This window comes from Ceratotherium simum, chromosome 1 (assembly GCF_057802395.1).
Source record: "Ceratotherium simum simum isolate JZ-2026a chromosome 1, ASM5780239v1, whole genome shotgun sequence".
In the NCBI taxonomy this organism is placed as follows: domain Eukaryota; kingdom Metazoa; phylum Chordata; class Mammalia; order Perissodactyla; family Rhinocerotidae; genus Ceratotherium; species Ceratotherium simum.
The window spans coordinates 38539525-38611613 of NC_141900.1; the positions used below are offsets into that span (position 1 = coordinate 38539525).

Genomic DNA, 72089 nt, shown 5'->3' on the forward strand with positions numbered 1-72089 from the left:
GGTGTAAATTCTCCCATTATGGCCAATTTCAAGCTACTAGAACTGGAAATAGACGGGTACAATGGGTTCCCCAGAGCCAGTGTGAGCTGGCTCCAGCACGCCAACCACTGAGACAGGCAGCTGGTTTTGGAAAGACTCATTCATAGGAGAGTCAGATTAGACCCTCCCAGTACCTTCCAAATAGTATTCGTGGAAAGAAATTTTATCAAACGTTTAACCATGATTGTGTTCAGGAGAAAAGTTAATTCAACTTCAAACTTACCTATTTCCATTCCTTTGAATATGATTAAATGTATCTCCCAAATGGACTAAAATAAATTCAAGGACTGATACTGAGTCAAATTTGTCATTCAGCGCTGACTATTATCACTGCTGTTCTTTGTTCTCAGCTGCTGGCACTTTTTGATCATGTTTTGCTTCATATAAAAAGAGGAATCTTTTGAATTAAGGCAGATTATTTTGGGAAATTGCATGATGCAATGGGAAAATAGACTTGGGAGTCAGAGGAGACCTGGATTTTATTCTTTGCTCCTTTGGGCAAGTTACATAAACTCTCTGAGCCTTGGTTTCCTTATCTGTAAAATGGCTATAATAACTGTACCTTACAAGTGTGTTATGAAGATTAAAGGGAAGGTGCCTAGGCACTCAAAGAGATGTGGTTAGCTCTTCACACACAGGCACAGAATACACCCAGATCATCCCATGTCCTGGTGCCCACTGAGAGCCTTGGCACAAAATTTTAAGATGGAAAATCAACCACAATCAGGAAACAGAACAACATGAACAAGGCTTGTAGGACTGAAACCTGTGACTTTGTTCCCTTCAGCTCTTCTCTTTGGCTGAGCGCAGAGGCCACCTCTCTGCCCAGGAAGGTGTCACACAGACATCACTTTGTCATGGTCTCTTCCGGGGAAAGGAGCTTCAGGACTCTCTCACCTAGAACAGAGTACTCAGTCCACTCAGGCCTGCTGTGTAGCACATGGAGTGGGAGAGGGAGGTGGTTCAAAACCAGGCTTTTCACCCCTTTGTGGTGTAGAGTCTGTAGACACAGATTGAAATCCATGTTCAGAGGTACTCTATAAATGTTAGTTTCCTTCCCCTGTTCTATAGCAAATAGGGTGCATCTTTAACACCTCCATGACCACTAAGCAGGGACAGGGAAGAAGGAGAATCGAACTAGTGGGGTAGTTAGAAGTTTGAGATTGTCAAGCCAGGTTATTAGGAAGGAAATTACTCCTCTTCATTGCAAAACAGTTGAGTATTTTTTTATGCATGAAAAAGATATCTTCCAATATAAAGGGGAATCTAAATTTCCTGAGACTACTTTAAATTACTGAATTTATCCTCAGGACCATGTGGAAGGAGCCGTGTGACTACCAAAATCAGCCTCCATAGGGATGTCATAGTACTTCTATCTCCTTAAACCAGTGTTTGGGCCAAAGGTTACCACATAGTTGAGGAAGAAAATTCCTTTATCCAAAGTCAACAGGAAGTACAAGCCTGGAGGGAATGAGAAGAACAGTCACCCAGATTGATTTGTCATTGCTATACCAAGTGACAGCCTTGGTGACTGCGGCTAAAGACAGAGGCTCAAAATAGTTTGAAGTTCTGTAAAATAAGGCATAGAGTTCTTATAATTTGAGTGCTTAAAGAAACTACAAATGCCATCTGTTCCAGTATTTTCATTTTACAGAGTTATAAATTGAGACCTAGAAAGATAAAATGACTGGTCACGTTTATTTATCTTAGTTGCTGGCAGAGCTGAGACTAGAAGAACCCAAGTTCTTGATCCTCAGCCCTGTATTCTTTCCAACATACCCAGACCTGGGCTCTTTCCATTGTACCAGGACCTTAGAGTAGAACACTAAATACCTGAATTAAAACACACAAAAGCTACAGTGAGTTTGGGAGCACCTGTGCATGTATCAGATCCCTGCTCTGTTCTTTCTCCCACCTTAGCACCATAGCGAATGCATATGAAGCTGATTTGGAACACGTTAGCTCTTAGAATTCCCAAGTGTTGAGCACGATGTTCTGTCATCTGAGAGCCCCACAGGCTTGGAATGTGACCATGAAATTTAAGGAAAGGATTGAGGCAGACGGTCTTCCTCTGTGTCAGACACCTTAGAGAGAGGTGGCATGTCTAGCTCATGAGTGAATGAGGAGAATTAATCGAGTCCAGTGATGTGGGGATACTTATTATAATACTTATTATATAACACGGTCACTTAAAGAGTTACATTGATAATTCCTTAATAAAATTATGCTGCCTGTTGTTTAAGTCCTGTCAAAATAAAATCTGAATGAGTCCAGCTGACAGTAACAAGCAGTTTACACATCTGCTAACAAGGGCAATTAATCTCTTCTGAGAGGTTAGGGGTCACCAGGGTTTTGTTAAAGTTTAGGCAACTCCTTCACTAACTAGGCATTTTTCTAGCAAGTTGAGCCGCTTACGACATGTTTACTCTACTGCGCCCTCTGTCGGATACAGAGCATATATGTGAGTGTTATATAATAAGGTGGAGCCACGTAAAAGGATGACACAATTCCTATGCCTAATTTTATTATTCTTGTTTTCCCTAGGGACAACAAGATAACAGAGTATACGCTATGTCTTTTACATGGTCATTCTTTCATTCACATTCTTTCAATCTGCTATTTAAAAAATAAGCAGATTTAATATTTAAAATGTGCCAAACTTTGTGCTAGGTGTTTGGGATACAAAGATGAATAATCATGTTAGGGATTTCACAGCATAATAGGGTAGAGAGATAAACACTATATAACCCAGTTGCAGTATAATGTTCTTAGCACAATATTAAAAATATGTACTAGATTCTATGGGACCATAGAGGAGGAAATAAATAAAATTTAAGTAATAACTCAATTCAAAATAAAAGCCAATCCACACAAACATATCGAACATTCCATCTTCTTTGCCTGTGGCACACAGAGACTCATTCCGTCATCAGCTAGTTGCTTTGGTTGGATTATTTTAGGAGCTATGGTTCTAGCAAAGCATTGCCTTCTGCAGGAGGGCAGAATGTCAGAAACCCCCTTTCTCTTCTTCCTAGATGTATATTCCCTCAAATGTTATGCCTGCTTATGATACAGACCATCTTTTTTCTTGCTTAGGTTATTGCATATTTAATTATGTAGAGCACTCAGAAGGTTGGGGCACATTTTGGACTATTTTAACCAAAGACCTTTCTGGCATAGTGCAGCCTCACTGCCTACCCAGAATTCTAGCCTGGTTTACTCATCCACTGGAGAGTGGCATGTCAAGAATGAGGAAAGGAAGAGAAAGTTTTTCCTGACTCCTGTATATCCTGCGGGAACCTCAATAGCAATAACTATAATAATGGATATAACGTTATTGAGTATTTGCATTGTATTTTGCACTCATTAGCTAATTAAATTCCCTACAATAATGACTTGAAGGAGCTGCTTTTTATTCTCCCCACTCTGCAAATGAAGAAGCTGCAGCTTTAGACAGATATGTGACTTGACCAGAGCTATACAGCGAGCCAGGCAGTCTGAATCCTGATCCTCTGGTCTCACTCACTGTGCACACATCCTTTTCTTCCGCATTAGTGAGAACCAAAGCCAGGTTCATATAGAACATGTGCTCATGACCCTAGTTCAGTACCTGGACAGCTCTATCTCAGATTTCCATTTTACTCAAACATGAAATCTATAATTGAGAACAAACAGATAGCTATAATTTAAATACACTGCTATAATGCTCTAAGAGAAACATCTGCCAATGTTGATAATCAGATTAGAGGATTGAGACCGTTAATCATCGAAGTCCTTATTTTCAGGGTTATATTTAGCAGAAAGTAATGGACCTTGACCTTTCAAGTATAAAGACACCCTTTCTTGCAAAAAATATTGTCATTTTTATACTCTAGCCCAAATCTCATGTTAGTTATACATTACTTACTAAAGTGTCATAAACCGTCCAAATGTTCATGTATTCTAGCGTTGTGTGGAAAAGCTTTTGTATCTTAAATCACACAGCGGGGACAACCTGCCATTTTGGGGCAGGGGAAGGCAATAGCTGCAGCTTGAAAGGGGCGTACATCTCCTAGGACTCTCACTACTTTTTTTTTCACTTATTGACTATTAGCTGAGAGAAAAACTGAGTCGAACGGAAAGGTCTGTATTAGAAGAGAGTTGAGAGCACTAGCCTGGACTAAATATAGTCCAGGGGGTGGGTTGTTCCTAGTGGTCAACTGAATCTCCCATATTCTCTACCTTCCTTTATCTTACAATGGAAGTCATGCCCTGGTCCAATCAGAGGCCAACCCTCTGGCTACTGCTCCGGGTCCTTTCCCCTCTTGCCTTGTCAAGGACTTCACTCTTCTCACTCCTCTGCAGCATCAGCTCTGCCTGTCTCCTATCCTTCAGCACATACACCCAGGTTATAATAGTTTTCATTTGGAGTGCTCTCTCTCTGATTTTTTCATCCCAAACTTAAAGTTTATATTTGACTCTACATCCCTTTCCTATTAGGGCCATTTCACTGCTCTCTTTTCCAGCAAAACTTATCAGACATGTTATCTTCACTCTCTGCCTCCACTTCCTCATCTCCCTTTTATCCCACATTCCCCTCCAATTAAAATTCCAAGCTGGGAAGAGGATGAACAAGAAGTGCTCTTGTCAAGGGCCACTCGTCATGTTGCTACATCTTACTGGACCTCTCAATATATATGACACCCAAAGCAGCTGTCCCTAAGGTCACCAAAGACCACATTTTTCCATCTACATTTTACCTAACTTCTCAGCAGTATTTAACAGTGTCAAATTCTTCCTCATTCTTGAAATGCTTTTTTTTTTAGTATTTATGATTCCACATTCTTCTGGTTTTCCCCTATCTAGTTGACTACTCCCTCTCAATCAATCTATCCCTCTCCTCTGCCTGCCCACATAAAGGTTGGGGACTCAAGGCTCAACTTTGAGAACTCTTCTCTAACTGTACTCTCTTCTTATGTGATTTCAAGTATATAGACATGAAAACCTTATACATACACACATATACATAAATTTGTGTACTTGTGTATAGTCTTGATCTCACCTCCAAATTCCAGAAACTTATATCTACTTAACATCACCTCCACTTGGATATCTAATAGACTTCTCAAACATTATAAGTCCTAAACTGCAGTCTTGATCATATACCCCCAAGCTTCCCCCTTTCTGAAAATGACACTTCTACTTAGATTCTCAAGCCCAAAACTTTGAAATCATTCTTGACACCTCCCATCCCTCGTCGCCCAGTCCATCAATAGTCCTGTCAATTCTATCTCCAAATCACATTTTTAATCTGCCCATACCTCTTTATGTCCGTGGTCACCAATATAGTTCAAGTCTACCTGCCCTTAAGGTACCATTACATTAGATTCTTACCTAAACTCCCAGTTTCCACTTTTGTTCCCCACTCAATCCCACACAGCAGAGTATTTTTAACACATCAGACCATGTCACAACACCTCCCTTCTTCAAAATAAAATTAAAACTTTCCATTAGCTTCTTATTTTACTCCTCACCATGCAAGTCATTCACTCTGAGGGGCTCTATGTGATCTGACCACTGTCTCCCTTACTGCTCATCTCATCATTCTCCCTTGATCTTACCATACTCACGTTACACTGTGTTTTCTATTCTCCTAGTACAACAAGTTTGTTTCCACCTCAAGTCCTTTGCATGAGCTGTTCCCTCTGCTTAGCCCTTCTCCCTGCATGAAATGCTCATCCCCTGACCTTCACTTCACTGTCTCCTTCCTGGCAGTTGGGTCTTGGTCCCACAGGCGCTACCTCTAATCAGTATACATGATGTGGCTCCACTTCCTAGTTACCCCTTATGACTTTATGATATCACAAACTATATTTATAGCATTTATCATTTGAAATCACTGTGTTTGTTTTATTTTACTTGTCTGACCCATTCATGTATTTATTTGTCTGATCATTCATAGTGATCAATGATACTCACTGTTATGTTAGCTCTGTGAGAGCAGGGAACTTACCTGTCGTATTCACCATTGTATCCCAGTGCTAAGAACAAGACCTGGAAAGGAGAATCTCATAAATGTCTGTGGAATAAACAAATTACTTATTATTACCACTATCCATCTTCTTTTCAAGTGTCTTGAAAACCCACTTGGCTCAGTAGAAACAGAGAAACGGAATTGCTCTGGGGAAGAAAGTGAGTTGCCATAGAATATATTTGAATGTGTATAAGCCACCCGTACCTTAAGAATAAGCTAACAGTTTGAGAGAGAATGGTATTTATGTAACAAAATAGCAACAGATAGAAAAACAACTGGCTTTCAAAAACCAAATATGATGAAATGTGTGATCAACTTGGTTAGTTGGAGGAAAAAAAAACCAAAAATACAAACTACCTTTTATGTGACAGAAAAAAACCCTCAACTGAAAAGAACGATTTTTATAGTGATGAAGTATAAACACAGTAAGAGATAGAAAAACTGATTTTGTTTGCTCTTTCAACTTTAGCAATCAGGAGTGCCTGGAACATGGTAGTTACTCAATAAATTGCTGAATGAGTGAATACTTCTTAGCTGCTACCATTTTATTGGCCCAAGTAGAAAGACAGAAGGAAAAAGAGTAGATACATAGATATAAAGCAATAGAGGTATTGCATATATGTGTTCACCACAGTGTCCGGCGCACAGTAAATACTCAAAAGTTATTAGTTAATATCATTTCATTTCATCCTCATCACAACAAGCCCACTCTCCTTTGTTAACTTCACCTCTTCTCCTTCAATTTAGAGTTCTCCAGCATTTAATCCTCTGTTCTCTTCTTTTTTCCATTTACCTTTGGTGTTCTCACGTGTTCTTGTTCACGTGGCTCTTTCCTAAGCTCTGGCCTCTCCCCTACACTCCAGACTTCTCCTTCAAATGAATGTTTCACAGGCATCTCACACTTGGAACTCCTCTTCTCACAGTCTTCTCCATCTCGATCTCAAGAAATAGCAAATTCCTTCTTATAGTTGTTCAGACCTGAATCATTGGATTTATCTTGACATTTCTCTTTCTTTTCCATTTTACTTCTGATCTCTCAGCATATCCTATTATCGCCACTTTCCAAATATATTTAGAATCTTACCACCTGTCCCCACCTCCACTCCTGTTACCCTGGTTTTAGCCACCATCACGTCTCACCTTAATTACAGAAATGGCCTCTTCCCTGCTCTCACCCTCGCTCTCTATGGTCTAGCCTCAAAATAGCCACCAGAGTAATGCCGCGAGAATATATGACAGACAATGTCACTCTATTACTCAAAATCTTCAGTGTTCCCTAAGTCACTCAGAGTAAAACCAGGGTCTTTACAATGCCCTGCAAGACCTACGTGAGTACTGATATCGTGTGCTATTCTTCCCCATATGCACTTGCTCCTCATCTTCAGACTGGCTCTCTGCTCCCCTTGTACTTACCGTTTCCTGGAGCAGCCTTCCCTTAGATACGTACACAGCCCACTCCTTCACTTCCTTCGGGTCACCGCTCAAATAGCGTCATCTCAGAGAAACTGAAACACTTCTCTTGACACTTCTTATTCATTCTCTTTCTGTTTTGTTTTTCTCCTTAGCACTTACCACTATCTAAAATTTGATACATTTTATTTTTTATCTTGTTTATTGTCTGCCTTCCTCATTAGAACGTAAGTTCCTTGTGCACAAAGTTCTTTGATTTTTTTCTCTGTTCTACCCTCAGGCATCTAGAATAATGTCTGGCACATAATAGCACACAGTAAATTTTTGTTGAATGAATAAATGAAATGTTAGCTGTTATTTTTTTATAGTCCCAAGTATAATGTCAAGATGAAAAAGAATGGTACAAGATAAGAAAATTATACCCATATGATTACAAGTGTATTGTACATAAAACAGCGGATTTGTTTCTGAAAAAAATGTGTCAAACTGAATGTTTAAATCAGAATATTTAAACTGTGCTAGCCATGTTCCTATTTCAAAGAATCTGTGATTGATTCTCTGTATAAAACAAAGGACTTTTAAAAAATAATTTTGGGGGCTGGCCCAGTGGCGCAGCAGTTAAGTTTGCGTGCTCTGCTTTGGCGATCTGGGGTTCGCGGGTTTGGATCCTGGGTGTGGACCAACTCAAGCCATGCTGTGGCAGCATCCCATATAAAGTAGAGGAGGACGGGCGCGGATGTTAGCCCAGGGCCAGTCTTCCTAGGCAAAAAGAGGAGGATTGGCAACGGATGTTAGCTCAGGGCTAATCTTCGTCACACACAAAAAATAATAATTTTCATATTTTTCCCCTAATATAGCCCCTATTAAGTTAAATATTTTGTCAAGTTTTCTTACTTCAAAATATGCTTATCTGTAATGTGTAAAAGCAAACAAAACGCCTTTGAACTTTAGACTAGTCCATTTTAATTCTAAAATAAATTACCAAGAAACCTAACGGAAACTCTGAAAGACATTAGTGAGATACTTAGGCTACTCTACGTAGTTCTATCCTCCCAACATCCCTCACCTACACCCACAAAAACCAGTGACAACCGTAAACAACCTGACATTTTCAAAAGGTCCCCAGGGGGCAGCATTGCCCCCACTGAGAACCCGTGCTCTATGGATAGAGTACAACTGAGATACTTCCTGTCTCCCCTTCTCACTGTTTTTGGACCTTAGCTCCTCTGATGGTAGTGCAGAATGGAGGAAGAGGCACAAGGGCAAATATCTTCTCCTTAAAGGGGGTATGTTTGTCCCCTGGGTTAGATGTAACTGCTACCTTAGCTTGTTGGTCTATGAATCTTCAGTCCTCCTCTTATATTCTGGTGAGGGTAGGGGTGGGGATGCTTGGTAATAGGGCTAGTAATCTGATCCAGCCCCTCTTAGGACTCCCCATGGAGAGATGGCCCAACCTGAAAGCTTAGAGATGAGCCACCCAGGTGGAGGGTTTGGGGGGAAGCTTGGGGATAGAGAGTAAATTAGATGATGTTATATCTGAATCCTTTTAAACCCTTGACTTCAAAACAACTCTGAGCATTTGGACTCTCCATGCAGACAACATATGCTGCCGTTCTCTGTGTGTCTGGGTGTCCTTGAGGGAAGTGAGAGTTTTGATCCTCACTCTTTGAATTTTCTCATACAAGACTGGTGGCATCACATTTGGCAAGCATTTTCAAACTTTCTAAGATTCACCTCCACCAAATGAAGTGTGTTTTACTTAAAATGTTATTAAACATGGTGAATCACAGTGTTTTAGAATTAAGAAAGTATTTGTTAATAAAGTGAAGTTAGATGCCTTGCACTTTTCTCTGTCTAGAGGAATATTTATGACATAGGTTGCAAGTGACTTTATCAACCCTTCATGATTCTCTTCTGCATAACAAACAATATACAGGACAATAGGCAGTAGTAAGGACCTAAAAGTTACGAAAGATATGGATACTCTTGTAAAGGTCCTTACAATCCATAGTGTCTTAGATTTCTTAGAAGCAGAGCCTGAGACAAGGATCTTTGTCCAAGTGATTTCTCGAGGGTGAGCTCTCAGGAGAAACCTCTGAAGGAAGGAAGAAAGCAGGATGAAGCAGAAGGTAGGCAAAGATGTAGTTTCAGAAGCCTAGCTTCATCTTGAACCCATGGGAGGTTCTGGAAGGTTCTCAATTACACCAAGGTTTTCAGCCCAGAGGCAAGTGGTCTGAGCTACTAGAACCGTACTTCAGCCAGCTATTTGCCACAGGTCACCCACAGAGGCCAGTTGAGGGTGTAATCTCCCAGACAGCACCAGTTGAAGTGATTCCCATCAACCAAGGACAGACCTATGTGGAAGGTTTGCCCTTGGCAGTCAATACCTGCAGCTGCTGGGGGGATGAGTACCTCAGCCTGGAAAGGGAGATCTGGGCAGGGCAGCAACAGCAACGGCTACGCGTGGTACTAAAGGAGCCAATTCTGTCCACATGATATCCTTTCAGAGCACTTATAAAGCCACCTATTAGCAAGTGACACATAAGACAGCACAGTCTGAAAGTCTAGAGGTACAGAGTAAGTGAGTACTGAGTGTTTGCCCTGTGCTATACACTGTTATGCAATCCTTATTCCTCTCAAGATATCTATAATGTAGGTAATATTATTGCTTCTATTTCCTAGTAAACTGAGGCACAGGTAGGTTAAGTAACTTGGTCAGGGCCCCACAGCTAGCGAGTGCCAGTGAATGATCATTTCATTAGCAATAATATGGTAGGGCTTCTCTGGAACAGAGAAAATGAAATTCTAAGCCCTACCCCAAATCAACACCTCTTAGGTTGGGCTCATATTTTAACAAGTTCCTAAAGCGATTCTTATGCACACTGAGATGTCAGAGCCATTGCCAAGTGGAATATGCTTTCCAAAATGGAGAAAAGTCCTGCAAAGGACAATATCAACAGGTAAAAATCATCAGCAGAAATAGATGTTTGTGAATTTTTATAGATAGTCTGAAGGAAGTGAGAAGGAAGGTAAGAATAAAATTGAGAATGGGTTGTCGAATACCAAACAATAATTACACAGGAAGAAATAACCTTTTTGTTGTCATTTGTTTTCTTAAAATAAGAACAGAATAGCAAAAATAAAAAGTATAGGAAACACTGACTTCGGGTACCCATAGGATGTTCTTTTTACCTCTGGGCTGGCATATTTAAACATTTATCCCTAAAAATGTGCTAAACTACCTCTTTCCCAGAGAAGAACAGGCTATTATAAAATAAAGAAGGGAAATAATGTTTCCTCAGAGGTTTTCGAAATAAAAACAAGGAAATATATAAATACAAGTAAATAGGTTAATTGTTGATATATGATTAGCAAAATATTTTCATGTAGAGGTACAATGTTAAGTTGTTCTCTGAAATAGCATATAGCCTGAATATGTCTGCTTTCATAAAAATATATTATTGTAAAAATTGGACCAGACAAACAAAAGAGAAAGGGAAAGGACCAAGAGAGGAGAGATTATAAGTATGACGCCACTTGGCTACAACAAATCTTTTCCATTTCATACAGGTACCACTAGCGACTGAACCGTCTTCCTCATTGTCCATTGATCTAATTAAGGAGAAGAGATTGCTAAGAGTGTAGAAGAGTCTATTCTTTTGTGATGTACATCAGTAGATCAGACTCACTATGTCCACTTTAACTTTCTGTGTTTGCTCATTGTTGCTATCCAATTCATTGTGACAGTTACGTACAAATTCCAGCTATTGTTTGGAGAAATACTTCTAAGTAATATGCTAGTTTGTTTCTGATTAACAAAGTTGTTTGCTATATTTCTATTCTATTGGTTCATATTTTAATCCACTATTTGTAAAGAACTTATAATAACACTTTTGTAAGATTCTCTGTTAATACCAGATTATAATACTCTAGTGATTTAGGGGATTAATGGACAGTCCTCAGAATGACCTCAAACTAACTTAAATGGCATAAATCATATGGTAGAGGGCTTTGGAGTTGGAGATGAGGGTTGGAAACCCTGATTTTTACACTGTGCAAAAAACTAGGGAAAAGGCAGAGCTTTGGGTATTTAAGATTATATACTGACTAAACTGACCTCTCCCAACGAACCTACTAGCAGGTGTTTAGAGTCCAATGCTTGGTTTAATCATATTAGTGAAGATTATAAAGAAGCTTTAAAGTTCCAAGTCTAGTGTGCAGTGCTAGAATTGTTCAGAGCATTCATGAGAAATTGATTATCATAGGAAGTAAAAGAAAGAAACAGTTCACTTAGTAAGTTAAGGGCTAAGGGAAGGGTTGGCTAACATTGACTTGAATCAAGTCCAGCAATTCGAACCTATGAACTAACCTTCTACCTTTTTGGTAGGCGAAAGATGCCAGTGATCAATATTGAGGACCTGACAGAAAAGGACAAGTTGAAGATGGAAGTTGATCAGCTCAAGAAAGAAGTGACACTGGAAAGAATGCTGGTAAACTGCTGCTCTCTTTTGAATTTTATTTTAAACTAGAGATACTGTGGCCACCAGGTTATATGCCGTTGAAGGGGAGCAGAATGTGCCACCCCAAAATATGCGTCTTTGGCATAAGGATTATTTAGGCTGATTACTTTTAAGAAACATCAGCACAGGAGAAGCTCTGAACACCAGGTAAGCAGAAGTTACCCTTTTGGAAGAGACATTTACGTTTATAAGGGAAATCTCCATTTGTAAGGGTGTCTCCTGCTCAGTAAGAGAAGGATGACTCTACATCTCTTATCAATGCAGAAGGCTAGGACTTCAATCTGCTTAACAACCTTACTTGTGTTAACTATGCTTTTCCTGGTCACCTCCCATAACTGGCTCCCCCACCTCTCAACATCTTCTTTTGTCTTTAGCTGGAGATGGTATTTAAGGTGGTGTTTTGGGCTATTTTGGAGACTTACTCAGTTTTCCTGGGTATCTCCCATGTGTACAGGAGGTATACATGTTATTAAACTTATGTTTTTCTCCTGTTAATCTGCCTTTTTTTTATTACAGGGGTGTCTCAGCCAGAACCTAGAAGGGTAGAGGAAAAGTCACCTTTCCTCCCCCACACCATTCACTGAAGAGGCTCAATGTGGCTAAAAATAAATTGTTCAGATAAAATTAATTGGGGATTGGGGCCAGCCCCATGGCCTAGTGGTTAAGTTCAGTGCGCTCTGCTGCGGCAGCCAGGGTTTGGTTCCCAGGCATGGACCTATACCACTAGTCAGCAGCCAAGCTGTGGTGGGCACCCACATACAAAATAGAGGATGATTGGCAACAGATGTTAGCTCAGGGCGAATCTTCCTCAGCACAAAAAAAAAAAAAAAAGAAAAAAGAAATTAATTGTGGATTAAGAAAATTAATAATCACAATTATCTCTTGATTTAGACTCTAAATCAAGGGTCTGGAAAACTATTTTCCATGGGCCGAATCCAACCCTTAGCCTGTTTTTGTATGACCACTAAGCTAAAAATGTTTTTACATTTTTCTAGAGTTATTAAAACAAAAAGGAAGGAAAGAAAGAGAAAATGAGGAATATGAGACAGAGACCATATTTAACAAAGCAATAAAATGAAGCAATGTAAATAGGCATTTTGTTTTTACTCCTCTAAATTGATAAGCTTCTCTTTATTTGATTTATTTGATATGGTTCAAATACTTTTAGCCAAGACCTCATCCCCTTCAGCACTGTCACGGCCAGTAATGAATGAGCACATTCTATTCCTTCTTTGCTAGTAAAAATGAGTTCAAGCCCAAGAACTCACTTGTTCCCCCTATAAACATCTGACAGATGTTAGAAATGGTTACCAAGAGTTCTCTGCCATTGGAAGGAGCAGAAATGGCAAAGAAATAAAAGTTTCCACCAAACAAAATGAAGCTTGGAAAATGTAGATATATACTTTAGATCTCTTCACTTTAGGAAAGTTAGTAGAATAAAAACTCCTCCACAAGTGATAAGAGTATATTTTATATTTTTTTAAAAACTCATTTTGCTTTATCAGGCCAAAGCAAAAAAAGGAGTTTGCATTATCTTCATACTTTGCTCAAAACCCTTGCTCCCAATAAAAATTGGAATTCTGGCTTCTTTTTATGTTTATAATTGTCTCAAACTTCCCCACTGCCCTTTCCGTACAGACAAAACATCTTTTGCTGTAAAGATAAAGTTAAATCTATAAACAGCACAACAGCTTGTAATACACACCCGAAAGTTAAAATCCTTATTTTTATAAATTGGGGAAAATAAAATAAACTTTTGGGATAAAAGAGAGCTATTTTTTCTTCTTTACTTGAAACTTCCAAAAGCTGTTTTATTATTTATATACTCAGGATTGTTGTTTTGCAGGCAATTTGGTTACCTTTATGTCTATTATTCACTTGTGGCAAGTTCACCTGGGAATTTTTATTTTGGGTAAACATCACATACATCACCATCTGTCAGGTTTTTGGGTTCCTTTTCCCTATTACTCAACGTCTCCTTGCTCTTGGAAGTCAAATTAATTTAATATCAGACTGCCAAAACCACACACACACACACACACACACACACACACAGAACTTCCAGGTCCTGAACCCATAGCTCTGACGCAGGATGGCGTAATGTCATTACAGTATGGTTAAGTGGATAGATGCTGGAACCATACCCCTGGTTCAGATTCTGGCTGCACAACTTTCTCCCTGTGTAACATTCACCTAAGTTATCTAACCTACCTGTGCCTCTGTTTCTTTTTCTGGAAATGGGAATAGTAACAACATCTAATTCAGAGGGCAATTGGGAGAAATAAATGGGATAACATATATATATCTCTGAGAACAGTGCCTAGTACATAGCAAGTGCTTTCTACCATTATTATTAATTTTTAAATTATTATTGATATCTGTGAACCAGACTGGTTCATAATATGCCTCAACTCAATTTTGCTGTCGGCCCTAGTACTGTCAGAGTAAGACAACTCTTTGCATCCAGTTTCTAAAGCTGACAGATTTGCAATGACTATAAGTCAATGTAATAGGCAAAGACTAAAGACAATCTTTGTAGTAATAGCTAAAAATAGCTACCATTTGGTTGAGCATCTATTGTATGCCAAGCACTTAATGCAACCAGTGTTGCTTTTCCTATTTCACAGATGAAGTAATTAAACCTTAGATGAACTATCTAAACTAAGGATACATGCACAGCTGGTAAGTGGGCAGAGCTGAAATTCAAACCTGGGATGACCCGAATCCAATGTCCATGCTCTTGCCACCATGCCATGTAATCCCGTATTAAACTATATATACTTATGATAAGCCTCCCTGAAACAGCTTTTTTATCCCGAGAAAGATTGGCCCTGAGCTAACATCTGTGCCAATCTTCCTCTATTTTGTTTGTGGGTCGCTACCACAACATGGCCACTGACAAATGACATAGGTCCGCGCCTGGGAACCGAACCCCCGGCCGCCAAAGCAGAGTGCACCGAACTTAAACACTAGGCCATGGGGCCAGGCCTTGAAATAATTTTTAAACACATACACTCACATATGATTTTAGGTAATTTATTGCTCCTCAGATCCTCAGATCCTAGCCAGACACTGTCAAAACCAAGCCCTCACTGACTCTTGAATTAGGACAGCAATTTAAACCTCTGTGCCTGACATCTAGTTGTGGCCAAAAGAGCTGGTGTTTGGAGAAGAGGAAAAATAAATGAATGTAAATCTCAATTTTGAATTTCAAGGAGGAAAAAGAGTGAATCTAAGTTACCACATATCTCAAAAGTGTGTATAAACTCCAAGTAGCATCGTATGAAGGAGCCACCTCACCAACTCCTTGCCCCAGTTAGGAATGGTTTGTTCTTTTTTTTTTTTTTAAAGATTTTATTTACTTATTTTTCCCCCAAAGCCCCAGTACATAGTTGTCTGTCATAGCTGCACATCCTTCTAGTTGCTGTATGTGGGACGTGGCCTCAGCATGGCTGGAGGAGTGGTGCCTCGGTGCGCACCCGGGATCCGAACCCGGGCCGCCGGGAGCGGAGCACACGCACTTAACCGCTAAGCCACGGGGCCGGCCCTGGAATGGTTTGTTCTAATATGTAGATAACGAGTTTGCAAGGTTGTAAAGTAATCGTAAGTCTTATGTCTAATGTTGTTTGGAATTTGCATACAAAAATGGCATAAAGATTTTATTTAAAAAATAAACCAATAAATTAGATAACTTACGGAATGGCCACCAAATGAAGTAGTTTTGTGTTCATGTCATGAATGGTATATTAAGTGAAAATGAAACAAGTTGAAAGTTAAAAGAAATGAACAGGGGCTGGCCCAGTGGCGCAGCGGTTAGGTTCACGCATTCCACTTCCACAGCCCGGGGTTCACCAGTTCAGATCCTGGGTGTGGACCTACTCACTGCTCATCAAGCCATGCTGAGGCGGCGTCCCACATAGAAGAACTAGAAGGACCTACAACTAGGATATACAACTATGTACCAGGGGCTTTGGGGAGAAAAAGAGAAAAAAAAAGAGGAAGATTGGCAACAGGTGTTAGCTCAGGGCCAACCTTCCTCAAAAAAAACAAAACAAAAAAAAAACACACACACACCTCATTGAAGTCTCCTATTAAAAAAGAAAACAAATGAATAATTTCATCACATGTGTATATGCATGTGTATACACACACACATCTATTTATATTTACATATGTATAGAATATTGCCTCTGTCTAAAAGGTGTATTAAGGGGTACATTAACAGGTTCTGGCTGAATCCATTAAAATACTAAAGCCTGATTTTTCAGGAAGTCATTAAATGGTGCTGATAAGTGAGGAGCAAGCTCATGAACAAAACAAATGATTCAGTTCAGCAAATATTCATTTACTGAGCACGAACTAAATGCAGGCTCTGTTCTAGGTGGCTGGGATACATGTGAACAAATCAGCCAAAGGTCCCTAACCCTTTGGAGCTTACCTTCTACTACACTGTCATGATCAATCATTGTAGATGAGTTTAAAATAAAATTACATGTGTATACATCTGAGAACCCAGGAGTGGTGATAAGCCTGGAATTGAACAATTATTCATTCCTTTCCACCTTTACAAGTCACATTTTTGGAGTAAGGAAAAAGATTTAATCAATGTTCACTCTGGTGACATTCTTGGCTTGTGTTGCCAGCTGTGTCCTGATCCCTGGATCTTGTTTCCTTTAAAGAAGCTGGAGGCAGTGTCTCCTGGGAACCCTTCGCTGGAGTGTGGCCAGCTGTTTATCCTTGGCCTGGACATATCCAGGAGGATAGGGGAGGGAGCAGCTATTTCTTCTTCTCTCCTAGAAAGTACATATGCATTGGCAGAAAGCAGAATCACATTAAAAAGAACACAAAAAATCATTATAATAAATACATCCTTGGATTCTGCAATATTCCATATTAAACCAAATGAGTCATCTCTTTCTCCTTTCCTTTAAGGTATCCAAATGTTGCGAAGAAGTGAGAGATTATGTTGAAGAAAGATCTGGGGAGGATCCACTAGTAAAGGGTATCCCAGAGGACAAAAATCCCTTCAAGGAGCTCAAAGGAGGCTGTGTGATTTCATAAAGGAAAGAAAAAAATCCTTGGAATATCTTGAGCTTTCATGACAATACTAACTTTTGGTCACATATAATAATACTATTAAGCATGTACATGAATTTTTAAACTTATTAAATATAAACTTTTAATAAAAATTGGAATGTGATAATGAATAAGACTATGTTTCTCTTATTAAACATAGGGTTTAACACATAATTGACAATAAATATTAATTGACCCCTTTCTTTAACAATAATTACTGTGTTTTATGAATAAGTCTATATTATTCTGGTTGCCTGCATATAGTTAATGTTTTCTGTTTTTTCACTTCCCTTTCAATACTCATAATTGAAATTTCATGGTTAGACTTATATTTTTCCCAACCTTTCTCTTGCTTACAGAGCGAGGAAGTCTCTTAGTTTGATCCACAGAAGACCTATCTTGGCAGAATGCGTGCTGAGATTTTTGTTGTTGATATTTTGCTTTCTGTTTCCTTTTCTCTCTCATTCCCCAGTCAGTGGTGATGGTTTTAACAAAACCTCTCCCTACGTTCTTACCAATTCTGCTTGTCAATAATGACGAGACTTTTTCCTGGATTGCCAACTGGATTAAGGGTTCAGTCTGTGGTCACAGAGCGCAGTGGATTTAACCAGCAGCAGAATAAAGGTTACGAGAAGCCAGACTTCTGGCTCTGGCACTTTACTACCTAACTGACTTTGGATAAATTATGTAATCTTTCTAAATCTCAGTTTCTTCTACTGAGGGTTAGGGATAATAATGGCTCTATTCTCTTTTTCATGGGGTTTAATATTATAATAGGGTGACTATAGCACTTAGCATATTGCCTGGCACATAGTGAGACTTAATGAATGTTAACTAGTATTATTACTGGGAAAGGAACTAGACAAAATGTCCAGAATCCTTTAAGACGCATGCTGTTCCATCCTATCCCCATGAAGACTTTCACCAGTACAGTCCTTTGTTCTGTAACATGTGAGGGTGAGATGATAGACAGATAGCTACCACCTGCATCATCCTGCTAATCAGTTTCCTCCTGGCATCTTACTGGGTTTGCATGAGCCAAATCTCACCATTTCTGTGCTAATGACTAAGAGATAACTTGTCTCTGTGTCTGTGTAACAAATGACAAGAGTTAATTACCCCAACTCAGAAACTATTTTTCTTTTTAATTTTTTGTTTATTGCAGTAACATTGGTTTATAACATTGTATAAATTTCAGGTGTACATCATTATACTTCTATTTCTGCATAGATTACATCATGTTCACCACCCAAATACTAATTACAACCCATCACCACACACACGTGCTGAATTATCCCTTTCGCCCTCCTCCCTCCCCCCTTCCCCTCTGGTAACCACCAATCCAATCTCTGTCTCTATGTGTTTGTTTATTGTTGTTATTATCTACTACTTAATGAAGGAAATCATACGGTATTTTTGGATGTTAGTGTTTCCTTGTTGCTGTTTCACATTCAGTGTTATTTTTGGGTACATCAGTGATCAGAATACTCAAAAGTGCTAATTGACTGTCATCCTTTTAAAACAAGGTATGAATTATCTATTATTTGGGCTGGAAGGGAATCTAAAGGCAGTCCCAAGTTTGGCCCCCAGCACAGTGCCCTCCCTCTCTGGCCAACAGTAAATGCTCAAGAAAGATCTAGTGACTCTTGTCACTTGTCTTGTGGAATGGAGAAAATCAAAGCTCAGAGAAGTGAACTGACACATTTCTCAGGTTCAGACTCTAGATCTCTAGCTGAATGGTTAGCAACACACACTACCACATATCAAACATGCTTTGGGTATTAAGGGATTCCAGGATAAACTACTGGAGTCTCTTATTTCCTTTTGCTGTGGAGAAGCTCTTTTCCCTCTGTTTAAAATTACAAAAACCTAGAAGAAAACATAGGCAGTCAGCTTTTTGACATCAGTCTTAGCAATATATTTTGGGCCAGCCTTGTCAGCCAATGGCAACAAAAGCAAAAACAAACAAATGTGATTATAGCAAACTAAAAAGCTTTTTCACAGTGAAGAAAACCATCAACAACAAAAAAAGGCAATCTATTCAATGGGAGAAGATATTTGCAAATCATAAATCCTATAAGGGATTAATATCCAAACTATATGGAGAACTTATACAACTTGATATCAAAAAAAAATCTGATTAAAAATGGGCAGAAGGCCCAGATAGACATTTTTCCAAAGAAGACATACAGATGGCCAACAGGCACAAGAAAAGATGTTCAACATCACTAATCATCAGGGAAATGCAAATCAAAACCACAATGAGATAGCACCTCACACTTGTCAGAATGGCTATCATCAAAAAGACAACAAATAACAAGTGTTGGCAAGGATGCGGAGAAAAGGGAACCCTCGTACACTGTTGGTGGGAATGTAGGTTGGTGCAGCCACAATGCAAAACAGCATAGAGGTTTCTCAAAAAATTAAAAATAGAACTATAATATGATCCAGCAATTCCACTTTTGAGTATTTATCTGAAGGAAACAAAAACACTATTTGAAGAGATACATGCATCCCTATATTCACTGCAGCATTATTTACAATAGCCAAGATATGGAAGCAACCTGTCTCCATTGACAGAAGAATAGATAAAGGAGATGTGGTATATATACACAATGGAGTATTACCCAGCCATAAAAAAGAAGGAAATCTTGTGACAATGTGGGTGGACCTAGAGGGTATTAAGCTGAGTGAAATAAGTCAGAGAAAGATAATTACCATATGACTTCACTTATATGTGGAATCTAAAAAACAAAACAAATGAACATGCAAAACTAAACAGAAATAGACTCAGATACAGGAAACAAACTAGTAGATACCAGAGTGGGGAGGGATTGGGGGACAGGTGAAATAGGTGAAGGGAATTAAGGGGTATGAACTTCCAGTTATAAAATAAATAGGTCATGGGGATGGGGATAGTCATGGGGATACAGCATAGAGTATATAGTCAATAATATTGCTATAACTTTGTATGGTGACAGATGGTAACCAGACTTATCGTGGTGATCATTTCATAATGTATATAAATGTTGAATCACTATGATGTACACCTGAAACTAATTGGATACTGTATATCAATTATACTTCAGTAAAAAAAAGAAAATTATACAAACCCTCTCCAATTACTCCCAGCACTTCCTATCTCCTTGTCCCACTCTATTTTCCTCCATAGCACCCATCACCATCTAGCAGACTACATATTTCATTTGTTTGTTTGTTTGTGTAATTGTGGTCGGTCTCTATGGGGTTTCCATGAGCAATTGAGTGTTTATTAAGTGTTCCATATATCTTTTTTTTTTCCTGATTAAAAAAATGCAAAGGCTTGGCTATGGCATTTAGTACATATATAGTCCAAACCAACGTCTCTAGCTTTCATCTAACAACTGGAAATTGACTTTGGAGCCAGATGATTCCAAGTTAAAACCCTGGCTCATCCACTTTCAGTTGACAACTTTGGAAAAGTAACTTCAGCTCTTTGAAGCTCAGTTTTTTTCATGATAAAATGGAGGATTAGGATGGATCCTTATATGAATATTTAAAATCACTTAAATCAGAGATGAGCATATAGCAAAAACCTAATAGATGTCCTCTATTATTATAAACCCTGTAGACTTCCTGTAGTCAACAAACTTGACAATTAAATAATCCGTGACATGACACCTCATTTTTCCACCTTCTGGAATTTAGTTATACTGACCTCTCCATCTGAAGTGTCCCTCCCTCCACTCCATCTCATTTCAGCCTTTTGAAATCCTACTCCTCTTCTAAGGCTCATTAAAAACTATCTCCTCTGTCCCTCACTCCATCCCAAAAGTATTTTGTGTATCTCTTAAGTCATTTAACATTGCTTTCTCTTATTATAGTTATTATTATAGTTATATTATATTATAATTATAATAATTATTATAAAACAATATAATTGTCATAATCTCAATGTTATATTGTAAATTTCCCAAGCCAAAAGCTCTGTTCATCTCTCAAACTGCCACACCAACTAATGAATTGTCTCTACAATTTAATTGACTTGATAAGTGTTTAATTCAATTAAAAGCAGGTAAGGACAGTACGGGCATACTGGAGACATTGAGGACATTGCAGGTTCAGTTCTAGACCACAGCAATAAAGTGAATATCTCAATAAAACAAGTCACATGGGTTCCTGGTGCATATAAAAGTTATGTTTACACTATACTGTAGTCTATTAAGTGTGCAACAGCATTATGTCTTAAAAAACAATGTACATCCTTTAATTAAAAAATACTTTATTGCTAAAAAACGCTACCCATCGTCCGCATCATCTGAGCCTTCAGTGAGTCATAATCTCTTTCCTGGTGGAGGCTCCTGCCTCGATGTTGATGGCTGCTGACTGATCAGGGTGGTGGTTGCTGAAGGTTGGGGTGGCTGTGGCAATTCCTTAAAATAAGACAACATTGAAGTTTGCCACATTGATTGACTCTTCGTTTTACAAATGATTTCTCTGTAGTGTGCGATGTTGTTTGACAGCATTTTACCCACAGTAGAAAGTCTTTCAAAATTGGAGTCAATCCTCTCAAATCCTGCCACTGCTTAATCATCTAGATTTATGCAATATTCTAAATCCTTTGTTATCATTTCGACAGTCTTCACAGCTTCCTCACCAGGAGTAGATTTCATCTCAAGAAACCACTTTCTTTGCTCATCTATAAAAAGCAATCCCTCATCCGTTAAAGTTTTATCATGAGGTTAAAGCAATTCAGTCACATCTTTGGGCTCTGCTTCTAATTCTAGTTCTCTTGTTATTTCTGCTACACCTTCAATTACTTCCTCCACTGATGTCTTGGACCCCTCAAAGTTATCCATGAAGGTTGGAATCAACTTCTTCCAAACTCCTGTTAATGTTAGTATTTTGACCTCTTCCCACGAATTATGAATGTTCTTAATGGCATCTAGAATGTTGAATCTTTTCCAGAAGGTTTTCAATCTACTTTGCCCAGATCCATCAGAGGAATCACTATGGCAACTATAACGTTACAAAATATATTTCTTAAATAATGAGACTTGAAAGTCAAAATTACTCCTTGATCCATGGGCTGCAGAATAGATGCTGTGTTAGCAGGCATGAAAACAGCATTCAACTCCTTGTACATCTCCATCAGAGCTCTTGGATGACCAGGTGCATTGTCAATGAGCAGTAATATTTTGAAAAGAATCTTTTTTTCTGAGTAGTAGGTCTCAACAGTGGGCTTAAAATATCCAGTAAGCCATGTTGTAAACAGATGTGCTGTCATCCAGGATTTGCTGTGCCATTTATAGAGCACAGGCAGAGTAGATTTAGCACAATTCTTAAGGGCTCCAGGATTTTTGGAATGATAAATAAGCATTGGCTTCAACTTCAAGTCACCAGCTGCATTAGCCTCTAACAAGAGGGTCAGCCTGTCCTTTGCAACTTTGAAGCCAGGCATTGACTTCTCCTCTCTAGCTATGACAGTCCTAGATGGCATCTTCTTCCAATAGAAGGCTGTTTCATCTGCATTGAAAGTCTGTTGTCTAGCATAGCCACCTTCATTGATTATCTTAGCTAGATCTTCTGGAGGATTTGCTGCAGCTTCTACATCAGCACTTGCTGCTTCCCCTTGCACCTTTATGTTACGGAGATGGCTTCTTTCCTTAAACTTGATGAACCAACCTCTGCTAGCTTCAAACTTTTCTTCTGCAGCTTCCTCACCTCTCTCAGTCTTCATAGAATTGAAGAGAGTTAGGGCCTTGCTCTGGATTAGGCTTTGGCTTAAGGGAATGTGGTAGCTGGTTTGATCTTCCATCCAGACCACTAAAACTCTCCATATCAGCAATAAGACTATTTTGCTTTCTTGTCATTTGTGTGTTCACTGGAGTAGCACTTTTAATTTCCTTCAAGAACTTTTCCTTTTTATTCACAACTTGACTAACTGGCGCAAGAGACCTAGCTTTCAGCCTATCTTGGTTTTTGACACGCCTTCCTCACTAAGCTTAATCATTTCTAGCTTTTGATTTAAAGTGAGAGACTGTGACTCTTCCTTTCACTTGAACACTTAGAGGCCACTGTAGCATTATTAATTGGCCTAATTTCAATATTGTTGTGTCTCAGGGAATAGGGAAACTCAAGGAGAGGGAGAGGGATGGGCAAACAGCTGGTGGTGGAGCAGTTGGAACACACACAACATTTATGGATTATGTTCACCGTCTTATATGAGTGTGGATTGTGGCTCCCCAAAACAATTACAATAATAATATCAAAGACCACTGATCACAGATCACCATAACAAATATAATAATAATAAAAAAGTTTGAAGTAGTGTGAGAATTACCAAAATGTAACACAGAAACAGAGTGAACAAATGCTGTTGGAAAAATGGTGCCGATAGACTTGCTCAACGCAGGGTTGCCACAAACTTTCATTTTGTAAACAATACAATACCCACAACACGCAATAAAGCGAAGTGCAATAAAACGAGATATGCCTGTACTTTTTATATCAGATAATTCAGAATTCTTATTGGCTTAACTAATGATTAAATCAATAGTAGGGTAAAATTCCTGCTGCTTAAAAACACAGATTGTCAGCAGAATTTTGAATAAGATAAAAATCATAGGAAGGAAGTATAGAGAAAGATGGTCCAGGGAGAAGGAAATGAAATCATGACTGTCCCACAGTCTACACAGCTACAACTGGCAGTGAGTGACCTTTTTTTTTCAGAAGTTGTTATTTTAGGGTCACGGATTACTGGTTAAAGGGAATGAGGTAAGACTACAGGGAAACAAAAATGCTTCAGGCATAGTCTTAGCATTCGGCTCTTCAACACAACTTCCTGATGTTATTAGTAGAATGGGTTAAGTCCACATACTTGCTAAAATATCGCATTTTAGATACTGGCACTTGGAAGGTGTTTTGTACACACAGGTAAGTTTAGCTTTAGCAAAAAAAAAAAACAAACCCTGCTGTTACTTTAATTCAGGTTGATTTGATTTTAGCCAGATTTCAAAACAAGGCTAATATCCAACTTCTAAATTCCTAAAAGAATGTATTAACAGGAAGAAAACAGTAAACTGAGCAAAGAGAATGATGAATGATATGTGATGGAAATTAAATTCCTCTATGGACAGAACTGATAAAAGAAATTATTTTGATATCATGAATTATAAGGTTAAGGTAATCAGAGCATTGGACACAGGTCATTCTGTGACTTCACACCATCTCCATCTAGAAAAGGAATCTTATGCACATAGTTACATAGAATGGGTGAGTTCGTGAAAATTTCCATGTGATTATTATAATAAATTGAACCAAATATCAAATGAACCAAGAGTGCGCCAAACGTGTATTAAATACTTTCCTTAAGAAACCATCATTTAACTGTTTCTAAACAGTCACCATTTACTTTATAAATTTTAGAAGAGCAAAATTTGAGAGGTAACCTAGTTTGTTTACACCAACAAAACAGGCAGAGAGAATCTATGTCTTGCAAAAAATCACAAGATAAAATAAGACCAGAACCCTGGTCTTTTTTGAGTTCAAGTTAGTATTAAATCAACTCCAATATAACTGCCCTCAATATTTTCTTACAGAGTTTTCTTCATACGGATTTTTAACAACATACTTAATACATCAGAAAAATAAAGAATTGTTTTTCCTTTTTTTGCATGCCAAGGTAAATATTTCATGGTCTTTGCTCTTTTATACTTTAAAAGTGAAAATAATTACATGGTTAATTTTATTTTATTAAGCAGATTTCTTTGAAACATTTGTCAAAAGATAGTGAGCTGATAAAAGTTCCTTTCTGATTACACCCGTCATTTTCACTGCAGAATGGTTTCTGCACATACTATTTTGTAAAATAACTTTTATTAGAGGTAATATGTAAAATATAAGTAAAAAGTTAACACTACATTTGGACACAACTGATAGATTTTAAAATTTGTTTATCCAAAATTTTTGCTGATGGAATATTTCTGTGAGAATACATGAGAAATTTCTTACCATGGTTGCTCTCTGGAAGGTAAATTCTATGCTTAGGGATAGGGGACTACATACTCTTTTGCTTAAAAAAAAAAGTATTCCCATCATTTTATCATTTAAAATCAAACAGCAACAACAAAACATTTTTCAGAAAGCTGTGCGATCATGGGATTTCAGCACTTCCCAATTCATTTTAATTTAACCAATTTACTTAAAATGATATTAGCATGTGAATTATTTGACAAGAATAAAAGCTAAAAAAAAGTAGACTAATATGTATTTCATCTCTAATTTGTCTCATAATACTGTGGAAGAAGTTAAAGAACAACTAGGGATTTATAAATATTTATCACTGCATGCAAGTAGATGATTTCACTGGGAAGAAATTTCCAGGCCAAAATAATTCTATTTTTATGATTTGGAACAGACATACATTAATTTACTTAACCAACTTATTTAATTTGAGTGCTGAACTTATTTAATTTAGGCCACATTAACTACTTTCACTAACTTATTTAAGCTATTTTTAACTAACCTTTTAAATTTAAGCAATGGGGCATCAAACAAATGAATTGGTTCTGGAGGCAGATGTGAGTTTTTGTCTCAGCTCACTGCTTACTAACAGGGAAAACTCCGGCAGCTGATCTAACTTCTTTGAGCCTGGAAGATCCTGGATGTGTGGTATTTCAAATACAGAAAAAGAAACAACATTTTTCCTTTGTGAAAGTGGTTTATCAGGTGTAGATACACAAATACGGTTAGAAACGAAACATATCTTAGCTAATTCACCCCTTCCCTGCCCCATCACATATTTTACAAATTAGAAAACTAAAATCCAGAAAAAAATAAGTGACTTTTCCAGTGATGGCCTGTGGCAGAGCTGGGACTGGAACATCTGAGTACTCACCAAGTAGCTTATTGTTCTTTTCATTCTAATATATTCAGTGAGGACAAGTGGGTGGAACCTGGCAAGAAACTATGAACAAACAAAAGCCTCTGCTTAGAAAACAGGGAGTGGCTGTGGCTGTCTAAGGCCAAGCACCCTGACATATTGTTAATGCCTCCAGGCTTAACTTGAATTTGACTCTATACCCAGAAGGTAATCTCCAGAGAGGAGAAATACCTGACTGCTTGGGATGGTTGCTTACCTTCACACTTTATTTTTCTTCTAGTCTTTTGAGCATCTTTTAATTTATAGTCAAAGAGAAAGTTTATATTGCACATAAACATTTTTCACATCAGACACTTTTCCTGGCTTTACAAAGTGGCAGCCAGATGAATACTGCTTTGCAGAAAGTGGAGAAACCAATGCTAAGTGAAGCCATGCCTACATCTAGGAAGATGCTTGAGGCAGGAATTCAAAACTTGGTGTCAAGCGTCATCCAAACCTTGGCAAATGGGGAGTAGAGAAACTTTCTGGTAAGAACTTTTAAGATTCCTGCTTCTGTCTTCTCTAGTATTATGGGCTTATCCTCCAATCATTACAGAACATTCTCCGGAAGAAAGAATAAAAACTCTGCTGTTGAGGATGCAGACCATTTATTGTGAGAAAATGGCCATGCAAGTTGTAAACAATACTCATATGCCCATTTTATCCCAAAATGTGTAAATCCATGTCAGGCATTTAACAGACTGGATGGATATTCATCAACAGATGTGGTGCGTGTCTCTGAGATTCCAGCTCAGTTTCATTTTCCTCTTGGGCCTTTTCTTAAGCGTCCACATCTCCCACCAATAAACACGGACATAACTAGAGGAAAGTTACACGCTGTATATTTTTGAAACTCTGGGAGAGGTGAAGGGCCGCTATTTCCTGCCGGGTCGTCTCCTCCTTTTCTTGCTTCACAAACAAAACCCGGATGTGACTTGGAAACGGAAAAAAAAAGGAACAAAAAGTAAAATTTGTGTTGTTCCTCCAGGAAAGTGGGCTAGCGCAACCCCAACCCTTGGGCCCCAGCCCAGGCCGGTCCCCCGCGGGCGTGGCACGATCGGGAGGCAGACCCGGGGCCAGCATCCCCGCTGGGAGATCGTCCTGGGCCGCCTCTCACGCTAAGCCCTTCTCGGGCTCACTGGGGCAAGCTCCCGGGATGTGGGGACGTGAGAACAAGACCAGGGGTTTTAAGATCCTGGGTCGCTGGACAGGGCTGGTGTGAGGGGACGTCCCGCAGGCAGCTGAGCCCTCGGGGCGCTGGGGGACCACCGCGCGGGGAGGCGGTCACGTCCTGCGCCGGCGGGCGGGGTGCGCGGGCACCGCAGTTATTTCGGGACGCGCCGCGGTTTGCAGCACTTCCCGCCGCTCCACTTCCAGGGCTGTCCCTGGGCCCAGTTCTGGGGCGAAAATGCCGGCCCTTCACATCGAAGATTTGCCAGAAAAGGAAAAGCTGAAGATGGAAGTTGAGCAACTTCGCAAAGAAGTGAAGTTGCAGAGACAACAGGTAATTGGGCTGTCCCAGAATATTTCCTTCTCTGAAATGAACCACGGTCAGCTTTTCCTGGTTTGTTACAGTAAAACAAATAAGAGTTTGGGGTTTTGCTTTTGCAGCTTCTCTTGAAGTAGGACTTGGGTGGTGCCTGGGAACTGCCAGTTGATGTAGGGAAATCATAGGAGGTAAAGGAGAGAGCAAGGATCCTATGAGTAATTTGAACCCAAATGTCCAAACGTCTGAGGAGCCTAGAATGGGGGGAATAGACAAGAAATTCTTCCTGCTCTTAGAGAGTCGGCTTTAAAAACTCAAGCTGTAGGAAGAAGGCAGATGGCTATTTAGTTCCTTGATCTTTTTCATTATGGGAAAGAATGCTATTTGAAAGGGTTTTTGTTTGTTTGTTTTTTTAAATCACAATTTAAAGCCTTGAATTACCTAGTTTTGAATTTCACGAAGGCTCTCCAGAGGTGTGCAATGAACAGCCCTTTGGAACAAAACATTACGATTTCTATTTTGATTTATTTGTAAATCTCATCCCTTTATAATTTCCACTTTATGTTTTTTAAGTATGCGCAATGAACTAATACAGTAGTATCTGGATTTGTTTACAAATAAATGATTATACATATACTGAGGTACATATGAAAATTCTTTTTAGGGATTATGGTGAATAATTTTAGAGACCACTGAAATGGATTACATATTGAGAACATATGCCCCAGGGTTCAGAAGTCACCAATGAAATTTGTTGGAGATTTTGTAATTTTTACTTCAATTTCTTACTAGGAATAGGGGTCTTCGGTTCTTCCTTTTTTCCTCAATTAGGCATCCTGTAGTCGGAAAATAAGCTTCTGGACAGATACTTTTTAAGGGAAACGATCTAGTCCTTTCTCCATAGCAAGAAAAATTTAAACAATTTTATTTCTCTCCGGTTTAATACTAGAAAAAAATTAAGAAAAACAATGGAAATGAAGCAGAGATGGTAAATACGCTCACTTGCCTTCCTGCTTTAGTTACTGTAAATCTGTTCATGACAAGAGTCTTGTGACTCCAAATGCACATTGTGAGTGAGGTTTGGAACATGCAAGCTTTTTCGAGTTTTACTCTTTATACATTTCTTTGCTCGAATTTAATCTTTCACTTCCAAATCCCTACTCTTCCTAGATTTTGGATTGCAAAGTCCTTTTTATCCACGTTAAGAGTTTTTATAGCTTTAAAAACACAGCTGTGTTTAAAGGAAAAAACAAAGCTACAGGATCTAATTAGTAGACTTGTTTCTTGAAATTTTAAGGGACCCATTCTATGGATGGCAAAGCCCACAGTACGGCGTGTGTTGGCCACTTAGATTTTTCACACAATGAACCTTAGAGGTTACATATTAAACAGAGTTGTGTATACTGAAATAAAGCATTGTTTGTGCAGAGTTGGAATATCTTTTGTTTTTGTTTTTTTTGCTGAGGAAGATTCACCCTGAGCTAACATCTGTTGCCAATCTTCCTCTATTTTGTATACGAGCTGCCGTCGCAGCACGGCCACTGATAGACGAATGGTGTAGGTCCGCGCCAGGAGCCGAACCCGGGCCATGGAATGGAGCGTGCCAGACTTAAGCACTAGGCCACCTGGCCTGGCCCCAAAGTTGGAATATCTTGATATCTGGTATCATTATGCAAAATTTATAGGGGAGAAATGAGACAAGTGTCTTCTAGTTATTTAAAGCTTCAAATTAGGAATTTTGCATGGGCCTAGATGCAGCTGAGTATGTGGAAATTAAAGATATCATTCATTAGCAGTTTCTCCTTGCCAGCTCTCGGCTGCCAGCTCAGCCCCTTAGACACACCCTGCTGGATCAATTTTCCAAATCCAGAAGCTTCAAGTGTTTGCCAGAGGGAGTGAAAACTTAAGAAAGGGCCTTAGGGGATAAAGGGAGAGGCATCAATGTCATAATAATAATATTCAAACATATCTTATTATGCACTTTTAATTATAGAGTATTAGTGCTAGACAAATATGGCTCTTAGAGATCATTCAACCCTCTCATTTTTAAGGATGAAAAACTAGAATCCCAAGGAGGCTCACTAGCTCCTCATTTAAGACCCCAGAGATAATGATAGCGTAATTACGAAAACACATCTCTTCTGACACCCAGTCCATTATTCTGTCAATAAATTGTTCATGTCTGAGCTGTGTGCTCTGCTCAGGCCAAGGACACAAAATTCACAGGCTGACTTCTGGCTCCAGCTAATTGTTCAAACATATCCACTTGATCGTGGAAGGAAATGCATCAAAGGAGTAATTATTCACTTTTAGAGGTTACAGATCTCTTTGGAAACCTAATGAAGAAGTCTCTTTAAGAACAGATACAATTTGGGGACACTTGAATCTTATCCACAAATTTCTCTGGGGCCACAGACCCCAGGTTATGAATACTTGCGTCATCACTTCTGAGAATTCACTTAAAATGCGCACACTATGAATGCCAGCAGCAACGGAGAGCAGATGCTACCTGGGAGAATGATACTTGAAAAGATTTCCTTTTGCCACATTTTAAGTCATATACATACAGCACCTAGTTTTAAATATAAATCAATGGCCTTCACACTGGTGTGCAAAGAGTCTTTGGGGTGTGGGAGTAAAATATTAAAATTTCTATTTTTGGTTAGTTTTAAATCTCATCTTTTTATAATTTCCAGGTTATGTTTTATAATTATGCATGATGTATTAACAGAGTAGTATTAGCACTTATTTATAAGTAAATAATTTTATACATTTGGGATACATATGCAAACATGTTTTAGTGATCATCATTAAAACAGTCTAAAGATTACTAATCTAGATTACAAATTCAATGGGAACATTTGCCTAATTTTAAGAGGTCTCCATGGGAATTTGCTGGAGTTTCTATTTTTACTTCTAATTTCGTATTGGTAATGCAGGCCTTTATTAAGGCACTAATCCTTTTTTTTTTTTCCTCTCCTTTGTATTCCTTTTTTTCTCACTCTTGCAAGCTGTCTCTTCAAGTTAGACTTTTTGAAGAAACTATTCAGTCTTTTCTCCATTGCAAATAGAGTTTAAAATGATTACATAAACTCAAGAGTCTTAGATAAGCATAATCAGCTTCAGATAAGTGTTCTATTAAGATCATTGCCCTCAAGCAATGGGAAAGAATTCTGAGCAGAGACACAGAATGAGACATTGAGCAACTTCAACCTTTCCAGAGTCAGACTTTCTCCAATGCTTTATCATTTTGTGAAATTGCAGAACATGGCACACACCCATAATAAATGAGAATTTTGGCAGGACACACTCCAAAACATTTGGGAATTTACTACTGCCCTGTTCATTAGCATGGAAGATTGGAAGCAGGGCATGTTTTAGTTCCTAAAATATCGTGGACACGTCATAATTGAATTTTAGCAAAGGAAGGAAGTCATATGAGGCACAATGGATAGAAATTGCCAGAGATGATTGATTTGATACAGTGACTTTCAAACTTTTTGATTCTGACCATAGTAAGAAATATATTTTACACAGATTGTATCATTCATATATATTCCATATGTTCTGTGCTGCTCTCTAATATTTTTATTCTATTATATTCTATTTCATTTTTAAAAATGCTGGTTGTACCCAATTATATTAATTTCACTAAAGGGTCGTGACAAAGTTTGAACAATCCTGACCTAACTCATTTTCTTTTCTTAAGGTGTCTAAATGTTCTGAAGAAATAAAGAATTACATTGAAGAACGTTCTGGAGAGGATCCTCTGGTGAAAGGAATTCCAGAAGACAAGAATCCCTTTAAAGAAAAAGGCAGCTGTATTATTTCATAAATAACTCTGGGGAGAAACTTCGTCCTCAGTGGAAGAACTAGTTTGTTTTAGTTTTCCAGAATAAAACTGACATGCCTTTTAAAGAAAAAAATAAACAACAAAATTCAAAGGAGACTTTCTTCAGCACTTATGTAGATATGGCTCTGTATAAAAGCTATGTGCTTCTCATCTTCACTCACTACACACCCGTTTTAAGAGGGCAGAGTATCAAATGTACAGTTATGGAAATAAGGACATTACTTCTGCATGATTCACCTCTTTCGGTATATTGCTTGATGCCTCAAATAAAGTTTTATCTCTGGAAAATGAGTGTTGATGATTTAAGAATGCATTTTATTTATTTTTTTTGCATTAACTTTTATATTTCTCCCCATAACCTTTCCAGTGTTTGGGACATGTATCAAAGGATTAGGTGGTTTGATAGATCAGGTCTCCAATCCAGCTCTCTCTGCCTCAATTCTCAGGAGGTTTACAGTGCTGAGTTCTGACTTCTGGAATGTTTTTGATCTAACGTTAACTATTAGGGAATTGAGTGAGTAGAATTCCTAATGTTGACAGGAGTCAGATTATCTGAGTCAGGAACCAGGCCAAGCCATGCCTACATGAGCACTTCCTGGTTTATCATCATACAGATCTTGTTCAAACTGTTGCAATAGTGGCCTTAGGATAGGGAGAGGGTTGGGGTCAAGAGGAGCACCTCTGGGGCCAGCTCTGGAATGTTCGCCCTCAGGTTGCTGCATCTCCCACAGGCTTTCCAGGTCTGGGGCATGGCTACCCTCCAGTTCTGTGGCATTGGCACAGACGCTTGGCTTTGCACGGCTTGGGCCGAGCACGCCTCTTTTCCTTCTCCTCCAAAGGAAGCAGTTAATCTTTTGCCCATTTCTAAAATTAGCTTGCTTTTTTCTCATTGATTTGAAGGAATTTGTCATATATTCTGACGATGCATCCTTTGTCGGTGATAGGTGTTGGAGATACCGTCTCCCAGTCCATGGCTTAACATTTCACAGCAAAACCACAGGTGCAACACGCCAGAGTACACGGCCTGCTCAGGCCCTTCATGAAGGCGCCTGCAGCTGCGACCTCAAAGAAGGGACCTTTCTTCCTTTCTTTGAGCATTTTTCCTCCCTCTCTGTCTGTCTTTTGGATGCAAATTGCTCCAGGTTTGAGCCAAAAGAAAGACAAGCAAAACACTTACAGGTTAGCTCCAGCTCAAATGGGCTTAGTTACTAACACACCCTGCAATTTTAAATGTGACACCAGAAGCCCGCGTTTCTCCTTGACTAGGTCTTCTCTCCAGCTTAGACTCATAGATGTACTTTATCAAGCCAGAGCGGGGCCCGTGACTTCTAGCAGCTTCCTCAAGTATATCAGCATCTTCACCCCGAAATTACTTTCCCTTCCCTCTCTGAGAAGGAACAGGATACTCTAGGCTTTTGAAAGAGCAGTTTAGAGAAACCAAGATCTGGGACTATCTCCTTCAGTTTCTTGCCTTTTTTCCAAGTGTTGATGTCAATTGGGATTGCTGAGAGCCTAGGGATAATTTTAGCCCAAAGCAAGATTTAGTCCAAGGTGAGGTTTAAGAACAGTAAAGGTATATTTTTTTCCAACAGCCATAGAACAATTAGTATTTGGGTTGTCTTGCTGCTATGTCATTTAACACTTAAAGAGGCATGGGATTTTAGTAGCTTGATGCTTGTAAAGTTTTACTTTAATGAACTGTTTCCTTTCTTTCAAGTCATAAAGTTTTCTTCTGTTGCATATAGAGGCAAACATATATTCTGGTTATTGGTAAAGCAGATCAAATCACCTACTTTCTTCCTGAAGGGCCAAGTCAATACACTTATCCCCTAACTTCTTAAGACTTGTGGATTACAAGGCTATATCCTGAATTTCTATTAGCCACATTCAGCTACGCACTCGTGTGCACCTCCAAGTCTTAGCTTTTGCTCCTCATGTAATTTCAACCCTATGACAAATTAGTCAGCCTACTTCTGGATTTTCCTTAATATTCAATCTTGTATTTGTTTCTACTAAATCTAATTCTGTTCTTTTTTTCTTACTGTTTCATCATAGTAACTCAGCAAACGTATAAGAAGTATAATAAAATCCTCTTGATTTTCAAATGTTGAATTTATTAGCTTGCATTAGGAAGAAAATGAAAATATGGTAACTATATATTTGGATATATTATAAAAGTAACCTTTATTAAGTAGGAATTTGTTAAGTAGAATTTAAATCATGTGTTCAATTTCTTCCATTATATAGTTGTGTAATCATTTGATATCTGATTAAATAGTTATTATGCTTTGTGTATTGAGACTTAAATTCTACGAACTCATATTAAATTAGCAAAATTGGCTTTCCTATTTCTAGGCAGAATATACATTACAAGCTCACCCATACTTGGTATTTTAAGACAGTTTATTTTGTATGTTGAATGCAAACTGGTATCTCATTATTGTCTAAATTTGCATTTTCTTGATTTCTTATGACTCCACCGTCAGATTTTTATGTACCTTTTGACTACCTTCACCCATTTCAAACACCCCCCGACCCTCCGCCTCTGGCAACCACCTCTCTGTTCTCTCTATGAGTTTGTTTTCCCTTTTTTTAGATTCCACATAAAAGTGAGACCATATGGTATTTGTCTTTCTCTGACTTATTTCACTTAGCATAATGCCCTCTAGGTCCATCCATGTTGCTGCAATGGCAAGATTTCCTCCTTTTGTTATGGCTGAATAATATTCTATTTTATATATATATATATCACATTTTCTTTATCCATTCCTCCATCAGTGGACACTTAGGTTGTTTCCCTATTTTGGCTATTATAAATAATGCTGCAATGAACATGGGAGTGCAGGTATCTTTTTGAATTAGTGTGTTTTTTTCTTTGGATAAATACCCAGAAATGGAATTGCTGGATCATATAGTAGTTCTATTTTTAAGTTTTTGAGGAACCTCCATTGTGGCTGTATCAATTTACAATCTCACCAACAGTGCACAAGTGTTCCCTTTTCTCCAAATCCTTGCCAACACTTGTTATTTCTTGTCTTTTTTATAATAGCCATTCTAACAAGTGTGAGGTGATATCTCACTGTGGTTTTGGTTTGCATTTCCCTAATAATTAGTGATGTTGAGCACCTTTTCATGTGCCTATTTGCATCTACGTTTATTTGTTTAGAGAAACATTGGAAGGTTATACAGGAAATTAATAAAAATTGCTACCTATGAGAGCCAGTGTTGGATATAACCAGATGGGAAAGGATGAGATTGAGACTTCTCATTGTATATTTTTCTATAAAGTTTTGATTTCTATAAAATTTTAAACTATTATCTAGTTTAAAAAGTAAAATTAATTTAAAAATAAAAAATAGAAGCAAAATTCATATTGCTGTGTTCAGGTTTTACAGAGCAAGTGTATTCTGGTATTAATATCCTATGAATCAGAAATAATTTTGTATAGTCAACATGATCTAATAGTAAATTTTGATCTATTAACTTTATCCCACAAAGTACAACAAAGATATTGAGTCAGTAATAGTTATATTTCACCCTTAACCCTTTAAGTGAAACTTAGAAGGATGGTAATCACTGAGAAATAAGCCCGTATTTCTAACATAACAGTCTAGGAGAGCAGGGACTAACGAGAACGCATCTTTGATTTAATAGAGAAGAGTCGGATGGTCAGAGACGGAAACAGCTCTCCTGTTAGGATGAACCCTGATACCCTACTCTGTGCATTGGGCTGTCCTATCAAGGAAGACTAGGACGTCATCAGCACCTTTTTCACTTGAGCTACATTCAGTTTGAGGGAATGAGTCTACAGACTATTAAAAACCATTTACTGGCATTGGGAGAGTAGAGATGCATTGATGCCAATTCTGCCTTTTCCTTTTGGTTCACACACTCATTAAATGATGACCTCTTCTTTTTTTTAAAAAAGTATCTGATATTAAAGAGTGCATAATTTCATTGAATATGGAAATGGGCAGGGAGAGATTAAAATAGGTGGGTTATAAATTTCAGGAATTGGCCCTGAAGTTATTGTACAAATGTTACACTTAAAATGAAGGAAAAAGATCCTTGTAAAATTCAACAGTCATGAAAAATAATTCATATTGATATGTATTCAGTATATGTAAGCATTTGTTTATGCAACAACAAAAATATCTGGAGCTCCTTCTACGTCCTAGGCACTGGTTTAGGCCTAAAGGATATAGTGGGGTGCCGGCCCAGTGGCACAAGCAGTTAAGTGCGCACGCTCCGCTGCGGCGGCCCAGGGTTCACCGGTTCGGATCCTGGGAGCGCACCAACACACTGCTTGGCAAGCCATTCTGTGGCTGCGTCCCATATAAAGTGGAGGAAGATGGGCACAGATGTTAGCCTAGGGCCAGTCTTCCTCAGCAAAAAAAGAGGAGGATTGGCAGATGTTAGCACAGGGCTGATCTCCCCGCAAAAAAAAAAAAGGATATAGTGGGGAATTAGACAAAGTCCTTAACATTACGGAATTTACAGAAATTAGAATTAATCAGATATACGTGGAAATTACACAGTATATTATGATCTGTAAGTTAGGATAAATAGGAAAGTGTTTTTGCATTTTTTAATGATGATACTGATGATGACATAATGATAATTATGATGATGATGGTAATGATAACAATGATAGCTTATACACATGAAGTGCTTGATATTTATCTGGCACTGGAGTAAGTTTTTTCCGTAGATTATATCTTTTAATTCTCACGAGTACCTATGTCTCGGGTAAATAATTTACACAAAATTGTATAGCTAGTTTAACTGTCAAAGCAGAGACTGTGCCTCAAACACTATGCAACCCTACCTCTCTTGTACAAGCCAACACACATGCAGAGTGAAACAAACTATTAATTCAACAATTTTCTGAAGAGGCTTTTGGTATAGGTATAGTTATTTGGTATAGGTACAGCTACTATAGCCTCAGAAATTTTTAGCACTGGTGTATGACATAGAGTTTTATAGTAGCTTATTTTAGTTGTTTTTATCTGTTGGTTGGTTGGTTGGTTGGTTGGTTGATGGATTTTCTATATTCACAGCCTAATATAACAATTTTAACCTACACCAAGTGCGAAGATTTTGCTTTCATAGTAAAAACTGTATCGCAATTCTAAATTATTATAAGAGTGATGAACTCTAATTATATATCAAATAGCTTTTGCTCATTTGCTGAATAATATAATCTCTCAGTTTAATACCAGAATTTATCTGATAGAAGCTACCTGAATTATTGTGCCTAGAAGAGTGCCTAGAAGAAATAAATCAGACTCTGTAAGGACTGTCTTGAAAATACCAAGATTATTAAGTGATAATCACTCAGCTCTAGAGAATTGCCTACACGTACCAAAGAATCTTTTCTAAAAAGTGATCAAACTCTGTCTCTGTAAAAACTTGTACATTTTCTTTAATAAAGGTAGCATAGACTTTAGCTGTGTCCTCTCAGCCTTTTCTTATAACCAGCCTGAGACACATAATGTTAATGACCTACTTCACAGAGTTGGTTTGGGAATTAATGGGCCTAGTTCTCTAGGCTATGAGTAGAGTTCCTTAAATCCATAAAAAGTCCTCATGTATTGGCATTGACAGTATTTATCAGCAAATATTTTTAATTCTTTTTTGGAAGTAATCAGATTAAATATAAATATACAAAAAATACATCTATTCTACGGAATTGATATCTTCACTCAAACTTTCATAGCTCTATTTGGTACAGTGTAGGGAAGGAAGGAAAGAGAGTTGGTCTTGCTTTATTGAGTGTTTTCAAATAGTATTAAAACCTATATATGTCTCAATCTAAGAGGAAAAAAATAAAGATGAGAGGAGAAAAAGATGAGTTGAATCTATTTTAAATACTTTGAAAATATAATCTAAAAACTCTTATAAATATTGATATAGTTCACTGATTACTTAAGAACAGTTCAAAGGCCATTGTTGTAAATATTTCCTCTTTATAACTAAAGTTATATGTTAACAAGGAACAACACAACATGGATGTGCATGTTCTCTATTTGCCAATATCCAGACTTGTGTTTTCTCTTTTTTTGTTTGAATTAATCTTTGAAAGACTGTATGTGAAGAGGTTCAGAACAAGCCTTCCCAAAATGTGCCACTTTGGCATGTGGATTATTTTGAGTTGAAGACAACCAAGGTCCAAAAGATTCAGGGATAACTTTTCACCTCCCCCTTAACTGCCAAAAAGAATTTAGATAGAGGGCCTGGTCCAGGAAGAGAGCTGTCACCAGAGATAACTACAAAGAATATGGGCTAGGTGTGATAAGCTGGGGGAGCTCAGCAGGGCCTGTTTGTTCAAATTTCTCTCCATGTCTCGTTATCTCTATATAACGTGACAAACATTTGTTTACAATGTTTTGCTTGGTTTGGTTGTCACAAATATTTGCTCTTCCCATCTTCCTGTGAGTTGTCTTCCTTCCCTTTGATGTCCACACCCCTACCCTCTTCTCCTTGGCTCAAGACAGCGTAGAAGTCTCAATTGTCTGACTGTTGGGGAACCTCTCATTTCTTTGTGAGGCTCTTGTAAGTACAAAATTAAATTTGTTTTCCTCCTGTTAATCTGTCTCATATCAATTTAGTTAATAGACCAGCCAAAAGAACCTAGAAGGGTGGATGAAAAATTTTTCCTCCCCTACATATGCAATTGGGTTTTCAGCTATTCTTATTTAAATATATTATTTTAATGTAAAAGCTGATATAGGGTAGAATAAAATAATATTTATTAATATTTGGACTTTTCAATTTGGAGCAGGGAGTAATTTAGACATTTGTAAACCATTTATTTTAATTTGATTTGACAAATGGATTAAGGGCCTGCAAACATGACACTCTATGGACAAGCTTAGCCAATATTTTTCTTGCATTCTAGGAATTGGCAGTCAAAAGGAATGGTAGTGACATTTATCAAGTCCCATTAAATAAACCAATTATATGTACAAAGTGTAAGTGGATTAAGTGTTTGAGAGAAGGAGGAATAAGTGAATAATTTGAATAAGACTAGGACATTTCTACCTTTTTCTGGCAACATTTCATGGAAGGAGATACAGTAGCTTAAGTGAAGGAAAAATGTTGTGAAGTATTAAACTAAGAGGAAGAAATTTCACTTATTGAGTACAGCTTGGCAGACCAAGAAGGTATTTATCAAATTTTTGTAACAAAAGCAGAAGGAATAACAGTTAATTGGGTATACTGTCTTCAGTAAAAAGTCTTCGGAATGCTTTTTCAGCTATTGTGGGTAACAAACTAACTCAAATTCAATGACTGAAAACAATCCATTTATTATTGCTTATGAGTCTACTGGGCAGTTTTTCTGGGTCTGATCCTATTGATCTTGGCTAATTTCACTGATTCATCTGCAGTGAGCTGATGGATCAGCTGTTGGCTAGGGGAAAGTTGGTGACAGGGTTATATGTCTCTCATCCTTTAACAGACTCGCCTGGGCTTCTTCTCATAGCATAGCAGGGTTCTAAGAAGAGAGTGGAAGCTAAAAGGTGTCTTAAGGCCTAGGGTAAGTACCAGCACACCACCACTTCCACTGCATTCAATTGTGCAAAGCAAGACAAAAGGTCAACCCAGATTCAAAGGGAAGGAAAATAGATGCCCGTCTTGAGTGCAGGAGCTGCAAAGTCACACGGCAAAGGGCATCGGTACAAAGGATAGAAAGTTGGGGATGTTTTACAACTTATCCACTTCCTGACGTGAGGATCTTGGTCTCAACCATGGGCAGTGGAAGCCAATAGGAATAACCTAGGGATATGTGGGAAAAGAAGCTTCATTAGGTTGAACCAGAAGGTTCTGATGCTAAAAGCAAAATGTAGGGATGGTCAGGGGACATACACTCAGACAGTAATTCAAAACGGTGGAAGGGGAAGGACTAGTTGTGAGAGGAGAAGCACTGAAATGAATCTGAGAGAATTTCAGTAACTTGACAAACCCTCACAGCTGCTGTGGCAAAACCAAATTGCACGTAGGAGGAAATGAGCAGCCTCTCAAAAAGTAAGTTTACTAACTCAGTTTATAGACACATCAATGTCTGGAAAGCAGAAGACTGCAGGTTCTGATCATGTCATTTTCATGTCTTGCGTTATAGAGTAGAAAGGACACCTGCAACTTGATCACCTCTTCATGCTGAGGGACTCATTTTCAGTAGGGCCAAACTCCATGAGGTCACAAGCTTTTATTTCTGTTCCCAATACTAGTCAGTCAGTCTGGTGAGGGGAAAGGCTATAATAAGCCAATCCTGCCAATATTTCAGAAACATAATATTGTGCCACTCCTAGCTCACCCTCTGGGGCAGCCTGCATTTCTTTCTAGTGTTTTCCTAATATTCAGTCTCAGATGGTTGAGATGAGGGAGATGTCCAGAGAATTTGGGTTTGCTATTTAATTACTCCTCACCTTCCAAATTTGCTCTTGTTTGAATTCTTCAGAACATTTTGTCTGAATCTGGACTTTAGAGGGACACCTACTGATATTTCTTTGGGTGTATGTCTGTGTTGGAATTTTTTTTCTTAGTTCAATGCTTTCTCTTATTAGAATTGAACTCTTTCTTCTTAATCCTGATCAGTATTTCTTTTACTATGCCAAAAAGTTTCTTACAAAATTTCTCACCCTTTGCTATAGTTGAAAGGGTATAGGTTATCTGGAAGGGAAGGAGTTTGTCAATACTTTTTGATTAATGAGTAACATAATCACAAGTTTGAGGGCAGCACAAATCATGAGCTTAAAGTATTACACAGCCTTACTGCATGCATTGACTTGGTAGCTGACCACAGAAATACGTGATTCCTTTATCCTCTTTAGAAAGACATTTCTCAAAACAATCCTAGGGATCCCCTTTGCAAAACTTATTTGGCAGCCTGGAATCTAAAATTTGTGTCATTATCATGCATTTGTATAAACAAAAAATGTGTGTAAGGTTATGCATTCATCCTACATTGGAAGGGATATAAGGCAACATTATAAATGTATTTTCCTGAGGTTGTAAATTTTCTGTAAAGGAGCAGATAGTAAATATGTTAGCCTTTGCAGACCATACTATCTCTGTGGCAACAACTCTGACATGAAAGCAACCGCAGACAATAAAATACACAAACAAATGGGTGAGGCAGTGTTCCAATAAAACCATTTTTATAAAACCAAGCAGCAGACTGGTTTTATACAAGGCTCTAGATCAGTGTTTTTCAAACTTCATGTTAGGACACATTAGTGGTCAGTTTAGTGGAATGTTACTAATATTTTTAATAAAACAAAGTCAAATAAATTAAAATATCGGTATACATTCCATTTAGTAAGAGGGTATTTGTCTTATGAAACATATATGTGCTCACGTCCACATGTAAAACTCATTTCTTTTTGTAGGTTCCAGTCAATAAAAGTCTGAAGGCTACTGGTCTAGTGTTAGAGCTGGTAGTCCAGCTTTTGATTTCATAGAATAAAGATTGATCTTGCCCAAAGAGAGGTCTGGCCTTTCCCTACCCACCCCTGGGAGGAGATCTCTAAACCCTTTGAATGTCCCATTGATAAGAGTGTTTTTGTTCACCTGGGAACTTTGGGCCATGCCAGAAAGTATAACAATGTGACTTATGGTGAGTCTCTAAGTCACGTGATATCAGCTTAATCTCTGGAGAGGCTGGAGACTCAGGCAGCCACATGTGCAGTTGACCATGGAGCCCCAGTAAAGAATCTGGATACCAAGGCTTCACTGAGTTTCCTTGCTCGGCAGTCCTCCATGCGTATTGTCACTCCTTGTTTCCAAGAGAGTAGTGTTGTCCATGATTCTGTTGGGAGAAGGCAACTGGAAACTCTGTCCTTGGAACTTTCCTGGACTCTGCCCTACACATCACTTCCCTTGGCTGATTTTAATCTGTGTCTTTTAGCTGTAATAACTGCGAGTATAACAGTTTTCAGTGAGTTCTGTGAGTCCTTCTAGCAAATTATTGACTCTAAGGGTGGTCTTGGGGCCTCCTGAGCTTGTAATCGGTATCAGAAGAGAGGGAAGTTTTGTAGACTGTGAACTTCTAACTTCTAGGGTGAGGAACCGTGGGTCAGTGACATTTATAAAGGTCTTGCGGCAAATTATGGGCAAACCCGCGATGAGACTACCAGGTCTGTTATCTCCTTATTTAGAGGCTTCTTATTCCTGTGCCCGTTCCTGCTGCTTGCGAACATTTGTCGAGTTTGTCTGACTTTGTGCCAAGGGATTTGTACACATTGACTTATTTTATCCTCACAAGGACCCTGTAAGATTTGTACTAGAATTTATACTAGACTCCCCATTTTACAGGGACAAAACTGAGGCTTGAACAGCTTATGTAAATTTCCCAGGGTCATACATGTTTTAAGTGGTGAAACTGTTACCGAGCGCTAAGGGACCAGCGACCCGCAAGTGGGCCCTTTTGCCTGGAGCCTCTCCCACCAATAGAATGAGATTGGGTTTGGAATAGCAGAGCAGAAAACTTACTCATTGATCAGTAAATGGGGGAGGCAGAGCTCGTGCTCTGACACACCTTCTCCCTGAAGGGAAGGTGAGCAGGGTTCTTATGGGATGTGAAGTGGGAGGGGTCTCGGCATCATTACTCAGGGTGGGGGCATTTCGGGCATGCGCAGATCTTCCCTTCTTGCACACGGCACCTTTTGCCCTCGTTCCTCTTGCCGACGGTGCACCTTTGCCATCTTGGACTTTTCTGGTTTGGACCCATGCTGCCATTTGGCCATCTGGCATTGTTCTGGTTTGGTTCCAATAAGCAAGTACAACCTAAGAACAAAGCATTAGACATGAAAAATGTTTTAGGGACTTCCTTAGGTGACAAAACCAGGATTCAAAGCCAGAGACTCTGATTCCACCTAAATCTCATTTTCTCATTGTTTAATATTGTTTCCTTGGATGTTGTACATTCTGTTCTCTAGAGAAGCTGATTTTAATTTCTTTCACGTGAAACCATCAGGTTACCTAGTACATATGTATATAACAAAGTATTGCATCGTATACATCTTTTGTATTCTCCTTAGTGCATGGCAAAGTTAACCCTTAATAAATAGAGGCTGATAATGAATGGGGATAAAAGCTATAGGTCATTGAGTTAGAATCCCATGTATCTTGGTTTTCCACATTGTTGTTGACACATTGGTTTTCTTCCCCTGCATCTTTTCCTTTTTCCTATTCTTCCTCCTCCTTCTTTCCCTTCTCTTTCCTCTCTTTCTTTCTCTCTCTGTCTCTCTCCTTTCTCTCATTTCCTTTTATTCTCATCCTCCATCTCCATTACTATTATTATTGCCAAAATCTGATTAACCTCAATCTCCTATATTTCTTAAAAACCAAGTTAGGCCAAAATTGCAGCTGAATGGGGTGTCTGGTCGGACTTCACTTAAATAGATTTTTGCCATAATACTTTCTCTAATAAAGTGTTTTACTGCTATTTACTGCACAATGGAACCCAAATTGTTCTTTTTTTTCCTTCAGACATTTAGGGTAAGGATATGCAGGAAATAAAATCTGAGATTAAGAAGCAATGGAAAAATAGGTACTGTATAATTCCTGTTAGTATCATTTATAATGCACCTAAGTCTGAAATCAAAAGACTGTTTTGACTATCTAATTCATAATTTAGGCCACTTAAAGTTTCTACAGGAAAAATCCCCCTTTTGAAAAGTATTTATTTTCTTTTTCCGATCCTGATTACAGATTATAGATGAGGAGATTCACCTGTTTACTCACCAGCGGGAAGAAGAAAGATGTTTTCCTGCCCCTCACATGCTCAATATTCTAGGAAAAACTGAATTCTTGGGGATGAATACACCAAAATGTAATAGATAAGCATAACACTGGTAGTGACTTCTATTTGTATGGTCTTTTGATGTTTTCTGTGCACCATCACATTATTTTATTTGATCCTGAGAGGTAGACAGTATAAGAATTAAACTCCATGTCATATTATGATTTATAATAAGAAATATATATTTGGTCTTCCTCCCCGTTTCTGGCACAGAGCTCTTAAAACCTTTGAAATTTCCTAAGTATTGATAAGTATTGAGAGCAACAGAGGTGTCTTTTGTTATGTTAATGATGTGACTTTTAGAAAGCACCTAAGGAAGGGGGCTGGTTGCCTAGAGAACCAATCCTGTGATTAGAAGGTTGGAACTTTTAGCCCCACCCCCTGACCTCCGAGGGGAAGAGAGGGACTGGAGATTGACTCAATCACCAATGGTAAGTATGTTTACATAGTGAAGCCTCCATAAAAACCCAAGAGGACAGGGTTTGAGAGCTTCCCAGTTGGTGAACGTGTGGACATTTGGGAGTGTGGTGAACTCAGAGAGAGTATAGAAGCCCCACACCCTACCCATGCCTTGCCCTATGCATCTCTTCCATCTGGCTGTTCCTGAGTTATATCTTTTTATAATAAACCGATAAACCAGTAAGTAAAATATTTCTCTGAGTTCTGTGAGCCACTCTAGCAAATTAATCAAACCTAAGGAGGGGGTCATGGGAATCTCTGATTTATAGCCAGCTGGTCAGAAGTACAGGTAACAACTTAAAATGGGAGGAGGGGCAGTCTTGTAGTACTGAACCCTTAACCTATGGGATCTGATGCTGTCTCCAGGTAAACAGCGTAAGAACTGAGTCGAATTCCTAACACCCAGCTGGTTTCTGAGAATTGCTTCATGTTGTATGTGAAGCAATGCCCCCCTGCCCCCCACCGCCTCAATGTTGAAATTGGTCTCAGAACACCTAAAGACCCCATGACTTATTTTCATCCTAGAGATGAGAAAATTAAGCCCTAGGGATTAAGGGATTTCCCAAGGTCGTACATCTAGTCAGGACTTCTGACTTTGTAAGTCTAGTGCTTTTCCCACTACACAGTGTCTTTACTCTGTTTAAATAAATATCCTCAGTTGGTATGCTATTTTTTCAAACATACATTTTCCTTAAACCAAGGGCTTTTAACCTTTAATGTACATAATATACCCCCCCTCCCCCGAGTGTATGTGAATGAGTTTCAGGAGTCAGTTAACCTTCTGAAATTTGATTTAAAATGTTGTGTCTATATGCTTCTCCCCCTCAACCCCAAGGCAAGACAATCTACTATTTTCATCTCAAAAGTGTCAAAAAGGCAACAATGGTTAGGATCCTTTCCTTAAGAGGGAGATTGCCTATGTAACTCATATGAAAGGGAATGCTTTGGGCCTTTAGTTTAGACCCTGTTACTGTTTTGCTGTATTGAGAACTTCTAGCAGAGTTGGAGCACAAAGCCCTGTGTATCCCCTACTGTGCCCTGTCTACCTTCCATTCCACAGTCATCAAACCCACCCATCTTTCCAATTATTTCCTTCCATTAGCTTTTCCTATTATCACAAAGACGCTGCTCCTTCTTCCACCAATTTTCCTTTGTGGGCTGAGGTGTTCCCCTATTGCCATATCCTGACCACCACTTTATTGCCTTCACTTATTACTGTTTGAAGTTCATGCCGCTCACTTTTGCCATCCTCTCTCCTTAGATGCCGTCACCTGCTAACCTTGCTTCTTCCTTGATAACATCAGAGATCTTGACTCCACCCTTCCCCCTAATCTGGCAACTTCTAAGGTGATGACCATTTTATTTTTTTTTATTTATTTTTTATTTTTTTATTTTTTGTGAGGAAGATCAGCCCTGTGCTAACATCTGCCAATCCTCCTCTTTTTTTGCTGAGGAAGACTGGCCCTGGGCTAACATCCATGCCTCATCTTCCTCCACTTTATATGGGATGCCACCACAGCATGGCTTGCCAAGCGGTGCATCAGTGTACGCCCGGGATCCGAACTGGCAAACCCTGGGCCGCCGCAGCGAAATGCACGCACTTAACCGCTTGTGCCACCGGGCCGGCCCCATGATGACCCTTTTAATACTTCACCCTTAGAATTTCTCAATCTTGGGCCCGCCCCATGGCTTAGCGGTTAAGTCGCGCGCTCTGCTACTGGCATCCTGGGTTCGGATCCCGGGCGCACACCGAGGCACTGCTTGTCCGGCCATGCTGAGGTCGCGTCCCACATACAGCAAGAAGAAGGATGTGCAACTATGACAGGCAACTATTACTGGGGCTTTGGGGAGAAAAAGGAGGAAAAAAAGGAGGAGGATTGGCATGGATGTTAGCTCAGGGCTGATCTTCCTCACAAAAAAAAAAAAAAAATAGAATTTCTCAATCTCCTTAACCCCAGTGATTACAATACTAGTTTAGCACATCCCACTATCTCATAATACTGTGCTACTTTAAAGTATTAAAACACTAGTATTTTTGTTGGTATATTAGCAATTTGTGATATTAGTAATTTCTATCTTGAGCTCTGCCTGGAGAGTATTAAAAATGTGAACAAAATGACAGTACACTTTTCAATGCAAAACGAATCTATAGGGTCAGAAGTCAAGATTGTGGTTGCTCTTAGGTGTATGGTATGACTGAAAGGGGTATGGAAAGGGGGCTTCTGGGATTCTGGAAATGTTTTAGTGTTGGGTGAGGTCCCTAATTACACAATTCTGTTCACTGTGAAAATTCTTTGTGTTGTATGCTCCTATGATATGTACACTTTTTGCTATCACATAGAAAATATTCTGACCTCCTTTCTCCTCTTTGAAGCTATCTAAAAGATATAATTCTTGTTTTAACTCTAATTTCCCAGGGTACTAATGAGTTAGGCATCTTATGTTTTAGTCATTTGTAGTTCCCCCAAAGCCAGTTTGTCCCATACTTCCTGAGGTCCATGATAGCATCTTAAAAGTTGCGGAAGGAGGGACAATGGGATAATAGGAGAGAGTATGGCAGGGGGATTGTGGGAGTAGATGAGAGTAATGGAGGGTGGGAGGTCATTCCCTTGTCTAATTCCCAGACCATGTCTGCAGGCTGATTACTGATGCACTTCACTCTCCTTCTCTTCTTATTCTAAGTCTGATAAATTGTCAGGGGCCTGATCCTGGTGCTCTTAGATGATTTATTTAAGCCAGTACCTTTTTCCTCAATCATCTGAGTCAGAAGGTCAAAGGCACCTCAGGCCTGGACCCTGACCCTCTTTCAGGGGGAGCAGCCCTTGGGGCAGAAAGTAGAATATAATGACAACCGCATCTTGCTTTATGATTAATTACCAACTTAAATATCAAAATACCATTATTGTCCTTTTGCTTCATTATTGCAGTCTTTACTTTGTTTCCTTCATGTCTTTCACTTTATCTCTGCCAGCACTGGCTTCTCTTAAAATTCTTTCATCTTCAATCCCAAACTTTGTGAATTATCTGGGCCTTCATCTCTCTCTCCTTTATATAAATCCTGGTGTTTGTCCACATCTTCCTTTACAGTCCCTTTACTTTTCCCAATTTTTTCCCCACATTCGGATTTTCTTTGCCTCTATCCAACCTGGAACAGGTAGTCAGCCATTTTAACATCATGCTTGTGTCACTCCAATGTCAGATAATTTTACACTGTCCTTTAAGATTTTGACAAAACTCACTCAGCTCTCCTGTTGTATTGTCCTGTGGGAAGTCGAGGCCCATGTATGTGAATTCCTGAAACTTACAATCTCAAGGTCACATCCCGTTCTGAATTCTAACCAACTTGTCCCTCCAACCCACTCACTTTTCTCCTCCTTCCACTATTTTCTTCTCTGAGTCTTTTCTTCATCTCCCCAAAACTATTCTCACATGGCATTTCTGTATGTAGCAAATACTATTCATGACTTGAGTGAAGAGGAGTTTACAAGATAAAAGAGGAAACCACCTCACGTTGAGTAGCAGATAACTGTCCATGGCAGTCTTTCCGCCATCCTTCTCTCCACGTCTTGCTATCAGTCCTCCTTTAACATGTCTCCTCCCTATCCTCTATTTACTGCTCTATTTCACCTCCAAATTCCAGATAATTTCTAATGCAAATCAGAAGTCAGTTTAATATAGTTATAAAATATATAAATATATATAAATAATATACACTATATATATCATACATACCTAAATATATAAATATAAAATAGTCAGATTAACTATACTTTTCTTTCTCTTCTCTCGGACTTCAACTCTCATTGCCTCACTTTCATCTAAATAGTTTTTAAGGTATTTTCCTAAAGACAGTTCCTTCCCTAATATGAAGTCTTGTATTATTTTTTCTCCTTCTGTTACACTTGCAACCATTGAAAGGTACCCACCACCTTTTTTTTTTTCTTTTAATTTCTATTAGAGCTGCATCTGTATCTTAAGAAGTAGAAGTGGAGCAAAGTGCTTAGGAGTCCAACCTCAAAAACATTCATCTGTAATTAAATCTCTGCCTCACCATCCAAGCTAACGCATTTTCCCCTTGCTTTTTAATTTCACCTCCAACTCCACTCCTCCTGCCATGTTTTAACGTCTTCTGGTTTAGGAGCCACTCCTTAACCTCAACCTTCATCTTGGCTTTCATAGTGGAGTTTCCCTTTGCATGCTGCCTCTCCCTCGGTAGCAAATCCCTGGCACCAACTCTTTTCTGACTATTGCCTTTCTCTCTCAGACTTCACATCGGGTAACTGCATTTTACCTCTGGCATCCTCATGCTGGCCCAGCTGCACCTTTGCTCAATTATATCTCCAGCTTCCTTTCTTCCTAGTAAGATCATGGCCAAGAGATTGTTTAGAGTTTATTTTAAACCAGCCCCTCCATAAAGGCTACTGGGTCTCTTTCTCTCCTCTTTTCCCCACGCTCCTCCACTTTCCTTCCTTCCTTATTCTGTCAGTCAAAATGTATTGAATGTGAACCAGATACCCTTAAGTACTAAAGGTACAGGGATGAATAACTCCGTGTCTGCTTTCTTGACGCTCATAGTCCAGTGGGGAAAACACCCAAACAAGTAATTACTTGTGACTAGAAGGAAGGTCTTCACTGGTTTGGAGAGAAAGTATGAAGATATTTTCTTTTTTTCCTTATGAATTGTTCAATTTCTTATGTTATTAACAGGAAATATATATTTCTCTCTTGAAACTTAAATATCCATCTCAAATTTTTAAGAGTCCTAGGGCCTTATTCAGTTTAAAAAAAGGACCAGTTGAGGTTTCAAATGCCCAGAGTATAGAGAAATGGAAAGCCTGATCAGTTCACATATTCCGTTGCTTCTGAATAGTCTAATCAAAGCTTGTGTAGTTGTCAGTAATGTGCTTATTGGACTGAATCTTACATATTTCAGACTTAGGCTCAAAAATTATGTCTTCCTTGCTTGATTTTCACACACATGCTCAACAGATATCTACCAGAGCACAATCCAGATCCAGGATGGCTGGCCCCTGAGGTGATTCCTATTCTAGTCATCCAACCATGGATCCCAAGTTGCCAGCACATAATGGACCTTGGCCTTCTTGTAAATTTCTCTTTGAGGTCTTTAGCTATCTTTTCTTGCTGGCCAACTGTGTTACACTAGTCTAACCCAACGGATTTCCTTAACAACAAATTTTGGGAACAGAAGTCCCTTGCCTCCCATAAGGCTCTGAGCCTCTTATGCAATTTGATTTATTCTCTCCCTTATGGTCAGCTTTAAGCACCAACAAGTAATGTGAGCAGCCTTCCTTAGACCAGATCAGTGGAACCTAGTGGCATGTGATCATTATAAGAGAGAGCTCAGGCGTGAGTCTTCCTATGATAAAATAGGTCTCTTCCAAGGTGATTTACTTTTGTCTACTCAGGCAGAAAAGAGGTGTGCACTTCTGAGACTAGTCATTCAGTTACATATAATATAGTATGGTAAGAAAGCGATAAAGATTGATGTCGAATGTCATAGCCTCTCCATGGGAAAGTGAGCATCCCTATTTTATCGTCGTCTCGAGTTCCATCTGCTTCCAGGATGTTGCCTAGGTATGGAGAAAAATTGACTGACCTTGGCGAGGCCCTTCACTGCACTGGGTTCTTTTATTTCTCACTTGAATTCTTCACTGCATCAACTACCAGTTTTCTCTCTTCTCTTCAAGAGTCCAGCCCTGCTTCACCCACCGTCTTGCTGGCAAATGTCCTACCCTTCTACGCAGTGGAAAAGTTTGAGAGCAAATGTACACTTCTCTACTTCTTCTCTTTCTATATGAGAATGTGTCAAATGTTTACCTTTCTTTCTTGGTCCCTCTCTTTTCTGTTGGAGAAGCAAGCATTTTCCTTTTTTGCTAAGCCTATCTTCTTGAGCTCTTGTATCCTTGGATCTCCTGGGACCTAAGTCTACAAGTTATGCCATGTCTCTTAGATTTTCTATTTCTCACCCTTGATTGGTTTCCTCTTTTCTGCCTGGAAATGTGACTTGCACTCGATACTCAAATCAATAATAACAACAACAGCTATCATAACAAAACAAAAGGAGAAACTTTTCCTTGTTCCTCCTTCCTGTGAGAGCAATACCCTCCATACTTTTATTTGATTTCCCACTTTTTAGAGCATTGCCTGTATCCTTTGCCTGACTGCATTCCTTACTCCTTACTCATTCTTTGAAATCTGGCAATCTCCCTTCTATTCTTACTACCAACTTTCCCCTCATGATTTTCCAACTGCCAAATCCAGCACATTGAAATTCTCATTCACTTGTGTCCTTCTATGTCATCAGATGCTGCTTTCTACTCAAAGCCCTTTCTCTTTTGACCTCGAAATCTCACCCACATGCTTCTCTGGCTGCCTCTGCCTCTTAGAGCTTTTCTGGCTTGTTTGTTAGCAACTCTTTCCAGGCTCCTGCAGCCTGGTCCCTAAGGCTTACTGTAAATATTCAATAAGATTACCTTTTGACCCTGTTATGAAAAGAAGTTAGTCTTGTCAATTTGCTGTTTTCCTGTTTAACCTGAGGGGTAACTCAAGGGTCACAAGGATTTATCTTGTTTTACAGAATAAGGAGAATGCCTTCAAGGATCCCCAGATAACCAGCCCCCAGCTGCCATTAACGTCCAAAAGTCAGGTTGCTCAGGGGCTTATTGGGAGTGAAAGAAACCTGGATTACCCCTTTGTTTCTCTGAAACTCCTCCTGCCAAGCCCCTCAGCTCTATACAACCCCCTGCTTTCTTTGCTTATTAAGGTGAATTTGAGATAACCCACGCTCCTGCCCTCTTATCTTGGCCAGTTGGAATAAACCTTTCTCCATCTCCAAGCACTGATGTCTCAGTGTTTGGCTTACTGCGCATTGGGCGCACAAACTTGAGAATTAAGAGGTTTGGTAACACTCCTATACACAGATATATTATGACCCCTGCCCTTCACAGTTCTCTCTTTACCTCTTTCCATGGTGGGAAATTTCACTAGTGATCCAATAACACACTTCCCTTTTCAGGAACCCTCAATGGCCTTATTTTGCCCACCAAGAGATGTAAGTACAAACTACTCAGCTTGGCTTCCAAGTTCCACATCACACATTTTGAATTCACCATATTTGATTTTTCTCCCGTTGTTCTTCTATATGTACCTATTCAGGGGACCGTTGGCTGATAGCTGAGTAAGCCTTAAGCTCTTCTGCATCCTGATCATTGCATATGCCATTTACTCTGTCTGAAACCCTGTCTTCCCTCCCCACCTCATCTCCTGTCCAGCTGACCCCCAGGCTAGCATGCATACTGAGCAAGGGCACTATAACCACTTCTGGATTATTCAAATAAGAAACTTGCTTACCCACTAGCCTTTCTTAATATATTATTCTTAAACAACAAGTTAACTTTTTCTCTCTCTAATCTCTTAAATAATTCTCCACTTTCAGAAGAGATAAAAATGTAAATTCTATTCTATTTACAGAAGTCACATGATATTAGAAAGCAAGTCTATTCCTTTTTTTGGATTAAGAATTGGAATGTGACTACTGCATTTTTTTTAGTAAAAATGGCAAAATAATATTAGAATGATGTTCCTCCCTTTTTTGTTTTATTTTGTTTTGTTTTCTAACTATTTAAATTGCACATTTTGCTGTGTGCTAAAGCATTGGACTCTCTATTATAGGAGAGGCTGTGGGCGGTATACAGTTCATGACTACGTCAGTGAAAGCACTATCATACTGTTGACTGGTTTGGCTTAGACAGTAGGAAACATCTGGTAGTTTCCTGATATTTATCAAGATAGAACTGTGTTTCCTTTAAAAACAGCTTCACATGAACAATACACTACGCGGTAGCAGAGGAATTTTATAACACAAATATAGAAAACAAGAATGCAAATATTAAATATAGGAAATTAGTTTCAACAATGTTAATCAGAAGGTTAATTATACTCAAGAAATATAGCAATATATATATGCTTAGTAAAATATCTTTAATAAAATGTTGAACTTTCCAATTTTCTCTCCTATTCCTTAAATTGAGGCATTATAGCAAATGAAGAGGATTGCTGTCCCCAACCACACTGCCTTCTCCCCAGGTCTACCAGCCAGTATTTGTATCATCAATAAGGGCTAACACTATAGAAGGTGTTTTGCCATGGTGATCCCTCCTACCCTGCCTCATCTGCAGAGACTTTTCTACATACAGAGATACTGGTGCTCTCCTCCCTCCCTCCCATCCTTTTTAGCTTTATCCCACGAAAAAGAGTACATTTTGAAAGCTTTTAGGTCCAGAATAGTGTTTCTTTCTACTGAATATCAGACAAACAATCTTGGATAGTGGTGCAAATTTTGATTATACTTTTTTTAATGTAAAGTTTGAATGTGTTTACAGGCCAGCGTCAGATGAATTTGGAAGAAAAGAGAGAACACAAAATCTGAAAACAGTTTAGAGAAGTGAATGGGTCTGATATTTCTGCTCGAACTCTGTAGGTTTCAAAACCTGGATTCCAAAGTCCAAATCTTTCAGCTAAGGAATCTTAAAGTAGGGTGGCTTTGCCTAACATTTCTACTTTCATATAAACCTGCTATGAATGTCTAAATGCCATCTTGCTTCTGATCTGTATATCGGAATATTGGACTAAATAACTTATAGTTATGGCTCCAGAGTCAGCAAATATATCAACCCTCTATGCTTGGCCCAAAGCAGACACTGCTAATCAATCACAGGGTACTCTGCTGCTGAGCTAGAACAGGCCTCATAATCCTTCCCAATAGCACTGCATATTTATTAGTCAATTGGAGTTGACACAATAGATTAAACAATTTTGCCTTCCCAGGTTTAGACTTTTTAAAATATAGCAGACACAACAATCATTTGGGCAAAATTTATCATTAAGCACTTTTCAAAAGCAATGCTGAAAAACTATCTTGGCAGTCTCTATTTTCTATTTCGTACATGGCCGTTTTAGGAGATGAATAACTGCAGGTGATCTCATGCCTCCCTTATCTTTCTTTTCCAACAGGTCCCTAAAACTTTATCTCATCCTTTTGAATAGACTTCTGAGCACATCATTCTCAGGTCCTCACCACTGATCTATTTTCAGCAGAGGTTGGAAGGACAAGATGTCCTTCCTTTTTTCTGTAATTTATCTTTCCTTGTTCCTTAAATTCCTTTAGTTTCTTCCATCCTCCAAAATGTTTGTCAATTAATCATTTCTTTATCGTATTACATCTCTTCTCTCCAATAATTACTCCTCCGCACTGTATAAATATGCTCTCAGGTTTTCCTTAGCCTAAAATAAGCAAGCAAAACATAAACTTCTCACCAATTCTACTCCCTCCTTAAACTAGCTTCTTATAACTTTTTTTTTTCCTTTAACCACAACATTTCTTCAAAGACTGAGCTGTTTTCATCTATCTCTTCTTAATCCCTTGCAAATATTTAACAACGCTTGGAATTTGCCAAATTCTTTCCTCTCCCCTTGGCTTCTCAGAAGCGTTCTTGATACGCTTCCTTTCCTTGGCTTTCTGGGCCTACACAAATTAAATTTCTTTTTTGCTTGTCCTTTTTTTGTTCCCTTCCTTAACATTTCATGTACCTCCTAAGTCTTATCCTTGACCTTCTTTTCTTCCCTTTCTCTGCATGCTTCTATTTAGAAAACTCAACTTTGAAAAATTTCAGCTATCATCTCTTTGAGTATGACTTTATAAATTAATGTGAACACCCAAGGCTTCTTTCCTAAATGCTAGTTCCATGTTTTCAAATCCCCTTCTGAACATTAAATAGTGACTCTCTTTTTCCAATTACTTTCAACTTGCGAGAGACTTTTTATCTTGAATTTTTATCTGCTTCTTATCGTGCACATCAAATTTAGTTGCTGTCTTTCGATATCTTTTCTGGGCCCATTCTTTCTTCCAGTTCTCATTGCCATCTTGATTAAGGCCTTTATCACCCCAAAACAGAAAACCTAAAATAGTTATATTCCAACTTTGTACAGTCTATACTTCTATACTTCTATAGTCTCTTTTTAGATAGCCACCTTGCCTAAGGCTCTGACGTTTGTCATCTTAAACCACAGTTTTGATACCATATGTCCCTTGTTGAAAACCATCATGGGATTACTATTATCTTTTGAGTGAGGACTGGGCTCCTTATCTGACAGCCAAATGCCTCCATGACCCAGGCTTAAGCTATTTTTGAAGCTTGAGTTCATGTCAAGCAGGTTACTTCCTGATTCCAAAATTCGCCTTGATCTTTTTTTCTCATGAATTTATGCCTTTGTTTTGCCGTTTTCAACATCTGGAACAATTTCCTCTACTTCTATACTCCATCTTGTAAAGACTCAACCTTAATACTCAAATCAAACAACCCCAGTATTCACTTTGAAGTAGATGTGTGGTCAGGTCTAGGTGAGGTGCTGTTCAAGACAGAAGAAAAAAAGGAAGCAGTTGAGAGACATCGTAAGAGGTGCATAAGATTTATGTCCAATAGAGACATATGGATGGTAACCAAAACATGGAATTGCTTAGGGAGAGACACAAAAACAGAAAAGAGTCTAGGTCTGGCCTGAAGGAAGGCCAACAATTACCTCCCGGGTAGAAGAAAAAGAGCACAAAAAGGACAACAAGGAACTGTGGCCAAATATAGGAGAAAAGCCGGGAGAAGGTGATGTCACACAAGTCGAAAGAAGAAAGTGTCTCAAGAAGGAGATAGTGTTCAACATTGTCAAATGCTACTGAGAAATCAAATAAAATGAAAACTTAAAAAAGATAATTGTGTTTAGCAACCTGGAGGTCACCAGGGATCTTGACGAAAGCTGTTTGGGTGGCATTGTGGGGGATTCCAGCCAGATTAGAGGGTTGACTAGTGATCAGGAGATGAGGAATTGGGAAGAGCAAAATACGTGCAATGTTTTTGACAAGTTTGTTGTAGCTGAAGGGGAATGAGGGATCAGGTAAGAGTTTTCATTTTTTCTTTGGGCTTGAGAGAGCTGAAAAGCAAGTGAAAATATTCAGGTTTAAAGGGAAAATTAGAACATATTGCAGAGAAAAAAAAATATTTGATTGTGTAAAGTTTCTGAGAAGGTGAGAGAGGATAGGCTTCAAATCACAGCTGGGAAATCTTGACCTTTACAAGGAGGAGGACTACCTCCTCCCTTGCAAAAGAGAGAGGGTGGAGATGGATGAAGAGCGAAGGAATATGTTTGACGGTTTAGAGATCGAGGAAATGTCCAAGTGACCGCGTTTACTTTCCCTCTGAGATGGTAGGTAATGTCAACTGCTGACAACAAAAGTGGAAAGCAGCAGGGCTGGAAGTTTTCAGGAGAATGGAATAGGTTTAGAATGGTCACTGCTGAGTAATGTAACTGCAGAGTAATATGAAAAAAAAAAAGTTATTGGCATGCCAACAAAAATACAAGCAAGGAGAAAATCAATCAACAAGCAGGACTGGTATTTTGAAAGACCAATAAGATCAAAATATAGGAACATAAGCTCATTGGGAGTCTGAACAAGAGTGTTATTGATGATATGTATCCATTCCGGTTAAGAGAAAAGTGAAGAAAAATAGAAGGCTCATGTATTTTTTGAAAAGGAGTTATAAATGGATTAGAAATCCTGATGAGAGTGAAGAAGGGTCTCAGATGCCCTATCTGATGACCCCAGCTAGGAGTTCTCTTCATCAAGCCTCACTTTCACAGTCATTGAACTTCTTATCATTCTTTATAACCTCATCCACCATATACCGCTGTATTTCAACACGGTGCCCTAGCTTCCTGAAGCGTGTACAGTGTACATAGCCACACACTTAGCCTTGCTCATGATAGGTGCTCAATAAATGTTTGTTGAATGAATGAATGAAAGAAGTGAGGAAGGAAAGAAGGGGTAAAGTAAGGACAAGATACTTTAGTTTGGCCTTTATTCACAGATTGTTGTCAACACATATCTTCCTGATACCATTTCCTTTTCTTGCAACTTTAAGACTTCGTGGAAGATATTTTAGTCTTTTATTGATCAAAAGATTGAAGCATTAGATTAAGTCACTCAAATCAGCAAAACAAATGTTTTATTTGTTCATTAAACATACATTTGTGCTTTCTCATTATTCACAACATGAAGCAGAAAATTGTGAAATTTTCCAATAATTACAATTCCATCCAGAGGGCAAGTCTGAGAATGAGTCACCAGCTTGTCTGAACAGCAACAGACCGTTATCTATGTGGCTAGATCCGGTGGCTGCGCCTGCAGCCGACCCCGAATGGTAGCAAACGGCTGCTTTTCCAGTTCCTTTTTAGTTTCTTTCTTTAAGAAGAAAACAATTGGATGTAACAGGATAGAACTTCACTGAACATCACTGTTAAGATAGTGGCTTTCTGACTTTGTTGTTGGCGACGTGAATGTTGTTCTGATTTTTTTTTTTTTTAAAGATACTTTATTCATTTTTTTTTTTTTTTGAGGAAGATCAGCCCTGAGCTAACATCCGTGCTAATCCTCCTTTTTTTGCTGAGGAAGACCGGCTCTGAGCTAACATCTATTGCCAATCCTCCTTTTTTTTTTTCCCCAAAGCCCCAGTAGATAGTTGTGTGTCATAGTTGCACATGTGGGACTAGTTGCTGTATGTGGGATGCAGCCTCAGCATGGCCGGAGAAGCAGCGTGTAGGTGCGCACTCGGGATCCGAACCCGGGCCACCAGTAGCGGAGCATGTGCACTTAACCGCTAAGCCACTGGGCTGGCCCCAATGCTGTTCCTATTTGACTAATAATTAGCCATCTGCTAAAATATGAATTTTTCCATTTTTACCTCTGAATCTGTAAAGAATACAAATTAATCTGATTTACTTCCTTTATATTTTTTTATTATGATTGTATTGATATCTTTCAGTCCAGTCTGTCTACCTTAAATTTATTTTACCCTTTTCCTGTTTAAGGATATTTCATACATTGTCCAAGATACAGGTAAAAAGTGAAAAGTTTTAAAATTTTTAAAAATAACTGTGAACTAGATTGTGTACTGTTATTTTAATGACAGTACTGAATCAATATCTGATGTTTTATTACTGAATTGAGTGAATTTTTCACTTGCCCAGATAACGTCTGACAGTTAAAATAGCAGATCTGTTTTACGAAACACTTCGAAGTCTGCATACATGATGCCCAACGGACTAAGTGAGGTAAACAATATCATGTCCTAGGAGTAGAACTTCGATCTCCTTTTTTCTTTTTCTAGTACTAAGGCTAATTCTTCTAATCACAGAAATCATCATCATTAGGTACCTCAAGGCCAGTGCCATCCCCAGCAGGTGATGTTGAGTACCTCCGTTATAAAGGCCTCATGACAGAAGTGATTCAATATACAATCCCTCAAAGGGACAAATTCCCCCCAGTGTTTTCTTGCTGTCCATTAATTTTCTGGAGATTTCCAGGTTTCTAAAGAAGAGGTAGAGTGGTGTGCTAAAAGAGGAATGAGGAAAAGGTGTGGAGTCGGAGCGGTCCAGGTTCGAATCTTGGATGTACTATCTATTTGCTTGATTATGAGTAGATTATTTCACCTTCTTTAATCTTGGTTTCCTCATCTGTAAATCAAGGATAAGAATAGCTACCTGATATGGTTCATTCCTTCAACATCTATTTCTTAGATGTCTACAATGTGCCAGGTCCTGTGAGCAAAGGAAATAATCGGTGGCTTTGTAAAACCTACAGTTTAATGAAGACAGTAAGTGAATGATTTTAATTTGAGTGGTAGTATATGTACTGTTTAAAAGCTGGAAGTCTGGAGCCAGAGTACCTGGATTCAAAGCTTAGCTCTGCCACTTACCAGCTATAGCACTTCAAATTGCCTAGTCTCACTTTGACTCAGTCTCCTTATCTATAAAATGAGATAATATTAGCATCATATCACAGGGCCATATTGAAGAGAAGAATTACTATGGATCATGGTGAGGTTTTTTTCTTTCTGGTGAGAGGATTAAAGTTCAGAGAATTTGAAATAAGGAGTTAGGAGCAGTTCATAACTCTTAAAGCAGCTTTTTAAGGAAGAGAACCTCTCACCTTTCAGAAACCTAAAGAGAAGTAGAGAAAGATTGCACTTCTCTAAATGAGTTTCTGATGTTTAAGGTCTGTATTGGGAAGCATTACTCAGACACTAAGGTCTAGTTGGAACCACTGAGCCACCACCTAAATGTATTTACTTTAGTGACATCTGATGAGGCAGATAAAGTCCAAGCCTCGTTCAGATAGACACATAAAGTAGGAAGAGATATAAAGGGACCTCAATGTGCAGAACAGATCAGATACACGCACTGAAACTCCTCACTGTCTTGGAAACACACGTAGTCACGCCATCGGAAACTTGTGTTTTTACTGCAAGATTTTCAGTCTATGAAAATAGGAAAGCATTACCAATTCTTTAGAGGAAGAAAATAGTAAAAGAGTTTAAGAGAATTTTACAACTCAAAATCTTTCTTCTCCTGCACTAAAGTGCTCCGAACATCATTAAATTTCAAAACCAAATATAAAGAAAATTTCTAAAGAAAAAAAAAAAAGTAGAGATCCAAGAAAAAAAAAAACATCTATTGAACATCTAATTTTTGCTAGGATAAAAGTTAATATTATATCATAAATTTTCACAACATGTAGTTACTTGCAGCATTTCTGACAAGACAAATTAAAAATTTGTGTAATTATTTTTTGCAAACCCTTTTGTAGTACTTACTTTGTACCAGGCACTGTTCTAAGAGCTTTATGCATAATATTCCACAATTAAGTAGGAAGTTAACTGTTGGTTTTTTGTAGACTCCTTTGATCAAATTTTTAGGATTTTCTGTTCTACTTTTACTTTGACAGGAAATTCTTTACATTAATAGTTGTTGAGTTTTGTCAAATGCTTTGTCTGCATCAATTAAATAGATCATATAATATTTCCCTTTTGTTAATATCATAAATTGCATGGTTGATTTTCTATTGTCAATCCAATTTAGCATTCCTGGGATAAATCTCATTGGTCATGATGTATTATCTTTTTTATATATCGTTGGATTAAATTATCTAATATTTTGTTGAAATTTTTAATATATGAATTCGTGACAGATATTGGTCTATAGTTTTCTTTTCTTGTAATATCTTTATCAGTTGGTATCAGAGTTATACTGGCCTCCTGAAATGAGTTCAAAATTGTTCCACTTTCCTTTATTTTCTCAAAATATTTGAGTTGCATTGCTATTATTTCATCCTAAAAGTTTAATAGAATTCATGAGTGGAGATATCTGGGCCTTGTGTTATGTTTATTTCTGGTAGTGAGTTCAATGTCTTTAGTATAATGGTTCTTGCGTTTAGCACACATCACAATCACCCAGCAGGCTTGTTAAAACAGAAATTGCTGAGCCCCTTTCCAAGATTATGTAGGGTGAGGTCGCAAAATTTGCATTTCTAATAAGTTTCCAGGAGATGCTGCTGGTGGTCTTCCAAGCTCACTCGGAAAACCACAGCTTGAGTAGAGAGAGAGAGACAGAGAGAGGGCTATTGATGTTGTATTGCTGCTGTTGGTCTAAAGTGATAGTTATTTTAAAGTCCCAGTCTGATCGTTTCTACATCTGTTCCATGCCTGGGTTTTCATCTATTGACTGTTTATTCTTGATAATGTATTTTCTTGCTTTTTCATTTATATTGTAACTTTTTTTTTTTTTTTTTTTGAATGCTAGTCATTGTGTGTAAAAGACATACTTAGCGTAGGGTATGGAGGGCTGGAGAATTTTTTTAGTGCTCCTCCACCCTCAAACACAAAAGGCCTTAATTTCCCTGCACCTCGTGTGGGTCCTTCTCAGCACTCCTGCCCCTCCCTCTGGGGTAGACCATTGCTGCCTGTATTTGGTGCCAAGCCCAGACTGCAGGAAGTTTTTTCTTGTTCTCCTGCTCTGCCCTCAGTCTGAGGCAAACCATCCTGCATCCCAGTGGTGAGGGTGGGGTTTGTCTCTCTCAGCAGTGCTTCTTTATGAGGCCTTGAATTGGCCATGGTGGTGATTTGTGTGGGGATGAATGTGCCTAGAGCTTTATTCACAGGAAGGATTTAAGGATTTTGTGTGTGTGTGTGTGAGGAAGATTAGCCCTGAGCTAACATCCTATGCCAAGCTTCCTCTTTTTGCTGAGGAAGATTGGCCCTGGGCTAACATCCATGCCCTTCTTCCTCTACTTTATATGGGTTGCCACCACAGCATGGCTTGACAAGTGGTGTGTCGGTGGCACGCAGAATCCAAACCCAAGAACCCTGGGCCGCTGAAGCTGCTATGCCACCAGGCCAGCCCCTCTAAGGTTTATTTTTAAATGCTTAATATATTGCAACATTGGGAAACTACACTAATTTAACAAGAACATCCCCCTTACAGGAAGAATAGGAGAGGGAAAAGAAGAGTTTTCCAGTTGTGTATAGAACTGAGAGACTTAAACCAGGGAGGGACTGGCTTCAGTGGGTTACACATGAGCCTGACATCAGTGCTATCCAAATGAGGTAAACACTGAAATCTCAATTTGTCTGAGAGAGAAATTGAAAACTGGGTAGAAATGGGAGAGGCAAGATCTGGGGGACAATGTGCCTTTAAAAGGCACGGGGCCGTTGGACCAGGCAAAAACTTTCTTATGGTCATTGCCAGGTTCTCAGACTCAAAGCAGCACTCACTGGAGAGGTCACAGATACTACAGTCGTCCCTGGTATCTGAGGGGAATTGGTTCCAGGACCCCCTCCCATATACCAAAATCCATGGATGCTCAAGTCCCTTATATAAAGTGGCTGGCATAGTATTTGCATATAACCTAAGCACATTCTCCTGTATACTTTAAATCATCTCTAGGTTACTTATAATACCTAATACAATGTGAATGCTATGTAAATAGTTGCTGTACTGTATTGTGTAGGGAGTAATGACAATAAAAAAGAGTCTTATATGTTCAGTACAGATGCAACTATCATAGGCCTTTCAAGCCACAGTTGGTTGGATCTGCACACGCGGAACCGCGGATCCGGAGAGCGACTGTGCTGTGATTGAATCTTCTTGTGAGCTTTGAACTAATGATAAGGGACCTCCACATCCCTGAAGGATAGTGCCAACTGTAACAGCATATAGCATGGTGTTCCTGACCAAAACTGCTCCCATAGGTTAAAAAAATGCCTGACATTTAATCGCACTTAGGAATTGACAGAAAAGTTAGCATCCATAACATTAATCCTTATAACAGCCCTGTAAAGTAGGAGCCACTAATCACATTTTACACATTAAAATAAACAAATTAAAATAAAAATTGAGGGTCCATGGGTTACATGCCATATCCAAACACGCATATCCAGCATAAGGTAAAACAAAGACTTTAAGATGAGTTAGCTTAAGGGCTGGCCCCGTGGCTTAGCGGTTAAGTGCGTGTGCTCTGCTGCTGGCGGCCCGGGTTCGGATCCCGGGCGCACACCGACCCACCCCTTCTCCGGCCATGCTGAGGCTGCGTCCCACATACAGCGACTAGAAGGATGTGCAACTATGACATACAACTATCTACTGGGGCTTTGGGGGAAAAAATAAATAAAAAAAAATAATAAAAATAGAAAAAAAATAAAAAAACAAAAGATGAGTTAGCTTAAGTCTCATGTTTTTCCTCCTTTGCCACGACTGCTTCTTTGTAGTCTTTAGATACCCTAAACGGGACACTGCCACTTTATAATGTATTTTATTTTTATGTTTTTGCATTTCCTTTGCTTATTTTTCTGTTGCTTCTTAGAATAGTTCCTTTTAGAAAATACATCCTGGCTTGTCTGCACTGAGGAGAAATGGGAAAGGGAGCTGACTTCTCTGTGCTGTGCCCGCAGGGGCACACCTAGTGTGCAAGGCCGCCTCCAGCCAGAGATATGGGAGGACTCTGGGGCTGGGGCATTTATTAAGAAGTTCTCCCAAGAGAATGGATGAGACAAAGAAGGCTGCTCTTTCCTCCCCTGCCCAGGGCAATGTTCTTGCAAAAACACAAGGGGAAAATGGTTGAAAAGGACAGAGTACTATTTAAGTGTGCCAGATAGAACATTTTTACGGCAATTGACTGGATCGATTCAGTCTAAAAGAGCATAATGGTGGTTTATACACAACACAGAGTCCCTTAAAATGAATAAAATAAAATCGGAACTATAGCAGAGAAAACGTAACCACTGTGCATTTAATGCAGTTTAGGCCCTGGATCATGTACTTTTAGGTTTTCAGCAAATATTTCTACTATTTCTATTTTTATAGTTGTGATACCTAAATATACAGTTCTCTAAAAGAAAAAAAAATAGAATATTGTATTCTGTTTCAAGTACATATATTTCCCTAACAAGCCACTCTGACTCCTAAACTCACAGTGCTACATTTTTAACCCTTTCTATAGTTACAGACTTCAGTTAAAAAAAAATTAAATATACCTCTTGAAAGACTGTTAGCATTCATCTCAATTTTACTGATTGCTTGACACCTTATAATTTCCTTGAGACTTACATTTTTGGTTGTTAATTCAAATGAGTTTTGCCACTGCTCTCAGCTTACTGATAAGATGATTATGCATTCTGCATCTGAGTGTGCTTTCTGGTGATAAATTATATTATAATTGTCCCTGCCAGAGCTGCTTTAGTTAAGTGCCTCGTAGCATTTTCATTATACAAGTCATTTTCCTCCCCAAGGGTTTGTAACTTTACCCTTCTAAAATATGTTTTTGTTACTCAGTGACTAATAGAATATGCATATTGAAGCAGGGCAAAAACAGATATCCCTAATATTTAGACCTACTCTCAATGGAGTACTTCTTCAATTAGAACTTTTATAATGGAAAGGAAGAAATTCTCTCTCTTCTTGTTAAAGAAACACCGATGGAGATTTAGTGCGCCATACGTGTTGTGGGTTTGAAACACAGAAAAAAGGGCAGAGTTTATTTTATGCCTCAATGTTCTTTCCCTCTTCAACATATACAAATGTGTAACCAGGAACCTGCTATTGGGTGTTTTCATGAGAGTTACATAAAAGATAAAGAGAACTGGCAAGATGTCAGAAGATGGGCTGTTCATCAAAACAAGTTACTTTATGGACCATCAGCCTGGCACGATGAGTGCGTGACACAACTTTTGTTGAAGACAAAATTGAGTGCACCCAATGGAACAAAGAGTAGATGGCGTTCCTGGCATGACATGAGGTAGCAGGAAATCACAGATATATATTTGCAGGAATTTCTATGTATTTTACGTAACACATTCTAGCAAATACTAAAAAACAGTTGCAGGTAGAGAATTTACGGAGACATACATGTGCTAATATCTAAATGTAATATACATTTCCTTGATCAAACCATTTGGTCTAGAAAAATGCCAACTGAAATGTATAAATTTACATATGTATGTGTGTATGTGTATATGTGTGTATGTATATTGTATATCCATTAGAAATGGCCTGCAAATTTCTCTTTCTTTCCTTCTTTCTTCTTCCTTCCTTCCTTCCTTGCTTCCTTCCTTCCTTCCTCCGTCTGTCTCTCTATCTGCCTCTCCCTATCTATCTATCTGTCTATCTGTCTATCTATCTATCTATCTATCTATCTGTCTATCTACGTATCTATCAGTCTATGTATCTATCTCTTTGTTTTGATAAGGATTACACGGTTGTAGCATTTATGGATGAGGATACTTCTATTGTCAGAATAAGCAAATCATTCCTCTTTAAAGCTTTAGCTTTTAGAGTCTTATTAAAAAAACAGCATGAGATCCTTTAAATGGTACTCTGAAAAGAAAAAAAAGGAAAATAAATAAATAAATGAAATATAAACAAACAGGTTGTGCAAAAACTTATTACCTTCAAATTCTCATTGCTATTTACTCATGTTATATAATTAGTCTTGGGTGACATAAATACCATGGGACATCAGAATGATTGTAGAATCTGGAATTAGACACACTTGTGTTTGAATCCTTATTTCCTGTGTGACACTATGTAATTACTTCTCTCCTTGGAGTTTTAGTTTTCTCATCCATAAAATGAGTGTAATAATATCTACCATGAAGGGTTGCTATAACAATTAAGTGTCATGTAAAGTACCTAACCCATTTCTACCACGTAGTAGGTATATAATAAATACTGGATCCCTTCCCTATGTCACCTAAGAAGAATTTTAAATAGGAGGGAGGTGTTTTAGATTAGACCAATTATTTACTGTTTCAAGATATGTGGAAAATATTATTTAGCAAGGGGAAGGGCTTGTAATATTTGCAACAGCTCTCGGCATGGAGGTAGAGAATGTGGGCACTGAGTGTCTAAGCTTCCCTGGGATCAAGACTGAAAAGAGCTTGATTTTATCTTTGGGCTTTTGCAAATTATCAGACTTATTTTTTATTAAAATATTAAGCACTAAGGTATATTTCAGTCATATATAATGATTGGGAGATTGTTGATGCTGTAATCAAGGAGTTCACAAGCCAGTAAGGGAACAGATGTGTGAGCAAATGATACATTGTGACAAGTGTGGTGGTAGATGTCTGGTAGAGAGCCTGATCTGATGCCAGTGGGACCAGTAGTTGGTGAGGTAAACAAAAAAGTTGATTAAAGCTGTGAGTAATAAAAAATGATACATTCACACTGTAAACATTTCATTTAAATTTAAAACTTAAAAAGGCATGTTCATTTGATGTAGTGCTAATATATTTCCTTTGAGTGCATATCTGCCGATTGGAATGACTAGTTTTTTTTTGTTTTGTTTTTTTATCTAGTGCCCAATTCTAGCTTTTAAAAAAGTGAAACAGGGGGCTGGTCCCGTGGCGCAAGTGGTTAAGTGCGTGCGCTCTGCTGTGGCAGCCCGGGGTTCGCGGGTTCGGATCCTGGGCGCACACTGACGCATTGCTTGGCAAGCCATGCTTTGGCAGTGTCCCATATAAAGTGGAGGAAGATGGGCATGGATGTTGGCCCAGGACCAGTCTTCCTCAGCAAAAAAAAAAGAGGAGGATTGGCAGATGTTAGCTCAGGGCCGATCTTCCTCACAAAAACTAAAAAAATTAAAAAGTGAACAAGAGACTTAAAAGTAATTCAAACGCTGAATAAAGTTTTAGAAACTTTATTGATGTTTTGCCCATATCTGATTCAACAGTGGTATTAAGAAATTCACCTTTACAAATTTATTTGTAAATGTATTCAACTTTGTTTTATTAAACAATAGGATCCTTTCTTTTTTTTTTTTAAAGATTTCATTTATTTATTTTCCCCCCAAAGCCCCAGTAGATAGCTGTATGTCGCAGCTGCACATCCTTCTAGTTGCTGTATGTGGGACGCAGCCTCAGCATGGCCGGAGAAGCGGTGCGCCAGCGCGCGCCTGGGATCCGAACCTGGGCCACCAGCAGCAGAGCACGTGCACCCAACCGCTAAACCACGGGGCGGCCCCGGATCCTTTCTTTAACCCTGTCTATAGAATGGCATAAACAGGTTTGAGAACAAATACAAACTGACTCATGGGAAGTGGCAGTGGAAGTGGAAGGGACAAACTAGCATGTTGTGCAGCATGCCTGGGGCACTTGTTAGCTTGTGTTAATGAGGAAATGCAGAGTATCAGTTGTTAAGTGGGGGTTGGTTTTGAGAGCTTTTAATAAATCACAAGGTTTGCTGGTAGCACAAAAGAGGGGATGTTACAGTAGTTGTGATGGTTAGGAGTTCTTGGGTCATATTTACATATGGTGAATATCATCCGACATTACGACTATCATAATTTAATAATTGTGTGGCCTCAGGCAACTGGTTCTAAACCTCAGTTTCTGCTTTTTAAAATGATCATAATTGAGTTGTAATAAAGAGTAAAGCAGTTAGCACAATGCCTGACACACACTATGTTCTCCAAAAATGTTAGGGATGATGATGATGATGAAGAAATATCAGAGAAGGATTCAAATTTGAGAAGATACAATCATACTTGGGCACATAGGTTATTTTATTCCTCACATCGTCTCCTTTAAATTTTTTTTTTTTTCTTTGTGAGGAGGATCAGCCCTGAGCTAACGTCCGTGCCAATCCTCCTCTTTTCTTGCTGAGGAAGACCGGCTCTGAGCTAACATCTATTGCCCATCCTCCTCCTTTTTTTTCCTTTTTCTCCCCAAAGCCTCAGTAGACAGTTGTATGTCATAGCTGCACATCCTTCTAGTTGCTGTATGTGGGACGCGGCCTCAGCATGGCCGGAGTAGCGCCCGGGATCTGAACCCAGGTGGCCAGTAGCGGAGCACACGCACTTCACCGCTAAGCCACGGGGCCAGCCCTAAAATTTTTTTTTGTAACAATTGTTCTTGTTGTTGGCTTGTAAAAATTCTCTAGCAAACATGTAACCACACTTTCGGCAGTTACTTCAGGCTCCAGGCACTTGCCATCCCAATGTTTTTCTAGGGACAGGACTTGTCCTAAAGGACAGGACCAAATATTTTGGAAATACTAGCTTCTGTTGGAAGAAATAGAAAACTTCAAGTGTCACAGGAAGAGCCATAAGTGTGTCACAGGCAGAGCCACAACCAAAGGTTTGAGGGGGCAGGGAGGGAGGGGTGAAAACTAGAGTGAGTTTGTGAAGAAACAGCTCCTACTAGATTGATTTAATTTCCTTTATGATAAAGCACTCTGTTTTGTGTACGAAATAAATATAATGAAAGTTGTAATCTATCAACATGGTATCAAATATTTCAAAGTATTTGATTTTGTCCGTTATATGGGTTTTATCTAAATAGGAAGCTGAAATCTCTTCTTTTGTCTGATTCTCAAGTGTTGGTGTCTGCAGGCTTCTATCCTTGACCTTTTCTCGCTCTGAATGCTTTCAGTAGAGAAACCGATTTACCTCCATGACCTCAACTCTGACAAAAACTTAGGTCTTTGTCTCTCTTATGAGTCCGTGCCAATGGCCCTCAGGCATCTTGCATACAGCATGCTCTAAAATATAATAATTTTCCTCTCTCATTCTTCTAACATGTTCCTTGTTAAAGGTCATTTGCTCATGCCAGAGACCTGAGAACCAACCTTGACCCTCAAACCTTCCTTACTCCTTATATGTAAATAGTACCCCTAGACTAGTTGATATTTCTTTATGGAAATTTTAAAAGTTTTATTACAAAAAATGGATATAAGTTTTTCTAGGGCAGAATTTAAATCACCTAAAATGATTGATTGTAAAGGGAAAGATTACTGTTAATAATGATAGAGTTTACTTCTATAAAATAATTCCATGATATAAAAGCTTTATGGATGAGAGAAAGTTTGAAATGAGGTTTCAAAGATGGGTGAGACTCCGTGGACTAATATGGGGCAGATGGAACATCTTAACCAAAGGCAAGAGAGATAGGACGAAGCAGCAAGAAGACCAGAGGGACCAGCCCTGTCAAATAGTGTAGTCAGATTGGGCTGAACGAGGACCGAGGGAAGTCACAGGATCTGGGCACCAGCAAGTCATCGGGGGCCTTTGAGTAAACAGGGCCGCTGGAGCTGAACGTGAAACCTAAATAGAAACATGAAACGTGAAAACAATATACAAGAATGTGGAAAGAAGGAATTTGATGGTGAAGATAATGAAGAAGAACTCATACCGGGAGAGGTAGAAAAGAGAGAAGCTTTCCTTAGTGAGAAGCTGTTTGGGGCAGTTTTAGGTTAAGGAAAGGGAGAAGTTGAAATACGAAAGAGAAATGACAATAAAGCAAGTCGATGTAGCAAAAGGGTAGGTGGCAGAATCAGGAGTACACGGAGAGCCATTATCTTCGAAAGGACATGGGATCATTTTCCTCCAAGATCACAGGGAAGAAAGGAAACATGAGTGACAACAGCTGAAGAAATTTGAGGAGAAGAAATATAATCTTGAGAGCGTTTTTATCTTACGGTTCTGATCACAGGAGGTAGGAAATGAACAGTCTTCAACCCAGCTGAGCAGCTTTCTAAAATACCAGTGCTGGGTCACACTTCCAAGTTTCTGACAGACGTGGTCTGATGCACAGCCCAGGTGTCAGTGTTTTTAAATATTTCTCAAATGACTCGAATGTTCAACCAGGGCTGAGAACCACGGGCTAGAGAGAAAGGCTGGGGTGCCCGTATTTAGAGGAGGTAGAGAAGGTAGAGAAGGTTTGAACACCTGCTGAGATTAAAGAACCATTAAAAAATAACATCTTTTGACCGGAAAATCAAGAAAAAGTGGGCCTGGCAGAGGAAGGAACAATGAAAGTGCAATTTAAAGATTTTATTTATTTATTTATTTTTTCCCCCCAAAGCCCCAGTAGATAGTTGTGTGTCACAGCTGCACATCCTTCTAGTTGCTGTATGTGGGACGCGGCCTCAGCATGGCTGGAGAAGCAGCGCACCGGTGGGAGCCCGGGATCCGAACTCGGGTCGCCAGCAGTGGAGCGCGCTCACTTAACCACCAAGCCACGGGGCCGGCCCTGAAAGTGCAATTTAATATCTATCTGTTTGATGCAGTCTTTTGCATTATTCTCTCCCCTTCTTTATTTTACTTCCCTTTCTTATTACTTGCACCAATTTCCTTCCTTATTTCTGGCCAACCCAATCCTCTCTGGTTGCTTTGGCATTACTTCCTTTTTATCATTTGCTTTCCTTAACATCTTTCATTCTCCACACTTTTCAACTTTCCTAATTTTCTGCCCATTAGTTCCTTTGCACCTTCCTCTAGCCAAAGTAGCAAAAATAACTTCGGCCAGGCAGGGAACAGAAAACCAGACAGTTTTGATAAATGAGCCAAGCCTCAGCTGACTGCAGAACAGAGCAGGCCTGGAGGATCTTGTTCGGCCACAGCAACTACTAAGAAAGTTGAAGCAGGAGAAGGCAAAGGGCAGAGCCCCCCGTTTTGTTCATTTACCCACAGAGGTATAATCTCAGGCTCTTTGGGGAAACTACAGTTATATATACCAGTCTCAGAGTATGAGCAAAATACCGGCAACCAGTCCCTGCTTTCTTGTGCCAGTGGGTATGACTGAGAGATTAGATTAGTTGGGACTGTTTTAATTACAGTAAGAGAAATGAACTTCTAATAGCTTGAGCTAAAAAGAAAATCATTAAACAGAAATGCTCTACGGATGCCAAAGACAGATAAGGACTAAAACCAAGAACTAAAATGTTCTCCGGACTGTCTATTCCATATTTCCCCTCCTATTCTGCTGTTTTGGTTTCTTTCCCCCTCCATCCTGCATGCCAGTGTTCTATGCTGCTTTTCCACCCAAGCGGTGGAAACTGTTCCATGGATAACAATTCCAGCCAGAGAAAGTAGCGTGTATGTGCGTGTGTGTGGCTGTGTGTGTATTAGAGAGAGAGAGAGACAAAGAGAGAGAGAGAAGGAGAAACTGCTCTAATTTTAGCACATTGGAGAAATAATCCAACTGGTTTAATTGGGTTACTTATTGACTTTAGTCCTGGTCATCTACAGCTAAGACGTTCAGCTGTTCACTACCAACATGGTTGCCAGGTTGGCATTCCTCTAAATTAAGGAGGAGGAGCGTGAGGAATCTGAACAACCAGAAAGTGCTTGTTCCAGAGACTGGCTCTGAATCTTGTTTGGTAACTGATCCCCCCAAAAGTTTCTCTGAGATAGATAATTAAGAATAAATATATCTTAACGTCTCTTTGGTAGTTCAATACATAAAATTTCTTTATTTGAAACAAAATAAATAATGTATTTCATAAATGAAGTCAGGATTTACCCTAGAAAAATGCTATAAGTATCCTTAAATGTAAAGAAAATTGTATCTGAGAAATTATAAATGTAGTAAATTTAGACAGTAGCTAATTTCATTTATGCTCTCTGAATGTGAAACAGAAGATGGGGTAGGGCCTTCTTCACCTCACACACAAGTGAAAAGGAGGGGCCGGTCATGTGCTTGAGGACAAGGGTGGGCATTTACCCTTAACGCTATTCCTTTCCATTCCATCTACTATTAACCTTAAACCATGTGGCTTCATTTACATTAACAACACGATTTATGTGCAAAAGCATTAGTAATAATAGGAGCAGTAGTGAGAGAAAGAAGTTTGTCTCGTTTATGTTTGTCACGATTTGGCTTTTGTGTCACTGGTTGAGAAGTCTGAGAGTCACAGTTTACAAGAATCTCACTTATTATTCCATTTCATTTTTTTAGCGTAGCACTAATAAAACTGATAGTAGGAACTTATTGGCAATGAGAAAATAGCAATTTGCACGGACTAACAGAGTTGAGGGCAAATTTCAGGAATCATTACTTTAAGCCCACGTCAGTGGTAACGTGAGATGCTGACTGGAGTATGACACAGATCAGACACTTAAGCCAAATTTTCACACTCATTTTGCCTTTGACGCTCATTCTGATATTCTGGATACTATCCTGAACTAAGCTACTGTCATCTCCCACCTAGACTTCTGAAGTATCTTTCTGATGGGTTTACCACATGTGCTGTGGTCCCCTTCATTTATTCTCTACAGTGTTGCCAGAGCATTAATCTCATAATGCAGTTCCAGACATCCAGTACAAATATGGCTGTATGTAATCGTTTTCTACCTCTCCTTCTGGAAATCATCCAAAAGCAATGTATTAGTCAGTGTTCTCCAGAGAAACAGAACCAATGGGATATTTATATACATATATATAATTTATTATAAGGAATTGGCTCATGCTGTTATGAGGGCTGAGAAGTTCCACGATCTGCCGTCTGCAAGCTGGAGATCCAGGAAAGCCGGTGATGTAATCCCAATCCAAGACAAATAAAAGTGTTGGAGTGAAAAGGACAGGTGAAGGAAATCCAATATGCCCATAATTGGAATCCCCATAGAAGAAAGCAAAAAACAATAGACGAGAATAAATGTTTAAAGATAATACTCAAGAAAACTCTTATGAAATAAAAGATCTGAATCTATATATTGAAAGACATCCATGTACTGGAGAAAATTGAATAAGAATAGTCAAAACTAAAACTTATTTCAAAAAATTTTCAAAACCTCAAAGTTAAAGAAAAACTCCCTTGAGCATCCAGAAAAATAGATCATGCCGTTTTATACACACACACACACACACACAAACATTCTGACAGTGTAGACGCTATGCTCATGTCAGCAGTGCGTGAGGGTATCTGTATCTCCACCTCTTCCAACACTTGTCATTTAGTAGCTTTCTAATTTTGCCAAAGAAACAGGAGTCAGGATGTTTTAAGTGTTCTAATTTGCATTACTCTCACATTATTTAGCATCTCTCCTTAAGCTTGTAAGCTTATGAGATTTCCTAATTAAGTGCTCAGTGACTATATGTGGGTACCATAGCACACAATGCAGATGTAGAACTCACATCCTTTGACCATTTTTTTCTATTGGAGTTGCTCTATTTTTCGTACTGCTTTACAGAAATTTCATATGTATTGAGAGTATCAACCACTCATGGGTTTTAGATATTACCAAAATCTTTCTTTATTCTTCCATTTGGCCCTTCCCTGACTACATTGTCTTTCTTTGAACAGAACTCTTTCAAGATTTTGTTACTTATTTACCAAACTATTGCACTTTCTGTAGTTTTATTCAAGAAGTGCTTCCCAATTCTTGGGTAACAAATATATTTTTCTACATTTTATTCTATTAACTGTCCAGTTTTACCATTGCATGTTATATGTTCAATAAATTGAGAGCCCAACTTTGCACATGGTGTTATGTGGGGATCCAGTTTTACTGTTTCACCATATGATGTGACCACCTTTCCATAGAACCTGCTAAATGATTTTTCCTCATGGATCTGCGATGTCCTGTATTTAGTTTCCATATATAAGCAGGTGTTATTTTGGGCTTTTCATTCTATTCCATTCATCTTTCCATCTGTTCTTGTGCAAGTATCACCGTATTGTAACCACTATGCCTTTGTAGTAGGGCATAATGTCCTTAAGGCAATACCTTATCCCCAACCCAACCTATTCTTCTGTTTTAAAGTTGAGATAGTCAATTATGGGTCTTTATTTTTTTTTTTAACTTTTTTTTTTTTTTTGTGAGGAGATCAGCCCTGTGCTAACATCTGCCAAGCCTCCTCTTTTTCCTTTTGCTGAGGAAGACTGGCCCTGGGCTAACATCCATACCCATCTTCCTCCACTTTATATGGGACGCCGCCACAGCATGGCTAGCCAAGCAGCACGTCAGTGTGCACCCAGGATCCGAACCGGCAAACCCCAGGCCGCCACAGTGGAGCGCGCGCACTTAACCACTTGCGCTACCTGGCCGGCCCCTATGGGTCTTTATTTTTTTAAGTGCCTCAAGAAAAAAAAAAATCCAATGAGAATTTTCATTAGGATTGCATTGAATGTGTAGGTTAATTTGGAGGAAAACTGATATCTTTATAAGAAGAAGTCATTATATTAGAAGACAAACAGAACAATGAAATAGAATAGAGAACACAGAAATAAACCTAGCACATATGGTCAGATGATTTTTGATGAGGGTGCTAAAATCACCCAATGGGGAAAGGACAGTCTCTTTAACAAATGGTGTTGGGAAAATTGGATATCCACAGGCAAAAGGATA

The 72089-nt window shown here is 38.8% G+C and overlaps 2 protein-coding genes across 2 annotated transcripts; both read left to right on the forward strand.

Moving 5' to 3' along the window:
* Nucleotides 1-10387: 10387 nt before the first annotated feature.
* GNGT1 (G protein subunit gamma transducin 1) lies at nt 10388-17043 on the forward strand. The gene is made up of 3 exons (XM_004431353.2): nt 10388-10422; nt 11850-11952; nt 16915-17043. Exons 1-3 carry the CDS (start codon nt 10388-10390, stop codon nt 17041-17043), a joined length of 267 nt encoding a protein of 88 aa, XP_004431410.2.
* Nucleotides 17044-26973: 9930 nt separating this feature from the next.
* GNG11 (G protein subunit gamma 11) lies at nt 26974-31587 on the forward strand. The gene is made up of 2 exons (XM_004431354.3): nt 26974-27464; nt 31156-31587. The coding sequence occupies exons 1-2, from the start codon at nt 27369-27371 to the stop codon at nt 31279-31281; spliced, it is 222 nt and encodes a 73-aa protein (XP_004431411.1). The 5' UTR covers nt 26974-27368; the 3' UTR covers nt 31282-31587.
* Nucleotides 31588-72089: the final 40502 nt, after the last annotated feature.

Coding starts and splice junctions, on each gene's coding strand:
- GNGT1 (XM_004431353.2), top strand. CDS start 10,388: ATGGAGAAAAGTCCTGCAAAGGACAATATCAACAG. Junction 10,423..11,849: donor GCAAAGGACAATATCAACAG/GTAAAAATCATC, acceptor CCTTTTTGGTAG/GCGAAAGATGCCAGTGATCA. Junction 11,953..16,914: donor TGACACTGGAAAGAATGCTG/GTAAACTGCTGC, acceptor CTTTCCTTTAAG/GTATCCAAATGTTGCGAAGA.
- GNG11 (XM_004431354.3), top strand. CDS start 27,369: ATGCCGGCCCTTCACATCGAAGATTTGCCAGAAAAGGAAAAGCTGAAG. Junction 27,465..31,155: donor TGAAGTTGCAGAGACAACAG/GTAATTGGGCTG, acceptor TCTTTTCTTAAG/GTGTCTAAATGTTCTGAAGA.